Genomic DNA, 72,089 nt, shown 5'->3' with positions numbered 1-72,089 from the left:
GTGAATTATTATAAATTTTTTTGGTAGTAAAACTTGTGCCTCCAGTATGAAAAAGATGTACTCCAGCTGTCGAACTATTTTACAGACTTTTACATGCTGGACCAGAACTTGAATGAGGGCTTGGAGTACAGGAAATTATTTTTTTGGAAAGTGATTCCTGGAAGGCAGTGTGAGGGGGGAAGGACTCCATAGGAATGCACCATCGCAACTCCGACTAGAAGCAGCAGAGTCATCTCTACCCATCACTGAGGCATGGAAAGGATGCCTTCCAGAGTTGTTCACCGATAGCCGGGTGAGTTTTCCAGCCTTAATCTGCCAAGAGTTGCTTCTGGAGGGCACAACATACAACATCCTTCCCTTTCTTGGTGATGTTTACATGTGGTGTGAGAAAATGTATGGTTTGGGGAGAATGCTTCTAATTTAGAAAGCAGCGATTTGATAAACCAGCATGAATCTGAGCTTGTAAGTCTGAGGCTGGAAAATAACTCACCCAAGTATCAGTGAACTCTGAAGGACATTCTTTCCATTTCTCAGAGTTTCTGGTGGAATTGGCTCTGTTGCTTACAGTAGGGATGACAATAATGCATTCCGATAATCTTTTTATCTTCCTTTTTCTTTGAACCCCCTGATATTTGCTTCCAGGAATCACTTAACAACAACAACAAAATTGACCTGAACTCCAAGCATTTCAAGCTCTGTTTCAGCATGTAAAAATCAGTGAAATAGCTCAGCAGTTGGGGCATATGCTGACTTTTGTATACAGGAGCACCAGTTTTACCACCAAAAACCAATAATTCAATTAAATTAAATTGGAAAAATAAAACTGAAGAAGAAAGTTTATAAACAATAGCCCCCAGTGAGACTATTAAAGATGTGTGTCACAGGGTATGGATGCCTCCCAGAGCCGAGAAACCTAGGGCAGATGGTCAGAACACTTCCCATAGTGGGGCGAGGCTGGTCTCCAGCGTGGTGCCGGCATTGATTCAAGTGATGGTGCTGCTTTTGTCGTCAGTAGCCCTGCTGAAAAATATTTGGCCAGGATTCTTATATTCTAGGGAGACTTTTCTCTGAGATGCAGGTTGATCCATGCAAAGTTGGCCGTGATTGCTATAGCGGGAATAACAGAAAAGTAAGAGGTGAGCAGATTTACAGTGTCATAGAGGAAGGAAATGACAGGATTGGTTAGGACTTTCTTCAGAAAAAATTTTTTTAAGTTGTCAATTTTAATCTATACTTCTCCCTACACATAGAACAACCTTTGACAGCATTTTAAGTGAGTCAACATGTGAGTTGGATTACAAAATGTGATCGCAAATTCTGTCCATCCTGGTATGTGTATTCTTCTATGCGGAGTTGGTATCTATTTCTCACACTGCTGAATCTGGACTGGTAAATAGCTTATTTCTTAGTTTTAAAAATGTTTTAATAGTTTATTATTATTATTGTTTTGGTCTTTTGGGCCACACCTCGTGGCTTATTCATGGATCTGCACTCAAAAATTACACCTGGAAGTGCTCAGGTTTCCATACGGGATGCGGGGAATCAAACCTGGTTTGGCCACATACAAGGCAAATGCCCTCTCCTCTGTACTATCGCCTGGCCCAATATATATACTTTTATTCTCTGTATCTTCTCCTCTGCTTCTCCTTCCTCCTCCTTTTCTTATTCCTATTTGTTGGTGTAATGATTAGGATAGCCGCTTAGTTGCAGTGCTCACTGAGTTGTGGTTCTCACAAGTACGGGATATGATAAGTCTGAATAGGATTAAATGCCTGGCTTCTGCAAGGCAAGGACTTTGCCATGGAACCATACCAGGATCCCAATATTTTCCTTTTAATTCATACATTCTGAGATTTACCACTTGGGCTTTTGATTTTGTTTGTCCAATAAAGTGAGGTAGGCTTGAAATACTGCAAATTTCAAGAGCCTTCAAGGATCTTGCAGCACCTGCTTTTGCTCTCCCCAAGATGACCATGGAAGGAGGCTAGTATAGTCTGGGGAATGAGAGGTGATGTGAAAAAAAAATCAAAGCAGCCTCGCTGATGGCCTGCATCTTGGATATGTGAGTGAGACTCCTGTGGACCCACGAGCCTGACTACTCCTCACTCCATGAAGGGGCAAGAGTGAATCTAGACAAAGCCATAGTCTCTGCCCAGTCAATCTACGTAATCACAATGAATATGAAATCACTTTTGTTTCAAGACATTAAGTTTTGGGCCATCTATTATATGGCAACAGATAAGTAGGATAACATGATTAAAATTATAATGGTTTTTGGAAGCATTTTTTAATACCTCAGCTTAACAGATCACTAAATTAAGTGATGTGCTAGTTTGAAAATGCTACCAATATTTCATGATAAGTTCCTCTTCCATATTTAATCAATGGAGAAACCACAAGTGAGGAGATGGTATTCGGTGCAGGAAGGTTAGTTTGTGAAAGTTGCACTTCAGTGAAATAAAAGGGCAAATAGTCTAACTCAAAAAAATAATTTATATAATTTAGAGAAAAGATTATCATTGGTGAAATGGCTGTCAGGATATGCTTGTGTAAGATGGTGCGCTTTTGTACTCTGATCTGCTTTTAAAGGATTTTGTGTGTTATTAACATAGAAGTTATTAACATCCCCTGAAAGGGCTTGAGGAGTTTGGCTAGTAGGGGCTAGGTTGTGCTGGTGGTGTTCTGAAGTGATTCGGAAAAGGGAAATGACAGGAATAAGAGAAGTGAGGCCCAAGAGAATAGACTTCTTGTCATTACACCATTGCTTGAGTTTGTAATGTCAAAAGATCCAGCAATCACACATTTTCTTCTAATAATAAAGGGAATCTCATATTCTGCCTAAACAATTTGTAGCAGAATAAATCTAAGTTTGGTTACAGAATAGAGCAAAATGCCCATGGATTTTTTTTAAACATGATTCCCCATTTAAAGAAACCTCTCCGAAAACTATTAGCTGTAGCTACACTGGTGATATTCTTATTTTGAGATGATGTAAATTGGTAGCACAGGGTAGATTGGGTATGTTTTGTTTAGTTTGCTGTGTATTAATAGTGCCTTATCAGAATTGAGCTTACTTTTAAAAATCAAAACATTTTTACTCAAAACTCCACACTTCTATTAAAATCAGATGATTAAGTCAAAGTCTGGAGTTATGGATATACCCAGATTAAATATATCAGACAGTCTCCAGCCAGCAGGCTGCACACATTACCTGACCAGTGTTGTTACTGTAGATGTGTGGCAACCTTTTGAGACTCATTTAGAAGGAGCAGGCATCCTGAGAATCAGGACCTACCTGACTATTTGAAAAACCAGAAATGTACAAAATATGGTCATGAACATAGGTGCTCATGTATCTTTTGGAAGTAATGTGTCTGTGTTTGAGGGATAGATGCAAAGAAGTGGTATTGTGGAGTCATTTGGTAGTTTAATTCTATATTTGAATGTATCTTCATATTGCTTTTTATTAAGGCTAAACCAGATGATAATCCACCAACAGTGGATGAGGGTTACTTTCTCATCATGAACCCACCAACACTGGCTGTTTCCAGATGAGAAGCCTTTATTAATAATATTGCAAACCACATAATATCAATCAATAATCTTTTGGAGAAAAACAAAAAATATATATAAATGATTTACCACAGGTGAAAAATGGTAAGAGAAATAACCTGAGTGTGAAATATCTGTCTGATGTCATCTAAGTCTACTAAACATATCTAGTTTAGGCAAAGGAAATACCGTTCGAGTGCTCTTTACAATGGATGGAGAGATGCTCCCAATCTGACAAGAACAAAGAGGAATTCATGGTCACTGGAGGTGGAAGAGAAACTGAGTCTTACTCATTGGATCCTATGCAGGGTAACTAATTATTGATTCTGGTCAGGAGGAAATATAGAAAGCTCCCTCACAGAATCACTAAAGACCTATAGACCGGAGTGATCTGGAATGATCTTTTGAAAGCTCATTCACAGGCATCTTGTGTGAATGAAGGCCATGACCAGATGCTCTACTCCACCTTCCTTCTAATGCCTTGGCCTGGTAAATAATAGTCAATATTTTACAGAATACAGCGAGAATTGACAAGAATATCATTATATTTTTCACAATCTCAGTCAAATGAGGCCCTGAGTTAGTACTTCCAGTAGAAAATTCACACCTAGAACCGTGTTCTATTACTCATACCTAATCAATTGTCAATGACCGTATTTATTTTAAGGAGGTACACATCTTTACTAATAAGTTAAATGTTTCTAAGTATTGTATTTTTTGGCCTCTAACACTCTTAAGTTTAGGAAACACATCCTGTGATCCTGCGCTTGGTAACTGTGATGAATGTCAGAAGTGTGATTCAGAGAACTAGTTGCCCTTTCACCTGTGTTCTGTCCTCCACACCAGCTCATTATGTTTGTGGGAAGGGCGTCCCATGGTTCTCCTTCTCCGCAGCCAAAACCGGTTCTTGTGCTGTACACTGGTAATGGCTCTTTGAATTCCCCCCATTGAGTCACCTTCTGGAAGGGTTCCTTCAAGACTCAGCAAATGAGCAAGACCTTCGTGGTTTGCGCTCTGAACTAGTGGGTCTTTGACTTTATATGCACAGGACAAATAAATGGTTTCCCATTTCCACTTCCAAGCCTTGAGAACCACTGCAGGTCATTCTTAAAACTTAAGAGTTCCTCTGGATGTGTACCAAGCCAATTACACCGGGCACCTCAAATGGGGTGGGTATGCCCTCTCTGCCCACTCCAGATGAAACCCCGGTGGCCATTTCCAGAAGCAAAACCAAGGTACACTAGTTCAAGGACTAAGACTCCAGGCCACATGGTGGCAGCGGAGATGGGCCATCCCTTTCTGTCTCCCCGCCCTCTTGGGGTCCTGGCTGTCATGCCCACAATCTGCCTCCAGGTGCCATATCAGCACGACAATGACCTTGATCCAGAGACTCCCATATGAATCTCAAAATGAATTAGCTCCCTACAGAGATGTCTCTGGACCCCCCAAATTTACAATTTTAGAATTTCAGAAGCATGCAGTGGCAAAAGTGGCTGCACAACCTATCATGATATTCTTATTAAACAATAGAAGATAAATTATCTAACATCTGCCCCTGGCAGGCAGGCTTGAATGGTGGTGGTAAAATTCAAAATATTGGTGGTGGGAAGATGTAATCGTGGTGTGGTTGGTGTTGAAATATTGAAGGTAATCAATGAAATTGATCAACCTTATGAAAATAAAATCTAAAAAAAAACAGGAGTTCTCATGAAAACATTTAGTATCACAACTCAGTTTATTCATTTATTAAGCAAAATCATCATGAATGGCAAATGTGTGCTCAGGATCTCAAATAAGATCCAATAACTTCGCTCTGGGAGCACGTGAATGAGAGTTGAGGTTAATGTATGTTTGATATAAAGGAGTATGAGAATGCTACGATAGGTAAGCACATGGGCAACAAAGAACACAGATGAAGAAAGTATAGAAATTAAACTAGAAAATAGGTCAGTAGTTCTTGATGAAGTACAGCATTGGAGTAGTCAAGAGACAAAATAGGGACCAAATAGGAATGATCCATGAAAACCAAATTGGGTGTACCCAGAACTGAATCTGATTACATGTTGCACTACTTTTTGGGGCATGGGGAAGGAGGCACACTTGGCAATTCTCAGGACTTACTTCTCATTCTGTGCTCAGGGATAACTCTTGGTGGGCTCCAGTGACCATGTGGGGTACAAGGATTGAACCCATATTGCAAGGAGAGTGTCCTACCTGCTATACTATCTCTTTATCCGAACAAAAAAGGTATTTGACTTGGGTTTCCTTTTAGAATGAACACTTTGGTGACAGTATGGAGATTAATTAGAAGATAGGCAAAGTCAGGGGAAGGGATATCTATAGTAAAATAACAGAGAAAATACTATGCTAGTAGGACCAAAATATAAGTACTGAAGGTATGACCATAAACAACTTCATAAGAATTAAGAAGAAAGAAATTTTATGTTTTGAGAACCGATTGCATGTATAGGGTGAATTAAAGGAAGAAGTCAAGAATAATTTCACTTTTCTGGGCTGGAGTGAAAGCACAGCAGGAAGGGCGTTTGTCTTGCACGCGGCCGACCCTAGTTCAATTCCCAGCATCCCATATGGTCCCCCAAGCACTGCCAGGAGTAATTCCTGAGTGCAAGAGCCAGGAATAACCCCCGAGCATCGCCGGATGTGACCCAAAAAGAAAAAGAATGATTTCACTTTTCTTTCTTGGGTAACGGAGAGAGGATTTCTGTGGATGGATAGTAAGGCTCTAGGTGGCTGGGAACAGTAATTAACTTGGCAGTTACCACGTGCTACCCACAAACTTGTGGCTTAAGTCAACAGTGATTTTCAAATTCTCACCTCGCTGGTGTTCACTGGGCTCAGCTAGGCCAGTCTCCTGAGCCATGCAATAGAACTGAGATCACTAACGCAAGTACCCTCAGCTCAACTTCACTGTGACGGGAATTTCTGTGTCTTCCAAGAGGGAATATTCCAACAGGGTAAGCTCCAGGCCCTGGGTGCTGCTACAATCTCTTGCGTCACGCTTGCTACTGCCCTGTGGACTCAGGTCCATGACGCGAGCAAGGCAGGCGGGAGAGGACCACGCAGCCTGATCCCAGGAGGCAGCCAGTCCTCCACACCACTCACACGGTGCTTGTCATGCTTGATAGTTGGAAACCACATACCAAGAACTCACGTTGCAGTTCGGATTGCTCCTCGGTAGGTGTTTGGAGCAATGTGTCCAGACTTTGGAAGCCAACTTCTGCATCACTAGGAAGCACACTGTGATAAGCTAGTAACTTTATTTTGGGGTTTTTAGATCCATTTCTCAGGGCTTCCTTACTTCTGGCTCTGTGTTAGGGGTCACTTCCTGGGGGTTGGGAGGTGGAGGTGGGGAACCTTTTCGGTGCCAACTGAACTGGGGTTAGTGGAGTGTGAGGCAAGCCCCTTGAGCCCTGTCCTGTCTCTCTTGACCCCCCTCATTTGCTTTCTGGGCCACATCTGGTGATGAATGCATGGGTGCCACTCCCAGCTCTCTACTCGGGAAGGACGTGGTCACTCGGTTAGTGTGGGGGACAATGAGGTGCCTGGGATTGACGGTCAGTTTCTCCAGTCCCTTGAGCCACATCCATAGCTCAAGCTTGTGGTTTTTATGAGAGCATAGGTAAGGGAGAACGTCCATTTACCAGAGTGAATTCATTCTTGAGCATGTTTATCTTGGTTTCACCTTGACAATGTAGTGATAGTATTATACAGTAATGACATGTTTAAGTAGGTACTGAGTACATGCATGAATGCATACATCTGTGTGTAAAATTTTAAATGCTTGACTTAAGTTGACAACTTTCCTTTTGGGTTAACTTAAGTGTTGAAGCACTAATTATCCCAGGCAGCATTTGCTGGCAGACACCCCTGCACTCTGCTCCTGGAGAGAGAGTTTCCCTGCCCTGTGCCCTGCAGGCTCCATTTGTCCTTCCACTGCCCATCCCTCTCTCCCCTTCCCTTGCAGTTTTGTACATCTGCAGGTGTGTGAGGATATAGCAAAACTCAATCCTTTATATGTAATAGATGCCTCATTGCTTTTCGTATTGTTATCAGTCAACACCATTCTTCAATAGGTACAAATATATCTTCTGATTTTTAACCGTACTACCCCACTTGGAGCAATAGCACAGTGGGTAGGGCATTTGCCTTGCATGCGGCTGACCTGGCTTGATTCCTCCATTCCTCTAGGAGAGCCTGGCAAGCTACCAAGAGTATCTCACCCGCACAGCAGGGCCTGGCAAGCTACCCGTGACGTATTCGATATGCCAAAAACAGTAACAGCAAGTCTCACAATGGAGACGTTACTGGTGCCCGCTTGAGCAAATTGATGAGCAACGGGATGACAGTGACAGTTCTTGGGTAACTAGTTGAGTGACTGGATCATTCACAATATTAATGAACAAGATAAAGGAGCAAGACTTAGGAGATAACAACAAATGAGTCTTTGTATGTTGACTTTGAGGACAAAGTCTAGATAAAGTGAATCTTTATACATCTGAATAGAGATCCCAGTTAGCATTTGGATATATATGATTCAAAGCACACGATAATGACTGGGTTGGGAATAAATATTTTGGGATCTTGGGCACATTGAGGATAGTTAAAGACTGAATGAGATCATTTAGGAAGTGATTATAACACTAAGAGGGAGAGAACAATTACAGATTTATGAAACACAATGACTTTTAATCTTAGTTGCGATTATGAGACAGTTGAAGAGGAACATGTAAAACATTTTTCAGAAAATAAGTAGTTAGAAAGGCATAAATTAAAAGAGGGTGAATCTGGAAACAAACAAAAGAGTTGCGAGGGAAAAATATTCAACTAGACCTAAGCTAGACTTATTCTAGCTAGACTTAATATTTCAAGAAAGTGCTGACCTACTTACATTTTTATTCCAACCCAATTAGTTAAAATAGATGAAAGGGCCATTGTTTTAAAAAAAGGTGTTAAAAAACTTGAAGGTGACCTATGAAAATAATTAGCAAAACAATGAGTATTTTTATCTGATTAAAAAGTTAAATAAAAATAAGCATGCTAATTTGTTCAGAAAATGTTTTTGTAAATATTAAGATATGAATTCAAATGTTTCTGAAACAGGAGCCAAAGAGATAGTAAAGTGGGTATGTTATAGGTTGCTTACCTGGAGCACGGTTCTCTCAAGTTTGGTTCTGGTGTTACATATGCCCCTGAATCCACCAAGAGTACTTCCTGTGTGCAGAGCCAGTAATAAGCTTTGAGCACTGTTGGGTGTGGCCCACAAATTAAACTAAACACAAACAAAACGCAAAGTAAATGCTTTTGAAATAAATTTTTTGCTTTGGATGATTCTTATTGCTTTATCTGAAATTAAATTTAATAGAATGCTATTTAAAGTTCCCTTTGGAACAACAAATATTAACTTTCACTCTATCCAACATATAGAAAAAAATAGAGTAATTCTGAGATTTACCAATGCATTTAGTAAACCCAACCTTCGTTACATTGGGTTGTTCTGCTACCACAAGAAAGTAAAACAGTCTGGATGACTTTACAATATCAATAAATTTTTCAGCAATTCTGGAGACCGGAGGTCTGAAATTAAGATTTGAACTGTTTTGGTTTCTTTGACGCCATTTTGTCCTTTGACGGTCTTCTGCCTCTTGTGTTTTCTCATGATCCTGTCTGTGTCCTAATCTCCCTTTTTCAAAAGGACACCAATAATATTGGATTAAGGTTCACTTAAGTTGATTCATTTTACTTATATCTTGAGAGATACAATGTTCGAATGAAGTCACATTCTAAAGTATTTATAGGACATGAAAAAGATAACTTGCCGAGTGGTGATGGGGGTAATAATGTAGATAATAATACACAAAACTCAGTCTCCTTAAATATTATAATTTTGCTTTATTAAAAATAGTTTTCCTACAGCATCATGCTTTCTATACAACTTTATTTTAATAATGTGCATTTTGTTTTTTTGCTTTTTGGGTCACACCTGGCGATGCACAGGGGTTACTCCTGGCTCACTCAAAAATTACTCCTGGCAGTACTCAGGGGACCAGAGGGGATGCTGGGAATTGAACCTGGGTCGGCCGCGTACAAGGCGAACGCCCTACCTGCTGTGCTATTGCTCCAGCCCCCATAATGTGCATTTTTGTACCTGGCATGTATGTGCATTTGGGGCGGCAGTTGGACTTGGCTGTGCTCAGGCTGTGCTCTAACTTTGTGGCTTGGGAAGTTGCTGCTGGTGGTTCTCAGGGGACGTGAGCACCGGGGATTGCACCGGGGAGTTGGCGCATACAAGATAAGCTCATTAATCCCTGTCCTCTCAGCAAGCAAACTTCTGAATGATAAAATAAGCAACTATGCATGGCAAATGAAACACATGTCAATGGTTGATTGGCGGATGTGTACAGTTGTTTATTTATTATTGTCATTTGGTTTGGGGACCACTAGGAGGGGGGTTACCAACTCCAAGGGTACAAATATGATATTTGATGCATTTAATCACTTTTGAATCTCATTCACAGAGTACAGTGGCTTTGTAATTGTTTCATTACTCACCAAAAGGTTCCCCACTCCCTGCCTTTTCATCTTTATATTAAAGGGCATTTCTTGTGACAACTCTATCACTTAGTATCTAAATGAAGCAAATCTGTTTCATATAGAAAATACAAGACATCAAGGAGTCACCAGATTCCTTAATGGAACCATAACATTTTTCAATCCTTATTTTTTAAATTTATTGAATCATTGTGAATTACAAAGTTATTTATTCCTGATTGAATTTTAATGATCAAGCCCCAATCCCTCCCTTCACCTTCCTTCCATTAAGGACCAGGACATTCTAAAATCCTTATACTTAGCAGGGCACTATTTACACATTTTGTCTTTAATATTAGTAAAAAAAGAAATGACCTAATTGAATATTAGAATAATCTGCCTCAATTTACAGCATATGTTTGTGTTACTAGATTAACATTCTGAGAAGAGGCAGCTGAGATAGAGAAGGGAACACCTAGTAGAGAATGTTGGGAGGACCCACTCGGGTTGAAAGCTGTGTGCCGAAAGTAGACTAGAGACTGAACATGAAGGCCACTCAATACCTCTGTTGCAAACTACAACACCCAACAGGAGAGGGAACAAAAGGAAATGCCCTGCTGCAGAGGCAGGGTGGGGTGGTGGGGGTTGGGGTTGGGGTGGTGGGAGGGATACTGGAACATTGGTAGAGGAGAATGAGCACTGGTGGAGGGATGTGAACGAAATGCAAACATGAAAGTTTATAAGTTTGTAACTGTACCTCACAGTGATTTACTAATAAAAATTTTAAAAAAAATTATACCACAGTCATTTTTCCAGGCTGCTAAAGTTCCCATACATAAGATTTTGGGGTTTATAATATCCCTTTAAATAGACAAATTATTTAAATATTTTCCATTAGTGAAAATAGTTGATTATTTTCTATACAAATTAATTTGTAATAAAGTTATTTTGCACAAAAGGAAAAAAACGAATGTTGGACCAGATTGGGAGTGACCATCTCTACAGCCATTATTCCTCGAATGAAATGGTAGTGAATGCTTAGAATTTGGCAGGACACCAGTTGACACCAAGAGGTAGAGATGGTCACTTCCAGTTCCTGTGACTTGAGCTACAGGTTCTCAGGGTCGTTCCAGACAGAACACAGAAGAATGCTGTAGGGGCATGTCGCACGCATTGTTGAGCAAGGTGGTGAGAAATAAATTGGCTCTGGGAGTGTTTTGCCATGAAATTTGGGATGAAAAGGAGATATAGAAATTCAAATGTTTGAAAAATGTGTGGAGGAACCAGTGAGTAAAGGAGAAAGGTTTTTTCAGATATGTCAACAAAGGAAATTAAGAAGGTGATAGGACAAGAATGACAGGAGTTCCTTAAAACAGGATGCCCTGGAGAAACTCTCAAGGACGTGTAAGTTGGCTGGTAAAGACTGAAACCCGATAGTCCATGTGGTTCCTTCCGCCAGGAAACTGGAAACTTCCCCTTTTCCTAGGCACATGCCTGGATGTGATGTGGGATTTGCCAATCCATGGTAGACTAGATCCTAGAGGCTAGATTCCTGCTTATCTTAGAAGCTCACTGTAGACATTCCGGAAGTAACGTCATCTTACTGTTTTCTATTTCACTTTTTCATGTTAATACAATGAGTTTCTTAAATATATCTAATCAGGACATTGTGTCAACAACTCTCTCTGTAAGGAACATTGATGATTTATAAGCATTCACCAACTGCCTGCCAGTACGTGTAGTGTTAGCCTAATGATTACTACCTTGCTTTCCCCAAATTGTTCTCACAATATGTTCCAGTAGCTCCTTGGGCACATAAAAAGCTCATTTGCCTCTGGTCCCACAGGTAGAAAGTGGAGGAGCTGGGACCAAAATACCAGAGTCTGTGTACTTCCCTTTCTCACTCTACTATCTTCTCCAAAGAAACATTTTATGTATTCAAGTCTCTATCATTGAGAGACTATTCTATGTATTACATAAATTATTTTTTTCTGGGTGGTATTTTACTTTTTTAAGGAACATTGATAATCCTCATATTGACCTTGAGGATTAAAAATAAAGATTTGATTTTGTATCAAAAAAAAGACTGAGAAAAATGTGTTATATGCAAGCAACATTCTGTATAAATAGCTAATAAATCAGGAGAAAGGAAAAAAATATCTCCAGTAATTTAGCAGCAAATGGGCCATTTGACCGACAGCCCCCAGATGAATTCCCAAACAACATGAATAATTTATTTCAGGAGGAAGAAATGATACAGATTGCGTGATGCTTGATGAGAAATTAGAGTTGTAATCAGGGAAATTACTTCTCCTGAGCAGGGTCACCAGTGGGGGAAGGACTTGCTCTCTGGGTACCACTTTCTATCTTGAAAATCTAGGCTGAGGGGCTGGAGCAATAGCACAGCTGGTAGGGTGTTTGCCTTGCACACTGCTGACCCGGGTTTGATCCCCAGCATCCCATATGGTCCCCCAAACACTGCCAGAAGTAATTCCTGAGTGCAAAGTCAGTAACCCCTGTGCATCGTGGGTGTGACCCAAAAAGCAAGAAAAAAAAAAAAAGGAAAGAAAGGAAAATCTAGGCTGAAGCAGTTTTAAGTGCTTTCTGCTCAGCTGAGATCCAACTAGTATCTCTGAAGTTAGCATCATTCACAAAAGCCTCAGAAAGCCTTTGAGGATCCAGCACCCAGTGGCCTCTGTGCTATTTTCTGAGAGATTCTGCTCCAGTCTTGCAGCTCTTTTTCTAGAGCTTTTCCCAGATTTGCACTGAGGTGCGGCTCTTCCAGGACGCCAACTAGCCGTCAAGCCCCAAGGCAGCTCTGTAGCTCCTTGGAATTCATGCCCTGAGGGAGGAGCACTCCAGAGAGGTTTGGAAAGTTGACAGCTTCACTGAATTTTGACATTTCAGCTATTATCAAAACCCTCTCCAACAGCTGAACCTGCAGGTATATGACAGTTAGGCCTTCTGTGAAGTGTGTCTCTCCGGCAGGAAGAACACCACCAGCACCCTTTCATGCTCTTATTCCCTGCCTTTCTGCCAGTTGTTTCTTTTTAATTATTGTTAGTCGACTAACCCCAAGGTGCTGCAGGGATATCTAAAATGATTAGGCAAATAAAGAGCCTTGGTTAATAGTTGAGCCTTAAGGAGCTCAATGCAAAGACAGGACACTCCGGTTTCAACAAATTAGCTGGAGGAATTGACTACCAAATTAACAAAAGCAATAGAAGAATCCACATACTTGATAGTGTCTATAAAAGATCAAATTTAGTGCCTTCCCCTCACAAATTTTGAACGAGCTAACTAAAAGAACTGATTTCTTTTCAAGCTACAGGTGACATAATTAAATATTAATGTCTGAAAATATATGTCAAAATAAAGAGGTAAGAGGTACATTGCCTAACAGAGTGGATCTCTTAATTTACTCCACTAAATACTAAAAAAATCAATGTATGGCAGATTAGAAAAAAAGAGTTAAGGGAATTCTTTGAAAGAAAATATACCAAAAAGAAGAGTTGGACTTTATATGTAAAAGAAAAAATAATAAATGATCCAGAAGCAAGGTTTACTTCCCATGCAACTTATAAAGACAAAACCAAAATTACATTACTTATGGTAAAAGAATATGATTTTTGATTCCCGGAAAAATAGTCAAAAATAAAATCTTTTTATCTCCCCTAGAAGTGACAGCTCCCTCACTCATGCTTACCATTAAATCAGCTTAGAGACTTAAAAAATTCACCCCATCTTCAACAAAACCATCCCAAAAGAATGCAGTAAAGGACTGACTTTAAGCTTAAATACTGGATAAACACAACTGGAATGTGTCATTAAGGTCATTAAGCCAACTAAATCCTCCTGGTGCCATGAATGGAATGTGAGGTTGCAGAAATATGTGACATCTTCTGATTCATGACCTAGAACTGCATTTGATAAAACAGCCTGGACATGCCTCTTGGTGCCATCCTCCTCCTGTGTACACAACACCCAACAGGTGGTCCACTCAGGAAACTGAGCTTCCTTAAAACTGATGTTAGCAGAAAGAAACGAAACATGTTTAGTTGCACTTTTGTCATGAGTTAAGTCTTACAAAGATTTTTTAATTCATCGGTTCTCTAGTTAATCTGTTGGCTATGGTAGATGGTGACTGTGTAGTGACACTAATAACAATAAATGTAGCAAGAGAAGCATAAAAAAATAAAATAACATGTAAGATGCAGGAGGTATGACTCTAAACCATACATGTGTATACACATTTACCACTCATACTTAACCTAGACACATTCTTCATGCTGCATTTGTACTTATGCACTCACATATACGCATCTAATGTTTAATTATTTGCTTTTTGGGCACCATCCACATAGCACTGGAGTTACTCCGGGCTTTGTGCTTAGAGATCAATCCTAGCAGTGCTCCAGGGGACCTTATGGAGTGCTGGGGATTGAGCAAGGGTGAGGCCTGTTCAGAGGATGGGACCTACCCCCTGCACAGATCTCCAGGCTACATATCCTCTTTAATCTTCAAAATATCTTGGTTGTTGCTAGAGGCTATTTCTATCTCTGCTTTGAAGAGAAGGAAATCAAGGCACCAAATTATTCAGATTTCAGCTGAGTCACAGAAGAGTAAAGGTGGTGTTTGAATCTGGACCATCTGGCGCTAAGGTTTTTATTCCTCTGTTTGCATGAGGCACCAGAATGTTTATATTTTGAGACCTATTCATTTAAAGTTTATCTGCAGGATAAGAATTTCAAAATTCTGCATGCATTCCTTTAAAAATGTGGTTAAGATAATGAAAAGAAATAACCACAACAGAAGAGATTTTTTTTTTGATGCACCGATAAAAAAGTCTGGCGGCAGAGCTGAAAATGGAAAAATATTGATTGTGAGTTTAAAAGACAATCAACTGCAGGACCAGGACCAGCCAAATTTACAGCCCTTAAGTTTCTCTCTTTACTTGCAAATTCCCCTTTTCACATTTGAAAAACTGGTTTTCAGAAGTGATGACAGAAATATTATGGAGTCAGCCCTAACCGCAGCTGTTTGCTCAGATTAGCGCGAGGAAAATTTTCTGTCAGTTTTGCTGCACATCTGTTGTAGTTTCGCCCTGCCCCCACCCTTTAAGTCTATGGGCATTGGGATAGATCTTGGTCTACAGGATTTTTCTTCTATATTTAAATTATGTTTCTGTTCTTTCTTTTCATTTTTGCCCTATATTTTGAACGTTTCTCTATGAATACATTGCTTTTTAGCTTCGGGTGGACATGAGAGCAGTTGAAAAATAGGATTATGGGGCCAGAAAGACCGTGTCATAGGTCTCCTAATATAGAAATTGAGTCAGTCTATTTCTACCTTTTTCCATGCAAAGACTAAAATAAAAAAAAAAGAAATTTTTTGGGTTTCTTAACTGTGTCGAGGTCTTTCAATAAAAAGAACAATTCCTGGTTGCCAATAGTATGACAATTATCATTGATGATAAAAATTAAAAAGTCAATATTGACCAAGATATGTTTTTATTGGGTCAAAAATACTTCTGTTGTGGGGACAAAGAAATAGTACAGTGTGTTGGGCACTTGCCTTGCACACGGCCAATCCAGGTGTGATCCCTGCATCCCATATTGGTTCCCGAGCATCCCCAACAGTAATTCCTGAGTGCAGAGCCAGCAGTAAGCCCTGAGCATTGCTGAATATGGCTCAAAAATTTAAAAAAATTATATTGATCAACAATTTTCCTTCAGAACCATATTCCAAATGAGCACAGCGTTTTCCAAAATGTGATCCATTGTTATAGTGGATAGAACTTTTGGCAGGAGTAATCCAAACTGATATGCAGAAAGAACATCAGTCTTGAGGGCTAGAGAGATTGTTCCACGCACAGGGCACTTGCACCTAGCCAAGCAGGGTTCAATTACCACCACCCCATATGTGATATAGCATGTGCTTATTGACATGAAACTCTGGGAAAGCATTGGTTGAGGGTATTTTTTACTTCACCTAGAGGAATTTTTGCCTAAAGTTTGAGAACTATTGCTTTACTATATTTTGGGGCTTTTACACTTTTTTAAAAAATTGAATCACCGTGAGACACAGTTACAAAGCTGTTTATGGTTGGGTTTCAGTCATACAATGTTCTAACACCCATCCCTCTGTCATGTACATTTTCCACCACCAGTGTCCCCAGTTTCCCCTCCCTGCTCCCCACCCTGCCTGCATCTGCCTCAATGGCAGACACGTCTCTCTCTCTCTCTCTCTCTCTCTCTCTCTCTCTCTCTCTCTCTCTCTCTCTCTCTCTCTCTCTCTCCTTTTTGGGCATTGTAGTTTGCAAGGCAGGTATTGAGAGGCTATCACATTTGTTAATTTCCCTACTCAGTTCTTGTTCAGAGAGATCATTTTCAAATACCATTATCATGGTGGTACCTTCTTTATCCCACCTGGCATATCCCCCAGAATTTGAGGCAGGCTTCCAACCATGGACCAATCCTCCTGGCCCTTGTTTCTATGGTATTTGGGTATTAGTCTCATCCTATGCTTCTTTTCACACTTAAGATGTCCCTTGATTCTCATAGAAACATAGTTAAAGAGCAGGTCACATTTCCTTTTTATATCTGGGGAAGAAGTTAGGTTTCTCGAGATTTGTGTTTCTAAGATTACAAACACGGTAAGAGGCAGAACCTAGGCTTGTGTTCAGGTTCCTAAGTGCAGTCCACTGACTTCTCGCTCATTCTCCTAGATGCAGATCAGATGGGACTTACGGTTAGTCTGCCCCTCTGCAGTGCTTATAGGCAATGTAGGAATACCAGAGTATACGTAGTTAGGTGACCTAGTTAGATCTAAAAAGCGTCATCAAGGACAGTTTGGAGAGAAGAGAATCAAAGTTGAAATATGAATTCGAGACTGATCTTTCTTGTTTTCCTTCTGTATTTGGGGCCACACCTGGCAGTGCTCAGAGCTTACTTCTGGATTTGTGCTGAGAGATAACTCCTGGCAGGACTTAGGTGGACCATCTGGGGTGGTGGTAATTGAACTCCGGTTGGCTAGGTGCAAGGCAAGTGTCCTGTGTGTGGAACAATCTCTCTAGCCCTCAAGACTGATGTTCTTTCTGCCATATCAGTTTGGATTACTCCTGCCAAAATTTCTCAAATTGTGTAAAAAAAAAAAACTACTGCTATGAAAATATATTTTGAATAATAAATGATTGTGAAATCCAGAAAATAGTTTTTTATGGTGTTTGTTAAATTTGAACATTAATCACATTAGTATAGCTGGGTCCTCTAATCGTTTATAATTGCTATGAAAATGGAACTATGTTTCATTCATCTTTGGTTTCTCAGCATCTAGAATGGTTGGTCACACAGTTTAATTAAACATGCTTTCTATTTCTTTAAAGAACTTAAGTGGGTGACAGTAAAAACATTTCACATTGATGAATGAAAATTCTTCCCATATGTATCTTATATTGGATATACTTAATATATATCATATATAACTTAATATATAATTATATATTTATACTTATAAATATAACTTAACATATAACTATACAAAAAGTTTTAGGTATATACATAAATTCATGTTCCCAATTGCTTATCAATTTTGATATTATTTCAGGTGGGTATCAATTTCAGTTTAATAGATATGCTGTATGCTATGGTAACACACAACACTAACATATCAGTGATGTGACCCAATAAAAGTTTATTTCACTCTCACGTAAAGTTGAATGTGTCTTAGATGACTTCCCCATGTGGCGTTCATCCAAAAGATGACTCAGCGACCTGAGTGCTTTCATCTTGTAACTATGCCAACTAGGACAAGTGTCCTCCAGGGTTGGACAGTCAGAAGAAGAGAACTAAAGGAACAGCATTAGCTCTTAATTGCCTTGGACTATAAGGCCATGTGTCATATCTATACAGATTTCATCGGGCAACACTATTCATATACCCACTGTACATTAAACATTTTAAACATTTATATCATGAAAAACAATCCAAGGTAATAATAGTTGCAAAAAAAAATAAAACAATAGGAACAACACACTTATTTTCAGGCCGTGGCCCTGATCACTAATTACTTCAATGATCTTGATAATGTAGTGGATCATGTTTGGATCAGTTTTGTCATGCATTGAGTGGAAATAATGATACCCAAATCATAAGGTTATTGTGAAGATTAACTAAATTATCATTGTAATGACCATAATGTACTGGTGGGCACAGAGTAGTGTTAAATATATCACAGCCATAGTCAAGGGCCTCCTGCAGATTAGAATAAAATGATATATCAAAACCTGTTTAGAGGGGGTGGGGGAGTGAGAATCAATATAAGGAACTGAATCACATATTTATAGAAGCTGCCAGCCCAAATATGCGGTTGCAGTCTAGAGTTCAAAAGCATCCATAAAAACACAAAAAATCTAAAGTTCTCATTGAAAATCATAAAGCAGAAGGAAGTTGCTTCTGGGGAAATATATTGTTTTTTTTCTTGTCAAGCCTTTTAGTGATTTGATAGGATAGTCCATATTCGGAAGAATAATCTGGTTTACTAAAATTGGTGGTTTAAATGTAAAATTCATCAAAAATAAACTCACTGAAACACCAAGAATAATATTTTACCTGTCGGTGGACCTTGTGATTTGGTTCAGTTGACATATAAAATTAACCTTGCAACTATTAAACTTAGCAACTATCATTGTTGTTGTTTTTCTTGTTATTCTATATAGTCTATATTCTTGGTGAAATTCTGTTCCCCAACCAACCATTTCTTTTTCTTTTAAAAATCAGCATTACAGCCCAAAACTCCAAGTGGTCCCGGCCGCCGGAAGTCATGCCCTCGACCCACCCTTGGCGCCATCTTGCCACAATCAACAGAGAAGCGGCAGGCATTCTGGTGAGTAACGCGGCCCGGAAAATGCTCCGGACCCGAATTGGGGCCAGCAACACCGGGGAGCCGGAAGGAGGAGGTGCAGCCAAGCACACCTTCTCCAGATGGAGCCCTGGCGACACTGAGCAGCAACTAACACCGCTCCGGGATTCGGGACTGGGACACATCTGAGCCGCGTGACCGCTAATGCAGCCGCGAGACCTTTTCTAAAACCTGAAAACATACAATCTTTTAATGGAAAACTAATTATCAAATGCTTCCTTAATAGGGTTATCTTGTTTGGGGGTATAACTCCCACAACAATAGTGAGTTTTGTGTTGAAATATGGAACGTAATCAAGGTGAAGAGAAAATGAAGTGAAATTCATCAGTTATACAGTTGGGGTGGGGGGCGGGAGGTATACCGGGGATTTGGTGGTGGAATATGGGCACTGTGAAGGGATGGTGTTTGAATACGGTTTGAATACGGTATAACTGAGACATAAACCTGAGAACTCTGTAACTTTACACATGGTGATAAAATAAAAATAAAAATAAAATAAAATAAAATAAAAATCGGCATTAAAAATTCCTTCTAGTTTAGGAAAAGACACTTAAGCAGAAAACACCTTAGGGTGAAGACAAGGTTCCATGTCCAGAATGAGCAAATAAAAGGGGTAACCCTTTGATTGGACCATCATCATCATAGCCAAACATTCACGAAAGTAGATCAGTAAGCTCTTTTTTTTCTTAAAATTGACCTTTCTACTCCTAACTGTAATGTCTACAGTTATTATCTTAATGTTTGTTTTATTTATATATGTTTTATTTCAATTCTTATTAGATTTTTACAATCACATTAAAGTTAATCACTTGTGTAAGCTCACAATTAGCAAAGTACTTATAGACACAGTCTTCAACACTGAGCCAAGTCAAGGAGGAAGAACACCCAACACACTGCCCGGGTTGTGTACAGAAAGTAGTCAGTTGATTGAATTAATTTCTCCCTGTTCTTCTGGTTGTCACAACGGAGATATAGATGAAGACATATACCAGAGCCAAGTTCGTCTCTGTAATACATTTGAAGGATTCCAATAGTGTGAAAAGATAGGCTTTTTGACATGCAGAAGTCTAGCAGATACAACTATATCACATTGTATAGGTAATAGACTCCACATACACAATGCTTTCCAGGAAATACCTTATGAATTTTTTTAAAAGTCAACTGGAAAATGTCCTTTGAGATCATTCATGCCTGCTGTGCACTTTGCAGTCAAACCATTGGGTTGAATGAGTCTATTGATAACTATTTGAACAAGTGGTTGAACCAAGAGAACACCTGACCAGTGAGTCATTGCGCTGAACCAGATCAACAGAGTAGACATTAAGGGTGGATTAATTCTTGCACAGTATTATTTCTTCAAGTGTCTCTAAAGGTACTTAGAATAACCTTATCTGTAGATGATTCAACTGATGTGAGTCTGTCTTTAGGGCATCTCAAATGTTGTGTAGAAGTATAAATAATAAACTAGTCCAAAAGAGTCTGTTTTATTTTTATATATTGAAAGATGGAATTAAAATGGCTTGTGGTTATTTTATTCCAAAATGAATTAAAATGCAAATGCTTTCCTAGCATGCAAAAATAAAATAGCTTTGACATAATAGTTATATAAATTGAAACACATTTAATGACACATTTTAGGAGTTTAAAGCAAAACAGGTGCTTGAAGAGTCTTGTCAGAGCTAAGGCATCATGTTCTTTCACTTTTAATAGTAAGTAAGCTCTGCTGGATGGAACCATCATCACAGAGACACAGGCAGAGCCAGGCTGCCCGTATACCACTGTTTGCTCTTTGGCTGATTGGCCCACACTGCACATACTCTGCCTCTAAGAAAGCTATCGGATACTTACCACTGCAGGAATATAAAGATATGAATTTGTAGAAAATCATACACTATTTTGCAGTTACTGTGATTTTTCACCAAAAGGAGTCTTTTTGAACCTAATTGGGAGCAGTTATTAGCATATGCAAACTAATTAATGTATCACAATATAGTCATATTCAGCAGGTGAGAAAATACGCCACTTTAAACTATTCACACTCTTTGCTATGTAGCTAACCCTATGATCTATTTTTGATAAAGTTCTTTGTGAAATCAGAGATGCAGATTATGAAATCTATCACATAGAAGTAGGTTTTGTGTAAAACTAGGTTGCAAAGTAAAGGCAAACTCTCTCTTCTGCACTTTTGACACCAAATGTGTGGGTTTTCCACCCCAGGTAATTCTCCAATTCTTTACAGACACCAACTGGTTGTCTTTTAGCATACAGTTTTTACTTCATTCTGACATAAAGAACCCAGACTTAGTGCCACCACACTAGTTAAGGGCTTTGACTTACAAATGGCTGCTCCCACTTAGCACACTGGTTGCAATTCTTACCTTGTCACTTGCACTTCTGACCAACTGGCTAGAAAATTAGGGTTAGTCCATCCCACTGCTTAGCTTTTGTGGTTTGATGTCATGGTATACAAAACGCTGGGAAGCAGTTACATTCACTTTTCTCTTATTGATGGATATACTAAAGGAACACAGATAAGCAATCAGATGCAGAGGTACAGAGGGTCAGGTTCTAAAGGATCCTGAGCACAGGAGCTTCTTAGCCCTGGAAGTTTGAGGGTGCATCAGTCTCCTGTCATCTGAGGATGTTCTTCAATTTCAAAGCTCTGGACATTCTGTGGGTTTTCTTTTTTTTTTTTTTTTTGCTTTTTGGGTCACACCCAGCGATGCTCAGGGGTTACTCCTGGCTTTGCACTCAGGAATTAGTCCTGGCGGTGCTTGGGGGACCATATGGGATGCCGGGGTTCGAACCCGGGTCGGCCGCGTGCAAGGCAAACGCCCTACCCGCTGTGCTATCGCTCCGGCCCCTCTGTGGGTTTTCTTTTTAGTCTTTTATGGAGGCTTCATATATAGGAATAATTGAGCGAATCGTTAGCTATTGGTTGGTTATTGAGTCAATCTCTACCCCCCCCTGCACAAAGGTTGTGGGTTAGAGTTGAATGTTCCAAAACTTCTAACCATACTTTTTCCTTGGTTATTAGCCTCTTGAATCTGTTTAAGCATCCAGCAACGATGCTTAAACATCTACGATGCTTAAACATGCTCTCCCAAGCATGCAAGAGTAGATTATTGTCATTCTATGTGTGCACACAAAATGACTTCACATACTGCTCTACTATGGAGGAGGGGTGAGCGGTGGGGTGCGGGAAATATTGAATAATCAGCTTTCTGGGGAAATTATGCAAATTTGGATATATTTATATGTCTTTCTGATATAAAGGATTGAGCTACATCCTTTTTATAAGTGATAAAATGCATATTTTTGTTGTGAAGTTTATGAATTCAGAATGCTCTCATTGATCTCACTGATTGTTGCCAAATAGTTGTATTTAGTCAATTCTGATTGCAAATGATGAGCAGGTATAGTACTGGCATGACTATGATGTTATGACATGAATTGAGTGACACATCAGAGTTGTATTTCAGAATGTCATTCACTTTTCAATGAGGTTAATGACTTTCATGCTTTCAAACTAGAAGAGCTCTCTGTGTAACAATGGCAGATATGACACACTTTTTCTTTTAAGAACACTGCTACCATTCACTCCGGGTCAAGTCTTATTTATTCTTTTTTTTTTTTTTTTTTTTTTTTTGGCTTTTGGGCCACAATGATCTTGGCTCTGCACTTAGTGATACCTGAGTAGCTGAAACCAGCATATGTGATGCCAGGGATGGAACCTGGGTTGGCTGTGTGCAAGGCAAGTTCACTAAACATAGTACTATCACTCTGGCTCCTGATGCCAAGACTTGGGGCCTTAACCGTCACCAAAACAATACAATCAACCCTGGTTAGTAGTGATTTGCCAATTTGCATGATATAAATTGTTTCACTTGGACAGGGTTCAGGCATTCAGTGTGTTACCACTGAATGGAGTGGTGATCCTAAATGTTTAGTCTCTCATCACTGTAGAGCAATCCATTTATGATAATTGAATTATATAGAGAATATCAATAAATAACACAGGATATAATAAAATCACATGGTTTTAATGATTTTACATAATTTTCCTCATTTTTATTTAATTTTTCTAATTGAATGAACAAATTTAAACAATAATTATATTTAACAACTGGCTGCCAACACTGCTTAAATCCTAATTAGCTTTTATGAAGTTATCTAACTTATCAGTGGTATTATAGGCTAGGCCTCCTGTACCAAGACACAACTTTCACTAATCCTGATTTGACCTATTTGTGTATTTAAAGCTTTTAATTATGCATCAGTAAGCTTTGGACATTGTAAGTAGGATTATAAACTGCATGGCCCTGGATCATAAGAATGCAAAGATGTCTAAGGAAATATTTACTTTATACCAGAAAGCAAATTAATTATATTAGCAGGCACCCAATGGCAGTCATTTGTAAGTGATGTCTAGAATACCAGCCAGGTGGGTAGGTGAATTAAGTGTGGTACCTAAGGGTACATAAACGCCATTATTATTACTTGTAGGATAACACTGGTTTGTCTGTTCTGCCTTCCCACAGGGAGCTTAGTTTTATTGGGTTACTCCCATCACAGTGCTCCCATCCCTCTGTGTTAATCAATCTGTAGCCTCTTTTCTTGTGCTCTGCTTCCCCAACAGTTCAATCACCTTTATCTATTAATCAGACTCTGTTAACTTGTAAATATTGTTTTTCTCTTCTTTTTAAGTCCTTTGCATAGTTGATTCAGAGCAATGTCCTTTTTGTATAGACACAGGAAGCTGGTAATGCTATGCTTTAGTAACTTGGGAGTTAATTGCCTTAGAATGATATTCACTCCTGGGCATCTGTTTTCTCGATTTAAGCCTCAGTTGCCCTTACTTCCTAGCACCCTAAAAGCAGGGTCCCAATGAGGGACTGGATGGACCCAACTTAAACTGTGAGCTACCCTGGCATCAAAATGGGCCAGGCCAAAGTGCTATAATAATTAACTATAAGTAAAGAGCATAGTCATGGGCAAATTCTGTCATGGTCCAAAAAAGTAACAACTAGGTTAGGAAAGACTAATCTGGTCTGAGCACTGTAGTCTGAGATCTATAGTGAGATGTCCCCAGGAGAGCTACTCTACAAGCTTAATGTATCTCCTACTGTGTCTATACAAAATAACTAATATTAACAAGTAGAATTAAGATATTAATTAAGTTATTGGAAAGGAGAAAAACCCTAGGTGGTATTTTGCCCTTGAGCCTGATCTGCTGTCAGGAAGGGCTTTGATATGTTGATTGTGCCTGACCTGGGGTTGTGGTTGCGACAGCCAAGGTGGGAGTTGGTGAGAGACTGGGGAGAAACCAAGGTGGTGAGTTCGAGAGTGGAGAGACGACCGAGGGGGACAGGAGGAGGCGGGAATGAGGGGGAGTGTGAGACTGAAATGGGGAGCTTAGAGAGACTGAGATAGGTGCCTGGGGAGAATGGAATAATCGGCAACTGACCACCAACCAGCCTGGCCCTCCTTTCCTCCTTCACCTGCCCATGGCATCCATCGTCCTGGGTGGGGAAGTGGCCCGAGACCACTGAACACAGGTGGCAAGAGAGAGCCAAGGGATTCCTGTCGCATGGTGGTTACACAATTACTGATGACCTTAGTAGGGAAGCTTACAGTCAGGATTCACTTGCCTCATTGTGGTTCATTTATTCATTCATTTATGAATAAATTGTGTTGATTTTTTCATTCATCTATTCATTATATTTTACATAGCATAGACTGTGGTGTAGACCGTTCCAAGCACTGTTCATAGCAGCTAAATCCCCCAACCTGTGTGCTCATAGAGGTTATATTCTACTAAATAAAAGCAATCAGCAAAAAATTATATACAGTATGGAATATAGTGATATATATAGAGAGATAGATATATAGTGATATATATAGAATATAGTAATCCCATCAACGGCCAACATCCAGAGAGAGACTTAAAAGCAAGCTCTCAGAAGAGAGTGCTGCAGAGAGTCTCTTGCTCGCATGCCTGGCTGTCTTCCCCAGGGTCCCTCAGAGGGGATGGGCTCCAGCTTCCCTCCCCACCCCGAGCAGAGCTCCCGGCAGCCGAAGACCACCGGCACCTAGCTACAGCCATGCTGGAGGCCCCTCTCCACACGTTCGGACAGGCCTCATGCATGAAGGTACCGGCAGAGGAACCCAGGTGTGTGTAATCCCATCAACGGCCAACATCCAGAGAGAGAATTAAAAGCAAGCTCTCAGAAGCACGCGGCCGATATCTTGTAGACTACTTCTCCCTCTGGGAGAAACTGGCAAGCTTCTGAGAGTTTCCTGCCCACATGGTACAGCCTTGCAAGTTTCCCATGGTATATTCATATGCTAAATTCAGTAACAAGCTGGATCTCATTCCCCTGACACGGAAGAGCCCCCAGTGCAACATCGTTAGGAGGGCCGAGTCAAGATAGACTTCTAAGATCTCAGGGAAAAGAGGAAATGAGATGTTACTGAGCCCTCCTGAGAAATCAGTGATTAACGGGATTAATGGATAGAATATAGTGATACTGATAAATATGGGGAAGAAATAAAGAGTAGGAAAACCTCAGAGGGTAAGTCAAGTTGGTGGTGGGGCTCACTATCCCTTGTAGTTGGGTCTGAAAAGACCTAATGTATATTTGACACTGAACAGAATCAGAAGGAAAAGAGGGGACCTACCTTACTAATATGTGGCCCCAGAATCTCCTACACCTAGCAAATGCAGGGTTTACAGGTGGGCCTGTGTTATGTATGACAAGGCAGGAGGCTGTACTGGAGTGGTAGCAGAGAGGGTCTATGTGGAATTTGAAATGTGAGTCACTTGAAAGCTAAACACACCTGGACCTTGGGCCCTTCCTAAGCTGCCTTCAAGATCCTCGGTTGGTTTTAAGTCCGTCCTTTTTGATTTTTTTTGGCCTGCCACCTCCTTCCTCTGAACATCAGATAGGACTGAATGATCACACTGGAACTTTTATCTTTGTAAAAGTTATTTTTGGCCACATGAGCCACTGGTTAAATTCACGGGCCCAACAATGAACTGCTCTTCAGTTGGACGATGTGGTGTGAAGTACTAAATCTGCCAGTCTAGTCTGATAGTATTTGGGGCCTCTAGCATCAGCTGAGCCTTAGCTGCTCGGAGGCCTCCAAGGCTGCACCTGACAACGTTCTAGGGCCCATGTTAAACCAGAGTTCAAACTGGGTTCGGCCATGGGCAAGGCATGTGCCTTAACCCCTGGATTATCTCTCTGGCCCTGCTGCTGGTTCTGAGTACTTGGATTATTTTGTCCCAAGAGCTTCAGGCTCTCCTTGTTCTTTCTGAAGACAGTTGTGAGTCTTTCTTAGGTTCCTTCATGAAGGTCAGTCTTTTTTTTTTTTCCCTTGTTGCTTTCACGATATTCCCCTGGTCTTGAACTTTCAGACTTTTTACTCTTGTTTTTATTACTGAACCTCCGTACTTATCCTACTTGGAGTTATTGAACTTCCTGGTTATGTAATATTGTTCTCAATAAACTGTGACTTTTCAACTATTTTTCTTCAAGGAGTGTTTTTTTTCTCATTTTGGAGGATGGGGTGGGTTATTCTCTCATTACACTTGTCTTTATGTTTTGATAATGTTTGCTTTCAGCTCTTCATTTTACTCATCCTTTCCCTCTCTGTTACTTTGATTTGTTGACTAGGCTTCTCAAAGCTCACTCACAGTTTTTCACATGGAGTTTAAGTCTGAAGCCAATGGTTGGGGGAGGGGAACAAGAGTAGAAGAATGAGAAAATCCTAGTTTTATCATGGGGGTCTGGCATCACTCCTGCCTGCAATGCTGTTTGCCCTGTGACAACTGTTTGCCTGCACCTAGTGAAACTCAGTCCTAACTGAAATTGTCATTTCAGTTCTAAACTTTGCCTGTTGCCACTTGATCCCTTTTACCATTCCTGCTTATTTTGTAATTTCTGTTCTTTGATGGATACAGCCTTCTATACATTTTTCAGCCCCACTTTCCTTTGGTTCCATGAAAATATTTGCAATGGTATTTTGGAGATATTTTCTCTTAGCTTCATCATCTAGTTGGAGACACACAGGCAGTAGGTGATGCCTGCTTTCTCTCCTGTGTAGAGGTCCTGTTTTCTTATTTCCTGGCATGTTGCATCATTTTGGGAGTGGTGGAAAATTTCAGGACTATTTGTTAGCAGCCATGGGTACTATGAATTACTAAGTAATTGTAAATTACTAATTTCTATTTGGGAAATAAAAAATAAAAGAAAACTCATAATATATCTCCCTGACAAGAATATAAGATATCAACTGGTTATGAATTTAATAATATTCATTGAATATCAATATCAATAAAAGTTATGAAGTATCTTCTATGCTGATGAAAACTTACACAGAAAAGCAAAAAACAGAGACACAGACCAAAAAAATAAAGTGTAGGATAACACTGGGTTTGTCCTTTCAGCCTTGCTGCAGGGAACTTAGTTTGCCTTAAAGCAATGTCCTTTCTGTATGGACACAGGAAGACAGTTAATATTATGCTTTGTAACTTGGGAGCTGACTGACTCCAATAATATTTACTCCTGGGCATCTGATTTCTCGACTCAGTTGCCCTTAGTTCCTAGCACCCCAAAAGTGGAGTCCTGACGAGGGATGGAATGGACCCAGGGCACGCTGTGAGCTACCCTGGCATTGAAATAGGCCAGGCCAAAGTGCCACAATACTCAACTATAAGTTGAGAGCATGATCATGGACAAATGCTGTCATGATCCAAAAGTAATGATGAGATTAGGACCCTGTTGGCATTAGGAAGATTAACCTGGCCTGAGGATTGTTGTCTGGAATGTATAGTGAGATGTCCTCAGGAAGAACCAAACTTTAAGTCTGATATATCTCTTACTGTGCTCATACAGATGACATTGCTAGAAATATTAGGAGTAGACTTACTATAACTATTTAAGTGGATTACAAGCTGAGGAAAGAAGAAAGCGACACACCCTTTGTTGGGATCCCGCCCTTGAGTGGATCTCCTAGTAATCTGGAGTAATCTCCTTAGATGAGATTTTGTTAATCTCCTGGAGCAGTGGTCTTATCCATCTTTGTTGATTTGTTAATGTTCAGCCCACCTTTGTGTTACCATCCTATGTGATTGCTATGTAAACTAAGACTGTAACAGAAGACACAGAAGCAGGGAGAAGAAGCAAGAAAGAAGACACAGAAGTGGGAGAGAAGACACATAACAGAGAAGACACAGAAACAGAGCACAGAGCAAAAGAGAATCATCGGAACCAGAAGCAGGGGAAAGAAAGAGCACAAAGCGAGTGAGAGTCAGGCAGAAGTGAGAGTGAGTGGGGCAGAAAGAGAAGCAGAAGGGCTCTGGGGAGAGAGATTGGAAGAAGAGAGATTGGAAGAGAACAAAGGAGAGACGACAGAGACAGAGGTTGGAAGATACCAGAGGAGAGACTACAGAGACAGAGTCAGAGATAGAGAGACAGACAAAAGAGCACAGCAGCACACACAGAAACAGAGCACAAAGGAGGAGCCATCCCGATCTGGTCTATACACAGTGGCACGAGAGCACTGAATGCGAGCGGGGAGAGAGAGAGAAAGAGAGAGAGAGAGAGAGCACCACCCCAAGAGCCCTCAAACAACACAACAAACATATCATTGCACCCTCCTGCACGTGTGTCTTGCAATTTTTTACAATAAAGTAGACAGTGAGAAAAGATTTGAAAGTAGGGCTAGAGCAATTGTACAGTGGTACTTGCCTTGCATGATGCCAACCTAAATTCAATCCCTGGCACCCTATGAGGTTGTTCTCTAAGCCCCATCAGGAGTGATCCTGAGGGCAGAAGAGGAGTAAGCTCTGAGCACAGTCAGCTGTGGCACTTGCCCTCTCCTCCACCCCTGCAAATAAGAAGTAAATAAAGGGCTGAAAGGAGGCATCAGCCCTCACTCTGCAGGACATTCTGGGTGGGGCTACATGACTCATTGGGAAGAAGATTTTTGTCCTTTCCTCTGAATTAGATTTGGAATTCTCTTAAACTCATCAAACATACTATTATATTGAATTTATTTCAGGGCACACCCAGCTGTACTCAGGGCTTACTCCTGACTCTGCATTCAAGGCAGGGCTTGGAGGATTACATGAGGTGCTGGGACTTGAACCCAGATCTGCCACATGCAAGGCAAGGGCCTTAAGCCCTGTATCATCAATCTGGCTCATTATCTCGAATTCTCCAGAACAGCTACTGCATATTGAGTTAGTAAGGAGGGACCATCTTGGCAATTTTACTCAGCAAGAGACAGGGCTGGGTATGATATGGACAATGGACAGATGAGACCCATCCCCAGGACTTCAGAGAGATCGTGAACATGAGCCAAGGGCAAGCCAGGGCGGGGGCTCCGGGTAGCAGTCCTGTACCAGTGGGGATGACACTGGTCTCCAGAATTGCGACCAATTTCCTGCGGGGTCTGGAGCAGGGACCCCATTCTCACCGCTCTTAGCTCTAAGGTCCCGCGTATGCTCCCTTCCTTTCATCTCAGCCTCTGAGCCCTGGGATCTTGGCCAGAATGAGCTCCTGGAGTGCAAAGTGACCCTGCCCTTCCCTACTGAACCCTTCAATGGCTCCCCAGTGGCTGTGAACTAAAGATGCAGATAGCAGATCAATAGCTCCCTGACCTGGCCTCTGCCTGGCTGCTGTTAGCCAGTCACCAGCCTTGTCGGTCAATAAGAGCTGTAGGCCCACACATCCTGCGTGATGAGCTTTGCTTTCACTGACGTTTGGGGAGAGGGGCAGGGAAGACCCTTCCTGTAGCCCCTCATCTCCTTTGTAATTGTTCTACTTTCTTTTTTTTTTTTGAATTTAATACAAATTTAGACACTGTGGTTTATATAACTGTGGCCAGTAGGGTTCTGTGTGCAGAACATCTCAGCACCACATTCTCCACCAGAGCTCAGTCCCCCCAACCACTGTCCCAGTGCCCTGGCCCGTACCCCTATTTTATTCTTCCCCATCCCTCTCCTGTGGTAAGCTTCCTACTGAAGACCAGTTCTCAGTTTCTGTTCCCTTTGTGCATTTGTTATGCCCTACTGTGTTTCTTTCTTTTGTTCTTTATCAAATATCCCACATATGAGTGAGATTATTCTGTCTCTCTCCCTTTCCCTCTGACTAACTTCACTTAGCAGGATACTTTCCAGAGATTTATCCACATGGAACTTTTTTCATAGCTGAGTAGTATTCCATTGTGTATGTGAACCACTGTTTCTTTATAAGTCATCTCCCAGGCTTTTTAAAATAAATGTTCTTATGGAGCCGGAGCAATAGTACAGCAGGAAGGGTTTTTTCCTTCCTTGTGGATGACCTGGGTTTGATCCCTTGTATCCCATATGTTACCCTGAACACTTTCAGGACTAAATCCTGAATGCAGACAAGAGTAATCTCTGAGCATCGCTGTGTGTCATGCAAAAAGCCAAAAAAAAAAATCAAAAACTGCCAAAGCTAAAATAAAACCCACCAAACCCATTCTCATGAGCCCCCAGAAGAGCAGCCGAGTGGTCTCAAATGTTGGTCATCGAGTGTGAGGACCCAGGTTCCAGCACAGTCCTAGCAGCTCTGCTCTCTGTGTTCCCTGGTGTGGGCAGACGTTTTTTAACAGCATGCAGCAATGGGCTGTGTGAACCCCCAGCAAAGGTGTATGACCGTCCAAGTGCATTGCAGCTGGACAGAGACCAGGGCCAGGAATTTTGACCCCTGGTGAGCACGTTGACAGTACAATAGCCAGTTTGAGCAACACAGGGACAGGACAGTGACCAGCAGCATGCACTGCCAGAGCAGCACAATGCAAAAGAGTGTGACTTTTGGTGACCTCTGCAGCCTGGTGTGCAAATCTCTGTGAATACAAGTAAATGTGTGAGTGCCACAGCCAGATGCATGTAGGGACCTAGTTATGATGATAATTAAAACTAAGGGGAAGGGAAGGGTCTTTTTCAAAACTCTTCTCACTTATTCCCAGACGCTCTTCTCTGCATCATCTACAACCTTCCTCTGGGCCCTTTGGACGTCTCCGTCCCTCACAGACCATCGCGCTCCCCTGTGCGGCCTTGGTGCTTGGCGCCAGCTCGATGGCAGTGTCACTCGGGGTGGAGCAGGATGTTTGAGGTGTCGGTGCTGCTTTACTTTTTACTTTTTTACTTTGCTGCTTTATTCTACTGGGGACATGAGTGACACGACACTCAGCCTCCTCCTAACTAACACTAGGCAGCCTCTGGCCAGATTCCAAAGGGAATCTGGCAGTCATTGGTGCCCGTGTTGAACCATGGGACCTAAGCATATGCCAACCCAGAGGTTGCCAGGCTGAATGCACTGGAAATCCTCAGGAATTCTTGTCACTCTGCACTGGGCTGTGTGAATCCGACTTGAACAGGAAAATGGGACGTGAACTCTGGCCAGCACTGAGCTTTGTTGGTGGAAGAAAACGGTGGGGCCACTGCAGGCCGAGGAGCTGAAATGTCACCATGGGTGTCCCTTCATGGAAGCTGGGCTGCCTGGGGCCCTCCTGCCCTCCCAGTCACTGTTCCCAGCCTCCAAGTGGAGGTGCCTTTGGCCCCCTGCTCCTGGGAAGGAAGGAACAAGCCCGTGCTGATCTCAGCCCAGGTCTGGGCAAGGCTGTTCCTCCGAGTCGCTGTGTAGAGCAGAGCAGTGACAGTGGTACCTATTCTGTCACGCGTCGTAGAGTATCCCAATCAATTCCCTGTACCCAGCACATCCGACTGGCACCACTTTTTTCCCCCTTCCTTTTCTTTTTTTTTATTGAATAATTGTGAGCAACACTTACAAAGCTTTCATGTTTGAGTTTCAGTCATACAATGATCCAACTCCCATCCCTCCTCCAGTGGATGTTGTTCACCACCAGTGTCCTCAGCATCCCACCCCTCTCCCACCTCTGTGGCGGACAGTTTCCCTCTTACTCTTCTCTCTCTCCTGATGGACATTATGACTAGTACCACTGTCATCCCACTAGAAGTTCTGACTTCATTTTCTCTTTAATTTAATTTTTGTGGGTATTTTTGCAGGTGGGTGGGTGTTATTAAAGATCCTTCAGCAGTGCTCAAGGATCACTCGAGCTGGAGCTGTACCTATGGGGCACAGGAGATTGAGTCAGTGTCAGCCACGTGCAAGGGGAGAGCTTCACATCCCCCACCCCAGTACTATTTCTCCGGCCCCAGACTTTATTTTGCAAACTGAGAGCCACGTCGCTGGGTGGTAGTTGATCAGCTCTGCCCCAAGCCAGGGTGCAAGGCTTGCTCCCCTCCTGGGGAGGTGGGGCTAAGCTGTACCACAGGGGCGAGAGCATCACCACCCCTCAGGAATGCACGTCACACCCTGGTTTCCTGCTCTCTGGAGGAGGCATGCTTCTGGCTTCGTACCCATGGGCCCTTGAACATCATGTCACTGGAAAGCGCACCTCAAACAGCACCTTTGTCTCTTGTGTTGACCTAATGGAATCCACATGATGTCACGACTGGCAATTCAAATGTTACCCTGGATCTTGGCTGTTTCCCACCCAGCACTTAGTATGGGGGTGATTGAGTCTCTCTGCTTAGCCTCAGAGTCTCACAAAACATTGCACATGAACTAGCACCTGCTACTATGAGTGCTGTCAGAGAGAAAGAGAGAGAGAGATAGACAGACAGACAGATGAACAGACAGATGGATAGACAGACAGACAGAGACTGTGCAGGAAGTGATACACACACATACACTGCCTTCAAGTGGCTGAAGAAAACTACAGGGGCCTTAGACCCCAAGACAGACAGCCTGTGGTCCCCCTCAACTTCCTGAGGAAGAGAGAACTTTGGAATACCTGTTCCTGCTAACTAGTTACTAGAACACTCTCTGGACTTGAATCCTGATCCTGTGTCACTTTTCTCTGTCTTAGGTCTGAACTACGTATTACCCCGACACCCGCCACCTACCCGGTCCCACACATGATCAGATGTAACAGATAGGGGACTTCTGAGCCAGCATGAAGTCCTTGGGTGCTTGTTCATCTTTGGTGCCATTGAAGTACTGCCCTCCCTGCCCCACCTCTCCTGCTTTTATGCGCTGCTCGCCCATGTCTCAGTGCCCCTGAAAGCAGCCCTTAGTGCACTGCTGCCCCCTGTTTGCCCACACCTGCGCCAGCCGTGCAGGTTCTGCTTAAGCAGGCTTCCGGCTCTCTGCACCAGCGTGCCCTTGACTCTTCTTCACCGAAGACCAAGAAGCTGGCTTTTCTGATGAAGACTGCTCACATCTCTTTCTGGACCTAAAAGAGTTAAGACTTGTTCCAGTCTAGGCTTCTACTTATTTTTTTCCTCCCCTTTTTTTTTAATGTACAGGAAGGACTTGAATTAAGTTTTTAGTACGATGGAGGTGCTCAGCGCTACTCTCTGCTTCGTGCTCAGGGCACACCGCTTCCTCTGAGATTCAAGGTGGTGGGGGTTAAATTCAGGATGTATTATGTAGCCTGAAGATCACTTTTTTCATGGGGGTGGGTGCTGGGACACCTGAGGGTTTCCAGGTACTCTCCTGGCTCTCTGCTACAGGGTAACTCCTGCTGGTGTGTGGGTGGGGGACGGGGGCAGAAAAATGTGCAGCGTTGCTGATCGAACCAGGGTGATGGCTGAATCAGCTGCAGACAAGGGAATTTTCTTACACTGTCTCCTCCTGTTCTCACTCTCCTGTCCTGGCTCACTCTCAGAACAGGCGGGTAACGGCACCCAGGAGCTCTCCCTGTTGAGTGTTCCCTTACTTCCCTGGCAGATCAGAGCCGAGAAGGTATCACTTACATCTGTGGCTTCCCTAACTGTTCTCCAATAATGCAAGGTCACACAAGCATGATGCTTACTCAATCGTCAGATTCTATGACTTCTATAAATTTGTGGGTTTTTTTGGGGGGAGGGTGGAGGCAGGGCAGGGCTTCCCAAGATGCAGACAAAGCATGAAATCAGAACTGTTTAAGTAAAAAAAAAAAGGAGTTCTGAAATCATAAGTTAAACATTAAAGCTTCAAATATTCTATAAGAATATTTGGCGGTTATCAGAAATCATTGACGGTAGATAAATCTGGTCAAAGGAATCAGTTGTATGGAGAAGAATGGAAATTATAATTTTGATAGATCTTGTAATATAGTATGGACTCATGTTGAATTATAATGCTGTATAAAGAAAATGAATGTTATTAAAATGTGGTAAACTATGGCATCTTTAAATTATCTTTAAAATTAAAAAATGTTCACACTTTAAAATATAACTGATATGACATTTAAAAAAAAGCACAGGACTGAATAGTGCTCTTGAGTCTGACTGCTATCTATCTCCTAGAGAAGTCATTTAACCTGTTGATCTGTTTTTCTCTGAATGTCAAATTAGGAGAATGAATGATATCTTTATAAAAGTATTTGCTCATTCTATCCGCGACAGGGTTTCTGGAGGAGGAAAGACCTTCCAAAATGGTGGGAAATGCTAGAGATACTAAGGGTGAAAGGAATATGCATTTTCTGTCTTCCTTTCTTTGTCCCTCTTCCTTTGTCCCACACCCTTTTGTATGAGCACTTAAATAATGTAATAGGTATTGGATCATTAACTGAACAGATTAAATGGAATAGAAGTCACGATAAAACTTACAAGGCTGGAAAAGGAGCCTGCAAGTAGACTAAGAAAAACTTAACTAGCATTTCCAGAGGGTAACAAAAATACAGGTGGCCTTACCTGGAACTGCCTGAGAAGCTGTGAAACTACGTGTAACCTATGGGCCCAGCAAACAGAGAGCGGGGCGTCCAGGTGCTGCGCCTCTGCCCGCGACCCAGCCTGGGCTGCCCGTGCCACTGCTCTGAGCAGCCTTGGAAAGTTACATTCTGTTTGAGGGAATGTTCACATTTGTTTCTGGAATTCTGCCCGGTAGCTCAGAACACACAGAAAGGTCCTAGCGTAATTGAATCAGTGTTTCTGTGAAAGAACACGGAAGCCGCAGACTCTGTTTCTGGCAAGGCAGAAAATGCATTCTAAGGGAAGACATGTTTCCTGGGATGCTGGCTTGGCCTGGAGGGACTGCCAGAGAATTCACCGACAGCAGCGAGCGGCCTGGATGGATGCTGACTTGACCTCTGCGGCCCTTGCTGGTACTTGTTCCCCAGGGTGTGTTGGGTTGCATCACTGATTTCGGTTTCATCACTGTGGCTTCTTTCAGAGTTGGTGAAAGTCTTCCTTATTCTCGATTAGCCTGAGCATGTGAAAGGGTATCCTCAGGTGTTTTCTCTGCCTCAGTCATTTTTCAGTTCACAGTTGTGTCTTTTGTCTGGGAGTGTGTGTGTGTGGGGGGGAACAATTCCAGCTGTGTTGAGGGCTTACTCCTGGTCCTTTGCTCAGGGATCACTCCTGCTGGTCCTCAGGGGACCAGATGCAGTGCCTGGAATTAAATTTGTGTCGGCCATGAACAAGGCAAGCATCTTTAACCCTTGTACCTAGTTCCCTGGCCCCTCACAGTTATTGTTGTTATTCTTCTCCCTTGTTCATAAGCTTTGCTCTATTTATCTTGTGGATTCGGAGGGAATGAAGGCGAGGGGGACTTATATCAGATTCTAGATAACTTCCTATGAGCTCTCTGCTTAAATCTTTTGCTTACATTGGTCCTATTGACTTTTAGTGGGGAGGTATTCAAGAAGTGGAGTGGTATGCTGACTGACTAAGTCTTATATTTGTCATCCACATTATTAGTAACAGCTTGTCTTGCCCTTTCAGTTGCAGCAAGAGTTAAACTCACCAGAACTTTTCTTCCCCCTAGTTTTTCAAGGTGAACTGGGTAGGTAAGGTTAGCTGGGCACTGACGAGATGGGGAAGCAATAAACACTTACCTGACCTCAATCGAGGCCTTTTTGGGGGATATTATTGTTGCTGTTAAGTCAAGAGTCATTTGGTTCAAGGGTTGGCAAACTGTGGTTCAAACAAAACCTATCTTGCAGTGTGATCTTAAGAAATTTTATTGGCCCACAACTACTTGTGTTCAATTTCATTTTGTCTGCGGTTGGCTTTGCATAAAACAGTTGTGTTGAATAGCTGAAAAAAATATCATTAAGTCTCAAAGTCTAAAATATTTGCTATTTGGTTCTGTCGAGTAAATAGGGCCAGGGGAAGAAGCTTACTTCTGTTGGAATCCTCTGTGGATGACCTGATACTTGGAGTCCTGTTCCATTGATAAAAGAAGAGGTGTGAATTTATTGAATTTACTTTTCTGCTTGAAATGTGTTATTATTTTACCAATTCTTTAGTCATATAACCTGCGAATATTGTCACTTTCCCCATTTGTTCTCATGGGTGAACATCTTCAAAGATGTTAAACTTTCAAGCTCTAATTAATGCTAACATTGCTCATCTTATTCCTCATTTATTTTATTATTTCCCATCTCCTAAGCTCTTCGTGCTGCATTTAAAATAATTCTCCAGATCAGATTCATTAATTTTATAGGTGTGTCTAATTTGCTACTAAACATTATTTGTTTTCACTATCACACTATTTTTTTCTATTAGAAGTCATGATTTTTTAACCAAATATTCCTGGATATCTTTTTAATATTTTATCTACATATTCTCTTTGACTGCTATAAAATATACAGCATATTTTACTTTATATTGCTAATTTGAGTATTTAAAGATACTATTATAGGTCAGAGTCTGCTATTTTATTTTCAGGAATTGGCAAGCTACATGCCTACTTGTTAGGGTTTTGTTTAGCTATGTTTTTGTTTTAATTTAACTATTCCTCATGACAAATTCCAGTTTTTCTGGATCCTTTTCCTTGAAAATTCTTTGAACATATTTATTTATTTATTTTTGTTCAGCACATACAGAATACCAATGGCCTGAGAGAGTTATCCTGAACCATATTATTCATAACAGCTTTACTAAAGATCTCCATATGTTGGCTATTGAACGGTTAGCTGAGTCATTAATGAAATGAATTCTTTGATGACAAACTGCCTCTTGCTTTTGACTTGATATTTGAAGAGGAGAAAGTGAATCTTTAAGAAAAAATGTTTGGGCCTGAGATATAATTTAACCCAGGAGTTAAGTGCTTGCCTTGCGTGCAGCTTATCCCCACCGGATCCCTGACCCGGCAAATGGTCCCCAGGCAACACTCAGACCAGCCACTGAGCATAAAGCCAGGAGTAAGTAAACCCTGAGCACCACTACATGTGACCTCCCAATTTTGTTTATTGGAGTAACATTGTTACTGTCACTGTCACTATCATCCCATTGCTCATCAATTTGTTTGAGCGGGCACCAGTAATGTCTCTCATTGTGAGAATTATTATTACTGTTTTTGGCATATACAATATGCCAAGGGTAGCTTGCCAGGTTCTGCCGTGCATTGGCTTATAATATTATCTATATTTCAGGTAAATAAATCTATGTTTGCCATTAGAAATCTACTTTGTGATGACATTGAAACTAACAGCAATTTCAAACACGAAACAGCACTGACCAAGCAAGTGGAAGCAAAGATAAACAAATGGGACTACATTAAGCTAAGTAGCTTCTGTGTATCAAAAGAAACAGTGACCAAATACAAAGATAGTCCATGTAATGGGAACAAATTATTCACCAAATATCCATCTGAAAACAGGTTAACATCAAAGATGTACAAGGCACTGGTAGAAATTTACAAGTAAAAAACATTCAACACTATCAAAAAATGGAGAGAAAAAAATGAATGGAAACTTCCTCAGAGAAGGAATTCAAATGGCTGAAAGCCACACAAAAAATGCTCTTTATTACTAATCATCAGGGAGGTGCAAATCAAAACAACAATGAGATATCATCTCATACCACAGAGGCTGGCAATCATCCAAAAGAACAAGAACAACCAGTGCTGGCACAGATGCGGGGAAGAATGGACTCTCATTCATTATTAGTGGGCATGCCGACTGGTCTAGCCTTTTTGGAAAACAATATGAACATTTCTCAAAAAACTAGAAATTGAGCTTCTATTTAATCTAGCAATACCACTTCCGAGAATTTACTCTGGGGGCTCAAAAACACAGCAGAAACATCATGTGCACTCCTATGTTCGTCGCTGCACTGTTCACAATAGCCAGAATCTGGAAACAACCTAAGTGCTCAAGAACAGATAACTGAATAAAGAAACTTTGGTACATCTACACAGTGGAATGCTACACATGTGCTAGGAAAAATGAAGTCATGGAGTTTGCCTATAAATGGATGGACATGGAGACTATTATGCTGAGTGGAAGGAGTCAGAAGGAGAGGGACAGATTTAGAATGACTGCATTCATTTGTGGTGAATAAAAAAAAGTATGAGACTAATATTCAAAGCTAGGGAAAATAGTGGCCAGAAGGGCTGGTCAATGGTTGGAATCTACCACAAGTATGTATGAGGCAGAGGTAGAGAAGGGACCAGTCTGATAATAACAGTTGGAAATGATCATTCTGGGCAAGAACTGAGTGTTGAAAGTAGGTAAAGGGCATGATAAACTTTCAGTCTCTGCATTGAAAACCACAATGTTCAAAGGAGAAAAGTTCTACTTCCCACTTTCTTGGGCTGGAGAGATAGCACAGCGGGTAGGGCGTTTGCCTTGCACGCGGCTGACCCGGGTTCAAATCCCAGCATCCCATATGGTCCCCTGAGCACGGCCAGGGGTAATTCCTGAGTGCAGAGCCAGGAGTAACCCCTGTGCATCGCTGGGTGTGACCCAAAAAAAAGCAAAAAAAAAAAAAAAGGAGAAAAGTTCCTACCATAGAGGCAGGCTGGCGTGCGGGTAGTGGTGGGGTAGTAGGAGGGAAACTGGGGACTGGTAGTGGGAAATGTAGACTGGTGGGGAGGTGGCTGTTGGAGCAGTGTATGACTGAAATACAATCAAGAACAGCTTTTCAATAGTTTGTCTTATGATGATTCAATAATATTTTAAAAATCTAGCTTGTAATCTCCACCATTGATTGATTTATCAGATTTACCCATCATTCTCTCCTCTTCTTTGATAATCTTTATTTTGTTTTTATAACCTAAGAGTTGTTGTTATTTTGTTATGTTTGTTTATTGTTTTATCTTCGATATAGGAGTGGACTCATACAGTGTTTTTCTTTCTCCATATGACTTATTTCACTTCCTGTAATACCAAGTGAATCCATCCTCTTTTACTACAAATGGTAGAATTTAATACCTATGTGTTGTTCCATGGTGCTATATCACTTCTTTACCCAATCAGATTCAAAGAGATGAGCACCCATATTTTAATAGTAGCATTATTCACAATCATCTAAACTTGGAAACAATTTATAAACAATTGTCTATTGGCAGATGAGAAGAAAATGAATCATATGATCTGACCGAGGTACACAGTGATATAGCATTTTATGTCAATTTTAAGCATTTTAAGTCCAGTTAGGTTGTTTTGTAAATCTGCCATCTCATAATTATCCTCACATATTTGAGAATTAAATACAATAATTATATATATACACATATATACACAAATGCATATGCATTACATTATTTTTCTTTTTGACCCAACTGTGTTCAGAGCCAACTCCTGGCTTTGCATTCAGGGATCACTATCCTGGAAGTGCTCGAGGAGCCCATATGAGGTGCTGAGGATTAAACCCAGGTTGGCCGCATGTAAGGCATGAGACTTACCTGCTGTACTATCTCTTTGGACCCATACATCACCTTAATTCTTAAGGTGACACTCACTTCCTTTGTGGCTTTGAGGTAAATTACTTCTGGTATATTCTCTTCTACTTCACCTTGTGCCTGACATATATGTTAGTAATACTGATTTTTACTCACTTCCAAAAGACTTGGATCTATGTTATGGTCCTTTGTTTTTTCTGTATCTGATCTCATCTTGAATAGTTTTAAAACCTAAGACTTTTGAGGTTTTAAATGTTCTTCTAGCCACAGCATTTCCATTGCTCACCTCCCAGTCATGATTACCTTCATTATCTTGGAGACTATAAATTTAGAGAGTCCTTGTCTTTTCCAATTTCTTGATTGTCATTAGTTTGCTCCTGGTACGTCGATTCTTGGACCTCATTGAGGTCTCTATTTTATCATCTATCGTCTGCCCTCACGCCTGTCTGTCTTCACATGGGCCTCTTGGAGTGGGTGAGTAGAGTTTCCCTCCTTGCCCCAAGCAGAGCCCTGGCAACTGAAGACCTCTGGAACCCAGCTACAGCCATGCTCAAGGCCCCTCTTCACACAGTCGGATGAGCCTCATGCATGAAGGAAGTGGCAGAGGAACCCAAGTGTGCGGGACCTGGGGCTGAGATCTCCAAGCCTTCTCAGATTGGGACTGGACCTCCTCCACCCAGATCCACCTTTTTCCAGTAGGTAGGCAATTACACCCATGAGCTGCCCCTGGCACCATGTAATCTCATCAACAGCCAAAATCCAGAGACTACAAAGCTCCTGGAGGCCACTCGACCTCTTATAGCCTAGTTCTCCCTCTCAGAGAACCTGGCAAGCTACTGAGAGTTTCCTGCCTACACAGCAGAGCCTGGCAAGCTCCCTGTGGCGTATTCGATATGCCAAAAGCAGTAACAATGATGGTCTCATTCCCCTGACCTGAAAGAGCCTCCAATGTGGCACCATTGGGAAGGATGAGTAAAGAGAGGCTGCTATAATCTCAAGACTAGGACAAATGGAGACGTTACTGGGCCCACTCAAGCAAATCGATGAACAATGGGATGACAGTGATACAATGATCTTTAATGCTTCAAAAATTTCCTATGTTTTCATCTTCTCTTTTCTAGATCATCCCTTATCATTCAAAACTTCAAATTAATTTATAATTAATTACCCAAAATGATTTGTTATATCTTCTTTCTAATTTTATGACACTGGTCATGGATGGAACAAAACCACAATTTTCTCCATGTTCGTACCTGGACTGGTGAACATTCTTGAAGAAGTATCATGAATTCCACCTTAATAATTGATGACTAGATTAATAGGCAAATTTTCATGCTGATACTCAAAATACTGCCTATATCATTAAAATGTTCTCCTTTGCATACTCAGCTGAGGTGCTCCACTCTTTTATCCAGACTCTCTGGAACACTCAGTACAGGGTGCCACACCCATTCATTCCTGTCACAAGCAACAGTGTCTACCTTCTGTTTTCCACAGAGTTCAGAATCTCAGGCCTTTCCCTCCTGCATCCTTTATTGCTTTCATTGTGGGTGTTGTTGTGGTTTTTTTTTTGCCACACTTGGTGATTCTTAAGAGTTACTCCTGGCTCTGCACTCAGAATTAACTCATGGCAGTGCTTGGGGACCATATGGGATGCTGAAGATTGAATCCAGATTGGCCACATGCAAGGCAAATGCCCTCCCCGCTGTACCATCTCTCTGGCCAGTGTTTCTGCTTTTAACTTTGCACACATTTCAGAGGAACATTTCATTCTGTATATGGACTATAGATTATAAATTCTCCGGGTCCCCATGAAATAAATTCTTTATCTAAGGCTTTTCGAGTGAGCTAGTGTTTCGTCTTTCCCAGTCTTTTTTTTGTTTTCATTCCCAATTTTATTAGAACCCTAAATCAATTTTTTAAAGAGATAATATGTGAATGTCTTATCCACCAGACTCAAACCTGCTCTCTATCACTGTCTTTTTTTCAAATGAAATCACTGTGACATACACAGTTACAAAATTGTTCCTGATTGGATTTCAGTCATACAATGTCCCAACACCCATCCCTTCACCAGTATATATTTCTCAATATCACCAGTTTACATCATGCCACTGCCCTCCACTCCCCACCCAGGACTGCCTCTATGGCAGGGAATTTTCTTTTCTTTCCACTCTAGATGGATCAGTCTCACAGTGAATGATGAATTTAAATGTAAGGGTAACTGGAAGTTCACAAAATAAGCTGAACTGTAAATCACTTATCTCAGAAACATTTTCTAATGACATAAGAATTGTACTTTGTTTTTGGTGACTTAGTGATTTAAGGCCCAGATCCAATACAAGTGGAGAACCTAGTAATAAACTGTCTTCACTTTAAACCAAAATAATAAAGGACTATGCTCTTGAGAAAACGTGAATCTGATAAAAATCACAAGAGAATGGTAGCCTTGGAATCTCAGAGGAAAGCAGAGGGGACAGAAATGGAAGAAATAATTTTGGAGTGGGGGGGCGGGTGCACACCTGGCAATGTTTTGGAGCTATTCCTGTTTCTGCAATTAGGAATTACTCCTGACCGTGTTCAGTGTTCTGGGGATCGGGGATCGTATGGGATGCTGGGTATTGAATCCAGGTTGACTGCGTGGAAGGTAAACACCCTACCTGCTTTACTATCATTCTACTGCCCAAAAGTAATTTTTAAAAAGTTATAACTACAGGCCAAGTTGTGCAGATCTGCAGACTATTTCATAAGGCCTCATGAGAGCAGGAAAATCTCAAGCCAAGAATTTGTTTGAAAGTGGTTACAGACTGGCAGTGTTCTTGGTTTCCAGACACAAGTCAATTTTTAGATTCATTGTGGGTGTAGATAATTTTATGCTCCAAGTTTCAAGGAATGTCCCCAAATAATTTTTTAGGGAGAGTAAAAAAGTATATAGTCAAAGTTATAACCAGAAACTCAAGACAATAGAACATCACAAAAAGAAAATATAGAAATAATAGGAGAAATTTGTCAACAAAGATTTTACTAATGAATTTCTGGACACAGTTACAAACATTTTTGCTGACTTTATTTAAGGAACTAAATGGTAGCATAGAAAAACTTAAAGGTTGTTCAAAAAGACCCAGATAGAAATCAGTAAAATGTCTAGAAATTTAAAAAAAGGCAATACAAATTAAAAGCAATATTTGACTCTCTTGGAATGTGTGTGAGTTTTGAGCCAACCGGGCACTGTCCAGGGCTTACTTCTGGCTTTTTGCCCCTAACGGTGCCCAGCAACCATGTGTGATGTTGGGGATCGAACCGGATTTGGCTGCATCCAAGGGAAGCAACTGAACCCCCAAACTATTTCTCTGGCCCTTGACATGTGACTATAACAACACACTATGCACAGAACTAAATGAGAAGAACATTAGAGAAAAAAATAATGAACTACAAAATGTAGAAAAGGAGAGGGTAAAGGGTATTTTTCCTTTGAAAAGCTAGAGAATAGGGTTTGAAACAATATTTGAAGAAATGAAGACTGGTATTTGTATGAAACTCCTTGACACACACCAATCCCAAGAATCAAAACCCATCAAGTAAGTAGTAGAAATAAATATAGACTTTATACCTAGACACTTTACAATGCAGCTGCAGAATAAATGGGAAAATATTGAGAGATATTTGAGAACAGTTTCAAAATATCTTAATTGAACATATTAATTTATTTGGTGTATAGGCTACAAAATGTATTTAAAGGAGCAACTGTTAAACTGATAGTTGACTTTACAATACTGGCAATGAAAGCCAGACATCAGTGAAATGATATCTCTATACTCAAAGAAACTTTCTGTCAATTTAACCTAAGAAAAAAACTTTTGAAAACAAAGATATAATACTGTAGAAAACATAAGTACAATACTTCATGATATTGAACCTAGAGATATCATCAATGATTCAATGCCACTGGCCAAGCAAACAGAAACTAAGATAAACAAATGGACTACATCAAACTAAAAATTTTCTGCGCCATGAAAGAAACAATGACCAGAATAATAAGACACTTAGAGATTGGGAGAAATATTTTTCCACCACTCATCTGATAAAGAATTAATATCCAAACACTTGTAAAATATAAATATAATGTAAAAAAATTTGTGAAACTGACAAGATAAAAGCAACCAACTCCATAAAAAAGGGGGAGAAAAGATGAACAGAAATGTCTTTAAAGAAAATATACAGATGGTCTATAGGTAAATGAAGAAATTTGCTTTATCACTTATCAAAGAAAGTTAAATTAAAACAATAATGAGATATCACCTCCCACCAGTGAGATTGGCACGCATAACAAAGAACAAAAACAACCAATGTTTGTATGGATGTGGGGAAATAGGAACCCTTATCTATTGCTGCTGAGAATGTCAGCTGGTATGACCTTTGTGGAAAACAACATGGACACTTCTTTCACTGCCACTGACTGTTTTTGGCATATCAGATACACCACGGGTAGCTTGCCAGGCTCTGCTGTGAGGGCAAGATACTCTTGGTAGCTTGCCCGGCTCCCCGAGAGGGGCGGAGGAGTCAAACCCAGGTTGGCTGCGTGCAAGGCAAATGCCCTGCCCGCTGTGCTATCTCTCCAGCCAGGACACTTCTTTAAAAAGTTATAATTGAACTTCTATATTACTTGGCAATTTCACTTCTTGAAATCAAGATGTTCCTAAAACTCTATTCCCAAAAGACATACACACTTCAGTATTCATTGCAGCACTATTTACAATAACCCCAAGTCTAGAAACAATTCATGTATCCCAGAACAGATGACTGGGTAAAGAAACTTTGGCATATTACACAGCAGAATACTACTTAGCCACTATAAAAGACAAATTCATGCAATTTGTGGCTACAGGGATGGGAACAGAAGGGATGAGAAGAGTCACACTGGAAGAAGTCATTCAGAAGCAGGAGAAGAGGGACAGACACAGAGTGAACTCTGCCAAATGTGGGATATAAAGAAATATAGTAGGGAAATAACAAATGTCCAAAAGCAGGACCTGAGAACTGGTACAGAACTGAGCTTACAGTGACAGGGAGTGGGTATAGGGTAAGATGGGAACTTGGGGACAATAGTGGAGGGAAGTGGAGCAAGTGATGCTTGAATGTCATAAGCATAAAACACTAACATTAACAGTATTGTAAGTTATGGTGCCCAAATTAAAAAACAATTTTATAAAAAGATGATGCTATGAAATAAATTTCAGAGACTTGAAAATGGTGGCATTTGCTGTAGCTTACTCTTGCTCACTTAAGAAGTTTCATTTTTATAAAATACTGGAGTAATATTGATTTATTATATAGGTTTCAAGTGGGCATCAATTTCAATCAACATCTGTATATAATACATTATCTTCAGCACTAAACAATCCAACTCTACCCTTCACCATACAATTAACCTCTTTTACCTGATTTACCTACCCCCTTCATCCTTCCCTTTTGGTTCTCAGTAATTTGACTAAGATAAATTCTACAGAATGGTAAGACTACATGAAAGGTCTAAAATAAATGTAGGAATGGCAAGTATAAGAAGTGATATAGATGTGGGTAAATATAAATGAACACTTACTACATAAAATGGTGATAATGCTTTAAAGCGCAATAGTAAATACTAGATAATTGCGACATGGGGTGAATAAATTTAGGGAAAGCATCTTAAAGTCTTTAATTTTCTTACAGGATAAAAATACTAATAGAATTACTTTAGCTATATATATTTATATGCTTTTATGTACATGTTTTATAATGAAGTTTTAAAAAAATCTTGAAAGATACAGTGACTTGAGCACTTCGAAGTCTATGGTCTTTGACTTTAGTCAACAGCATTTTCAGTGATCCCTGGAACGCCTACCTTCTTCCATTGTCAGATTCCTCACACTCTCTGCAGGAATGCTTTTATATATTCTCTAGTCTCCTACTAATTACATGTTCCCACTCTCTCCCCTCATCCTCAGCACAGAAAATTGCCTCCTTATTTACCACGCATATAACACCCATAAGCTGAGCATTTTCTTAACTTCTGGTCTCAAAGCCCGAAATTTTTACAACATCAATTCTTTTCACCTTTTCTATTAAGGCAATTGAGCTTTTCCTTCTCTTAGGCTAATCCCTCGCTATCTTCAAAGGCATTTTATTTTCCTTATTCCAACTCTACCAATCCTACACTCCTCTCGTGAAAATAATCCTTAGCCCTAACAGTTTCACATGTTCGAGTTCAAGGACTGTCGATTTTAACACACACACTCCCATGCGCATGCACACACAGCATCCTTGAATCCAAAGCTCTCTTCTAATAAAAATGCAATGGCTCCTTTTTCATAGTTGAACGTTTTGAAACCCTTGTCTCTTCTTTGGTCTTTGTTTCTTCCCTCTACTCTTGATCTGTTAGAAATAGGACTTTTCAAACCTTTTAATCTTAGGATTCCATTTATGCTTTTGAAATTTATATGAGACCTTAAACTGCTCTGGTTTAGCTAGGTAACCAGAAGTATGATTACTTGGAGAAACTAAACTTCTCTTTGTAAATGGATAAATACTCCATCCTTTTGAGTTTTTGTTTGTTTGTGGTCACACTTCGGCAGTGCTCAGAGGCTCCTGCCTATGTACTCAGGAGTGACCTCTGAAAGAGCTCAGGGGACCATATGTCATGCCAGGGATTTATTCCAGGGCAGGAGAGAAGCAAAAACGCCTGCAAGTCAAGCCCCTTAGCCCTTATTCTATCTCTCTGGCCTTCTTTGCTTTTTATCTGGAGCAAATGGAATTTGTATCTTACTAATTGTAGAATCCCAAGACTTAGATTAGTATTTTAGATATCATTAAGTAATTATTAACTCTACTTATTTGTTTTCTTGATCTCACTAATTCTATGTTGGTAAATGTGAAAGAGTTATGTATTTCAGCTCAATTAAAAAATTAGGGTTTTTTGTAGATATAAAAATATATTTTGTATATATATGTATATATATACACACACATGCATATATGGCTCAAGGCCACTCTCCACATGTTTGGATGAGCCTCACGCATGAAGGAACCGGCAGAGGAACCCAGGTGTGTGGGACCCGGGGCCGAGAACTCCAAGGCTGCTCAGAACGGGACTGGGCCTCTTCCACCCAGATTCACTATTTTTCAGTAGCTAGGCAGTCACACGCAGAAACTGCCCCCAGGCCATGTAATCCCATCAATGGCCAATACCCAGAGACTATAAAACCAAGCTCCTGGAAGCACGTGGCTGAGATGTTGCTGGACAACATCTGATAGCCTAGTTCTCCCTTTTGGGAGAACTGGCAAGCTACTGAGAGTTTACTGCTCGCATGGGGGAGAGCCTGGCAAGCTCCCTGTTGCGTATTCATATGCCAAATACAGTAGCAATGATGGGTCTCATTCCCCTGAACCTGAAGAGCCTCTAATGCGGTACCATTGGGAAGGATGAGTAAGGAGAGGCTGCTAAAATCTCAGGCTAGGATGAATGGAGACATTACTGGGCCCACTTGAGCAAATGGAGGATCAACAGAATGACAATGATACAGTGATACAGTGATAAAACAAAATGAAATAGTTTATGAAACATGAGTACAAAACTAATTCACCCAACTCTTTGGAATAAATGGAAAAGAAAAAAGATTTAATTTCACACTCCAGCTGATGTCTCTCCTACATCTGAGAAAATTGCCCCAGGTGTCCACAACAGAACTTCTGCTTGAGATTCTAATATGTGAAATATGATTTCTCAGAAGATGGTATTTCTCCAAAGAGTGAAGGAGAAAAAACTTTATCAACAGCAAATTAAAAAAGAGCTGAGATACAGTAGTATTATCATGACCAAATGTAATAATGTTATTTATTCTTTTTGAAAAAGCAGAAATATGCCAGGGAAAAGAGAGTTGGCCAAGTAAGCAAACTAAAAGTTGATTTAAGAAAGTTTGCTATATGACAGTCTGTTCTTATAGCTCCACTTTGTAGAGATTTTTTTTTGAGGGAGAGAGATTAACTTTAATATCTCAAATCTTTAAAAAGAATATGCAAGACAAAAAGGAGTTGCAGTAAACTGCATTATATGTGTGAATAGTGCTGTCGCCAGATTCTGGCACCATCTCACACATTATGTATGAGCTATAGCTGGCTGTGCTTCTGCTGGTCTTGAAGAAAGAGACGTGTGCATATGAATTTCTATGTATGCCTCTGTGTGTGTGTGTGTGTGTGTGTGTGTGTGTGTGTGTGTGTGGTCTTTGATAAGAAGACAGGAAGAAGACAGTTGAGAGTTGAGGGTAGGTTGGCAAGAAGATGAGAAGAACAATATATAAATGGTTCTTGCAGATTTAATATCCAGGCCATCTTGGGAGACAATTAGCCACATTAAATTTAGGTGGTATTAATAGGATAGCAGAAAGATGGAATAGCTGGAGGTATGTCTTGGTAAAGAAAAATTTGGTTTTAATATCACCCAAGAAGTTGCCCATTTTTTAAAGTAAAATTAAATGATTGCTCTTAATTCATGTTTCATAAGAATTCCTAGTACCAAAAAAACCTTACAAAAAATAGAACTTGCTTTCCATCTCAGTCCAACATTTCATCTGAAATGTGGTCTGAGGCAAATAAAGCTACCCTCCCTGCAAAGCCCTCGCGAGCCCTTTGTGTTTGCCAGCTTTCAGGGAGCACACGGGTTGCCCTAGTGATGAATGTCCTGCTTTGTGTGGCCTCAGCATTTTTTCTGAAGAGGCTGTTTTAATGAGAAGGTGAATAGAGGGGGCTTCTTTTGAAAGGAGGATAAGAAGAGGGCCACTTCTGAAAATGCAGCATAATGGGTCCATTCCTTATCACAGAGATCTGACAGTCCCTGAAGCCTGCTCCCTCCCTCCCTGGCTGGTCTCTGATGTTTGGGATGGACTCTGCTTTCAACCCTGGCATCTTCCTTTGGAAGTAAAGAGGAACCGACCAATCACATCTCACTGTGTCCCTCTTGCCTCATCTTTGTTCTAAAAAAAGGGACTATTCTTGCTGTCTTAGGGAAAGACACACCCATGCTCCTTTCTCCTACCTATTTTAAAATGCTGTGCACCCCCCTCCCTATTTACCCACGCACTAAAAATTATGCTTCAGCCTGTTTGAACACCCTTTCTCCTTCAGGATTCATTATGCGGGGCAAGAGTGGGAGGGAGCCATGTAATAGCTGTATTTTAGAACTCGCTCGGGGCTAGCTTTGATTGAACACACACACACAGTCAACTCCAGATTATCCATGCTAATGGAAGGAATAGTAATTCAGACCTCAAACATTGTGCCTGACTTTGAAAATGTGTTCTGTGAAAAAAAAATTTTCTCTTTGAAAGCAGTAGCAGGTGGTTACTTAAAATAATAGTGAAATTACTTTTGTGTTGTCAGTGTTTGGCATAGGCAGCTATGTGAGGGACACCATTTTCCTCCTCCTTCCTGAACCCCACAACCTCACCTAGCACATATACTCCTCCTGTATTCAAGTTCTGTGCTCCTTAGAACACTGCACCCTCACCTCCCCGCCTTCGATTGCCAAAACGGACTCAGGAAATCAGTGTAGGGGTGAAGTTTATTTGACAGCATTTGACAGGTAACTAATTGAATAGCCATACAGACATAGATATTTCCATTTGAATAAGGGTCTACCCCCCAAAAAAGGAAACTAAATTTACATAACAATGTTCAATATTCAGTGTTTGCTCAAATAGAGCCCTATCCATGACATTATGTATCTCTTGTTGTTACTATATTTTGATGGTACATGTTTTATTTCATTGATTGCTGTCCCCCCATGCCTCGTGTGTAAAATGGTAGGGTACATTTTTTGGATCAAAATGACAAAAATGGGGGCTGGAGCAATAGCACAGCGGGTAGGGTGTCTGCCTTGCATGCAGCCGACCCGAGTTTGATTCCCAGCATTCCATATGGTCCCCTGAGCACCAATAGGAGTAATTCCTGAGCGCAGAGCCAGGATTAACCCCTGAGCATTGCTGGGTGTGACCCCAAAAAAGCAAAAAAAATGACAAAAATGTATAATTCTCAACATACTTCATCATAGTGTTTAGAATTCCTACTGCTGTTATTCAAGATTATCATCATCATCATCATCACATCATCATCATCATCATCATCCCGTTGATCGTTGGATTTCTCAAGCGGTCTCAGTAACATCTCTATTCATCCTAGCCCTGAGATTTTTAGAAGCCTCTCTTTACATGTCCCTTCAAGATTATAATAATGAATCATGAATCATGAATCATGAAATCCCATTGATCGTTGAATTGCTCGAGCGGTCTCAGTAACCTCTCCATTCTGTCCTATCCCTGAAATTTTAGAAGCTTCTCTCTACTCAGCCTTCCCAATGATGCCACATTGGAGGCTCTTTCAGGGTCAGGGGAATGAGATCCAGCTTGTTACTGGCTTTGGCATATGGATACACCATGTGAAGATTGCGAGGCTGTCCCATGTGGGCAGGAAACTCTCAGTAGCTTGCTAGTTTCTCCCAGAGGGAGAAGTAGGTTATAAGATATCGCTTCTGGGAGCTTGCTTTTAAGTCTCTGGATGTTGGCCGTTGATGGGATTACACACACCTGGGTTCCTCTGCTGGTACCTTCATGCATGAGGCTTGTCCGAACGTGTGGAGAGGGGCCTTGAGCATGGCTGTGCCTAGGTTCCGGTTTTACAGAAAAGGGGGAACTTGCTTGAGTACTTACAATTTCTGCTGCCTATCTTTAAAAAGGTGATAACAATAAAGTCTATTTCACTACAAGGTTAAATCTTTAAATGTCTGCTAACACCTTAACTTTATCTCTGGCACATGTTCACACACACACAAAGACACACACACATACACACACACACACACACACACACACACACACACACACACTGATTGGTTCTGACAGATGTTCTCTCAGCATCTCTGTGAGCCAAGATCTGTGCCAGATAACTTTCACCTGCTCTGTCATCAGCCCATTCTTCCCAGTGAGGAAACAGGTTAGTAGAAGATGAAGAATTATTATTCGTGTCACACAGACATTGGGATGCTGGGAATTCGAACTTTTAAAGCTGCAACTGTCCTTTGGTCGACACTTTCTTTCTGGAACTGCAGTGCCCAAATGAGTTTATCCCATGGCTGTGTTCCCCGTTTTATATATATATATATATCCACCTGACATGACATGGAGAAGATCAAATGCAATGTTTGTCACAGCAGGGAAGATCTTGCCTCCTAGACATGTCTCATGTTCTTTGCTCTTTGGGCCTGGGTTTCCACTCTGGGCTCTGAGCTGAGCTCACTAAACTGACTCTTCCCTTATCTCCAATCTGGGGTTATTATCTAATTGTGTCTCAGTGGACACCAAGGCATTTTTTCTTGCCTGAAAAATCTGTCTGTGCTTTGGGGCCTTGCCGGTTACTCCATCTGCCCAGCAAAATCTCTGTGAGAATGGGATTTCTTTTGTGCATGACTATAGCTTCAGCAGATGGTGGAGCTTGGACATCGGAAGAGCGTGATGCATGCGAGAGTGACTTACCAATGGAGAAGTGCCCCTGGTGAGAGGAGAGGGCTGCAGTTCTGGTTGGTCAGTGTTGTGCTGAGCAAGCACCTAATTGCTACGCTTCCAGTCACAGACACAGGGAGTAACGGTCGCCTGTGTGCCCGGCCTGCTGGCCCATTGCTTCCGGTCTCTTTGATGCCAGGAAGGAGCTGTCCTGATTCTTTGGTCAGGGAGTGAGGCCATGAGGTACAGCCTGTGACTAAGTATGTCCCTGTTTAGTTTCTGTTTCATCCTCATTAACTCTACTTCAACACTGGCCGTAGAGGGAAAGATTCATTTAGTGACCAAGCTTAATGAATAGATTCTTCTGGTCTCCTGTTTCACCGTTGCCCTCAGACTCGGAGCTCACTGAAGTGCCAATTTTAAGACGACAAGGGCAAGCAGCTGGGCTTGGGGGAAGTGCAGAGATATTTCTGCTGAGCTTTGTGTGCGGGCCCTTTCACAGGCACCAAAACTGCAGCGATGACAGGAAAATCCACGTCTGAATCACGCTGCCCTTGGGAAGCATTTGCCACCTGCCTGGTCCTTTAGGCACACCCAGACCTGAGGCATATTGTCAGAAACGCTTGATTTTGTCACCCCTGTACATTCAAAAAAAACCCCTTTTTTCCCCTTTTTTTGCAGGGGTCACTGCTTGGTATCTGACAGAAATCTGTAATCTCTCCTCTCTGGAAGGCCTCGGCAAAGAGCTTCCATTTCAGAGGAAGCTTGTTCCTGGGCAGCCGTCTCCAGAGAAAACGCCGTGTGAGGGAGCAGACAGTAAACATCCTCATCTCCCACAGGACCTGAGGTGACCGGAATAAGTTTTAGAGTGAGATCAGAGCGCCACACCATCGCTGCTCTGCGCCCGGCCCCTGTCTGTGTGTAATTGTGCTGTATAATTAATACAGAGCTAAAATTAAGCTCCTGGGTGAAGAGAGACTGACAGGCTGAAAAGGCGGAGGAACGTTAGTCTCTAAGAACGAGCTAGTTGGTGCTAGTAGACAGAGCCTGGGAGCTGTTTCTTCTGCTGTTACCATTTTGACCTTGAGGAATGGGGCTTTTGCAGTTGTCATTCCTCAGCGCTCTCTCTCTCTCTCTCTCTCTCTCTCTCTCTCTCTCTCTCTCTGGTGACCCCAGCCTTTGTTTCCTTTCATTTGTCCTGGGGCCTTTTAAATTCTTTGTCTGGCCCCCCAGCCCGCCCCCCCCCAAACAGTTTCTCTCACAAAGCAGGCTGACAGCACATAAACACCCTCTCTTAGGGGACTCCTTTGCTCTCTGAAAACACTGACTTTACCATGAAGGGCTGTCACTGAGAGGACTCGGGTCTGATTATTAGTAGACGTTTGAGACTCTTTTTACTTTTTTTTGCTTTTGCTTTTTGGGTCACACCCAGTGATGCACAGGGGTCACTCCTGGCTCGGCACTTAGGAATTACTCCTGGCGGTGCTCGGGGGACCATATGGGATGCTGGGAATCAAACCTGGGTCTGCCGCATGCAAGGCTTACCCACTGTGCTATCACACCAGCCCCCTCTTTTTACTTTTTAAGTTCTTTTTTAATTAAGACACTGTGATTTCCAAAGTTATTGAGACTTGAGTTTTAGGCATACAGTGTTCCAGTCAGAATTTCAGCACCAGTGTTAATGGCCTTCCACCAGTGTTCCCAGCACTCTGCCCCCCCCTCCAGCCCTCCCCCCACCCCCCAGCCCCATCCAGCCTGTCTGTGTGACCAGACATTGCTAAGTTCAGTTGTTGTGGTAGAATTTTGATTTTTAGAGCTGCTATTCCATACTAACACATTTATTTTTCATGCTCCTGTTTACTTTAGCCTTATGATCTCTGCCAAGTGTGTATTAAGGAAGAACATAGAGGTGGTGTTGGTAACTTAGGTAAAAGGGTCGATTATATGGTGGTAGTTGGAATAATCTTTAGTGGTAAGTATAATATGCCATATATCTTTGTTGATTTATAATAATTTCAAACTTCTAATGTTATAAAATAATCTAATAATTCAATAATAATTTTGTCTTTGTGTGTGTGGGGGGGGTGGTTTTGGGCCATACCTGGTGGTGCTCAGGCCTCTCTTAAAAGAACTTACAAGTACTCAGGGATCAGTCCTGGTGGGACTTAAGGGATACCGGGAATCGAACTGGGTCAGCCGCTGTGTAGGGCAAATGCCCTACTTGTTCTGATTCCATTGATAGTAATTTTAAATAAATAGAAATTTTGCATTAGTAAATTTTAAATACTTAGTAATTTTAAATAAAGGAAAGATGTTTTCTCCTCTCTTCACTGTTTGAGAGTCATCAACCGGCATAACTAAGCCAATGTTTGATAAGACGTGGCTTCTAACCTCTAAACATGTTCTACTATCCTACTCTTAGCTGACCATTCTTCCACCTTACACCAAAGGTAACGATGAGACATACTAATTCTGCATGTCTGTTTTAACTCCTCAATCTTGCTATTCCCCATTTGGCCAATAATCTTCTTCTTTAATTAGTTATAATAACCTCTAGCTCCGGGTTTCAAAGGAAGTTTTCTATGAACTCTCTGAACGCCTTCTAATCAGATGTGCTTCATACTTTTCACAGCTTCCCAACTTTTTTCTTGACCTTTATTAAGATGGCAGAGGAGGTAAAGCAGGGTATAGAGATGAGGGGAGGGGGAGGGAGAAAGAGAAAGTTTGGTCCACTTCTAAGTTCTCTTGCAAATTGTATACTGTTTTATCAATTAGCAGCAAGTATTGGCTTTTTGTATTTTGTTTGTTTGGGGTGCCACATGTGGTGACACTCGGGTTACTCTTGTCTCTGTACTCAGGAATTACTACTGGCAGTACTCTGCGGACTGTATGGGATGCCAAGGATAGAACCAACATTGACATGTGCAAGTCACATGCCTTACCTGCTATATTATCTCTCCAGTCCATCATTCAAATTTTTATATTTTACATACTTGTATTTTTAAGTATGATCTATAACATATATTCTGTTATTTTAGTACATTATTTTCTGTTATTATTACATGAAATTCTCCAAAATATTTCTGAAATTATTTCAGAGTACTTTTTTAAATAAAAATATGGGAGAAATTTACCTGTAAATATTAAGAATTTAATTTAACAGTTGGATACCTCTATGATGTGATACCTGAACCAATTTTCTCAAGTGAACTTTCAAATTGCTTGCAGCTGAGTGACCCCAGTTCAATCCCTGGCACTGGATAGTCCAACAAGCACTGTTGATAGTGACTCTTAGCACAAAGTTGGGAGCAACCCCTGATCACTATTGAGTGTGACCCCACCCTACCGGAGAAAGTTGAATAAAAACAGCACAGAGTGGCTATGCAAGCCAGAGTGCTATGCAAGTACTCTGACACTTAAGGAAGAGTGAATGGTTTTGACACTCTTTCCCTAGCAAGTCCTTTGTTTTTACCCAGATTGCATGATGTTCAGGAACAACTTATGAAAAATATGGGGCTTCTCTTAAAACTAAGTTTATTGTGAAGCCCCATATTATTACTTAACTTGTATGTCATTGGAGGCTCTCAGTGCTTAGATGATATGACTGGAGAACTATCTCAGGACTTAGACATACCTGGTAGTCCCCCAAGCACTTCCCAGGCATCACCAAGCCAACTCTACTTGCTCAAGGACCACTGGCCACTGGCACTGAAATGTATGGTCCAGTTGTCGGAGTGGTATTGAGAGTGAACCCCACAACCCTGAGGACTACTTGCAAGGTCCTACACTGGAGTGCAAGCTTTGAATGCAAGAGTCCAGTGTTCAATCTCCAGAATCTCATGGTCCCTGAGTACCACTAGGCATGATACAGTTAGTGTTGCACTGAGAACTTATCTCTGGCACTTCCTGTAGTGATCCCCTCTCCCCACAATTCATTTTAAGTATGTCAACAAATGCACTGCTTTGACTGCAGCAACTGCCGTCACTGTACATATATTCTGTCCAGGATATAATTAGGGTTCTTTCTGTTTTAGGTTGAATTTGTTTAAAATATAGTGTTAAAATTAGATATGTAAAGAACTCAAATGTTGCCAGTTTGACGCATCACTAATTCCTAGACTTGGAATGATTTCTATCTCTGCAGAAACAAGGTGTTTGAAAATTGGTTGAGAATTGCAAATGTGATCTCAAAGTAGTGCATGGGCTATGGTTTCTTTCCTAAGACATAGCATTTTTCAGGATCTGTGATGTTTGCTCACTTTAAGTTTGGATGCTTGAAAAATAGGAGATCTTTCTAACTGTGTTAAAGAGATAGTATAATTTTGGTCTATTTCCCATGTATAAGGATAGGCACTTTTGGTCTTTCAAAGGGGCTGATAACGTTAATCAAGAACAAAAGGTGGAATGGTGGAATTAGGTACATTTAGATGGAATGCCAGTTGATTTGATAAGGTTGTACTCTGTTTTTCCAAACAACTACAGGAGGCTATACACAGTGCCTGAGACTTTTAAGATATCTTTAATACATCGTTAGGTCAAATCTCTTAAATGAAGTACATTCTGGGTTAGGTTGCCACACCACATTAATTTATCAGATTCATAAACACTCCTACATAGGCAAGAATGATGGAGAGCACAGTCTAGTCCTCTACTACTCACAGTTCTTGATTTTATCAGGTAGCCAACCAAAAATATTCATTCATCAATTTTAGCTTGGCAAGGTGGAAGATCTAAATGTACATACTAGAGTATTACTTGCATTTTTACTCTAAATATCAACATTTGCAACTTTCATTAATCACTACTTCACTTGGCCTCTGTGTCAATATAGTTAATCGCCAGAAGTCTGTTTTTTAGAGTAAGATGTCAGAGATATTTGCAGAGAATATATGTGGGAATAGCTCACTCTTTGATATCTTTAGGTAAATTGCCACAAAGATGACAGGGGGAAAGGATGCAAAAAAGGATGGAAAGTAACTTGGAAAGAAGGCCTTTGTGACATTGCGGTGGTTGAGAGACCGTGTTCTTCACCCTCATTGTTTGTTTGTAGACTATCTTCTCTGTGACTTCACACATTGGATAATTTAGTTCCGTGGACATTTTTCACAGGTTGAAAGTCTCTCGTTAGATTTATTATGATGTTTTCTTTGGATTTCCATAAAATTAAAGCCTGAGATAAACGCATGGTACAGGTGGAAATGGTCCTGGGAAGTGGTCCCTGGAAGGAGGTGTGGACGGGAAAGGCAGCATAAGCTGTGGACTGAAGATATCTCTGCTGGTGGCTGGAGCTCAGGTATGCAGGTACTTGGTGTGATTTGTCCAGAGTTCTTCTAAGACTGGCCTTTCAGAAACATTCATCTGGCCCTTCATTAGCTGATGCATTTGATACAGGTGTTAGATACTTAGACTCCTGGACTGTGTTTTGTCATAGTCTTTATAAGTTTCTGAAGATAAGCAGAATGATGAGCAGGTGAGCTTTGAGGCAGACTGCAATAACAGAGTTTAGCCTGAGTAGCCTATTCATGGTTCACTGCAACTTTCCAAAAGTCAGAGGGGACCTGACTTACCTTCAAGCTTATGCTGATTTGTTCATCACCTTTTGTCCATCCATCCATTCATTCATTTATTCCATCAAATGCTTATTCCAGTAAGTACTTAGTAATTGTTCTATCCCAGACCACAGGCTAAATGTGGCTTATGTTTCATGAAGAAGACAATTCACCAAACAGGAATCGGTGCACTTTATGCGAACAAGTAGGGACACTAAACTCAGTGTTGGAAGGGTCAGAGAAGATTCTTTGGGGGAAGCAAAAATATTAAAGGCAGTTTTGAGTGCCTGGAAGGTAACCAGTTAGATCTTTTTAATAAGTAGCTGTATGGTACTTAGTCAAAGGTAGCTAAACTGATTAGAATTCTGACGGGGTTACCCATCAAATTAGTTTTTAGTAGTTTATATCAAATTGCTTATTGAGTTAGATTTTTTTGCATATGCAGACATTCATGAATGTTTGGGAAATATTAGTAAGTTAACATCCCATTGATGACCATTTTTTCTAAGTTACCATCTTATGTTTTGAATTTATGTTCACCTTTGCAAAAAAGAAATGAGAATAAGATGACCTAAATATTTCTGATAGTTGAACTTTCAGGCAACTTTAATTAACTATTTGGTAGTATTGGATATCAAACCCAGGGCCTCACACCAGAAAGGCCTTACAACCCAACCTCTGAGCCATAACCTCAGCCCCATTTGGGGGGCACTTTGAAGTAAGCAGATGCCAAAGATAAACTTCTTCAAAGAGGCAGGGATGTAGTCAAGGACTAAAAACTATCTGCCATTAAGCCACAGTCAGGAAGCTTATTGCTGAGCAAGTGATTTCCTCGTTGGCCCAGATTGGGGTCTACACAAGATGCAGTTTGGGCTGCTGCTGTCATGTTCCAGAATGTCCAGGTGTGCTTCCTCACAGTGCTGTCTCAAGCGGAGCTTGTCTGGCATCGCTGGCTGCTGAGAGCAGTTCAAGCTTGCAGTGGAGGTGTCACTTTCTGCCTACTGCGGGACATTCTTCCCAAATGGTTCTTGGCTGGCACCTTGCCCTAGCTAAAATCGATGTTGTATAGTCCTTCGAATCTGGGCATGGGTCCAGCATAGCAGGAGCATAGTTCTCATGTGGCAAAGAAAGATGGGCAGGAGGGGTTGCACATTATCTCTGCAGTCTCTTACAACGTGCCAATGGCAGTGTTATACGAAAGGATGAATATTCGCGCTCATGTTCTTGCCTCTTGCCACGCTAACAAAAGAAGATTCTCTGGTGATAGTTGGAGATACTGATTCATGACTTAACTTATCTATTCAAAGATCTGCATTAAGTTTTCCCAATGTGTAGGTGCTGGCTCTGTGCTAGTAAACAAGACGCAGCAGTGCCTGTTCTCCTGAAGATCACATTCTCCTGGGTGAAGCCCAAAGCAACATGAACCGCAAACCCAAAGTGTAGCAGGTGGTCAGTACCATGCAGCGCAGTGAAGGAAGGTGATGTAAGGAGTTCTTTGGTGGTTCCTGAAAGTTGAATGACGCGGAAGTCGAATCTACAGAATTATGAAACTGGAAGTCAAAGCCTGGGTGAAGATGTTGGTGGTATGATAGTGGGGACTCCTCTTGCAAGGGGAGAAATCAGCCTCACTGAATGGGGTGAGGTAGGGCATCACTGCCTCATCTTGGTACCTAGGAATCGCTAGGAATGGTATGCATGTATCTTTAAGTGCTCTGTGATTCTGCGGTATGCAGATGGGTTAGGCAGTCCTATTTGCTGGAGATTCCCATACACAGAGTTGTGTGGACTGGGTTACAGGGTACAGAGGCCCATATTTCTCAGGCAAGTAGATGTGAGAACTGAGACTCTCTGATTTCCAGGAGTGTGAATTTCCTTCACCCACTCTGTCATCATCCTCTTTCAAGAGGCCATTCCCTAGTACGTGCTGCACTGATGGCTTATACCCTAGAGAGACCAGGAGTTGACAGAAGCATGTTTTTTTCTTCTCTCTTTCCCTCTCTCTGATATGAATTGTACAGTGTAAAATGTTCTTTTATTCCATGTTCCAGCAGAACACTAAATGTTCTAAGAATTTCCATGAAAATATTTTATGAACATCTTAAGTTGTTCCTTATTATATATTTCAATTTAGAAATCTCATTGGGGCTAGAAAGATGATATAGGAGTTGCATTATTGCCATGCACTTGGTTGATCTGGATTCAACCCTTTGCATTACTTATGCATGACTCAACACATCTGGTCCAACAAAGTATAAAAATATACTTCCAACACATAAAAATATGAGGGAATGGTTTTTCTTAAATAAAATTTAAAATTCACATTCAAAATTAGAGACAATATATCTTTTCCAGGAAATTACTTATTTATTTGGTTTGGGGCCACACCTGTCTATACTCAGGAATTACTGCTGGTGATGCTCAAGGAACCATATGGGAATCCAGGGGTAGAACTTGGGATGCTCTTGTGCAAGTCAGGCACCCGACCTGATGTATTGGCACCTGACATATTCTTGCTGTTGTTGCTTTTGAACCACACCTGTAATATTCAGGGTTTACTTCTGGTTATCCACTCAGCAACTACTCCTGGCAGTGTTTTGAGGACCCTATGGGATTCCAGGGATTGAATCCAGGTCAGCTGTGTGCAAGGCAAGCCCCTGCCCATGGTACTATCTCTCCAGCCCCTTTCAAAGGAATTTAGGAATGAAGTGAATAAAAATGTTCCCATATATTAAATAACTTTATATTATAGTTAACAAAAGAAATCTAACATAGAGACATATATGTATGTAAACAGTTCGATACTATTACAGAATGTATATTCTTTTTTACTTTATACAGAACACTTTATGAAGATTAATTAAATTTAATAAAAGTGGACAAAAGGACCAATACTAAAGTATTTGATACAATGTGGACCTCATTATCTGAACACAATACAATACAACTAGAAAAACTAGAAGTCAACAACAAGGTAACACTTGAATTCCATACGGAAGGCTTGAAATAATTTAAAACACAAGCGCTCCACGTTGGTGTGATAGTAAAGCAGTCAGAGAGCTAGCCTTGCACATGGCCCACCTAGGTTTAATTCCTGGCAACACATTTAGTCCCCTGAGTCTGCCAGGAGTGATCCTTGAGCACAGAGTAGGGAGTAAATACCAGAACAAATGAGGGAGGGGCCCCAAACAAACAAAATATAATCAAACTCCATAGCAAACAAATGCTTATATAATACATAGTAAACAAATGATTATGCAATAAAAGGATTACTAAGTGCCCTTTGATTAAATTCCAATTCCTTATAAGATTATTTATCTACGAACCAGAAAAGAAGGCAGGGATATACATTCAAGAGACTTTTTGGAGGAAATGAAAGCAAAGGTGAGAAAGCAGGACCCCTGGGTGTCAGGGGCGGGGGGGGGGGGGCGATGCAGACATTTGACCGCATGCATGGTGTCAACTGTGAAAGCAGAGAGGGAGAGGCGGGTGTCTCTGGGAGGACTTTAGGATCCAGTGCAGTTTAGGGGGATTCCTGAGCAAAGACTTGAAGGATGTTATGTTGACAAAGAATGACCCAGTTCCAGTCTTCAGAGTGAAGGAAGTGATGAATTCGGAGATTTTGTGCTTGGAGCTACTGGTTGTCTTTGCTCTTCAACAGGGTTATCTTGAAGGTAGCTCTGACTGCCATACCCGGGACTGAAGAGTCTCCAGATATTCACATCTTTTTTTCATGTTTCTAATTATCTCTTTAGTATGCCAGGGAGTGAGTTTGCATTTTATGTAGTCCTAGTTGTATTTATCATTCATTTATTTATTTTTGGTTTTGGGCCCATCCCTGGGAGTCCAGAATTACTCCTTGCTATGTGCTCAGTGATTGCTACTGGTGGTGCTCAGGGGAGACTCTATGTGGTGCTGAGCCAGTGGCATGCGAGGCAAGCACTTTAGCCCCTGTCCTAGCTCTCTGTCCTCCACTTGTATGTTTATGTGATGGAATAAGTATGATTTCTTTTAAACTTTTTTAAGTGTCCCTATCTCCTGTTTTAGTTTTCTATACCTTTAAAATATTTTTCATTGCTTTAATCGTGTGTATTTTATAATCTATTCTGTGTCTGTCACTCATCTCGGATAGTTCGCCAACACATGCCATAACCTGGGAGTTCTTATGCTGTGTTTTGTTCTTTTCAAGCGAATCCAGGGCAAACCAAGTTTTCGTGGCCTGATTCTCTAGAGTTATTTCTGGCTCGTGACATACTTACTCTAATTTTCTTCTTGGAAATTCTTTTGCCACCCCAGTGGAACTCCAAACACATATGTGGTGCAATCTTGTGCATTTGAATTTTTATGGAATGTTTCTTTTTCCTATTCATGACAGAACATGTTTCGTGTAATTTTCATAAGCAGAATGTAACTATTTTAGGGTTTAGAGATTTTCAGGTAGAGTTTCAGCTCCAGTTTCTAAATTATTATCTCCTGCCCTAATGTGTTAATTCAAACAATGTCCCTAGTCATTGAATTCTATTTCTGGGTCCAGCTACTTCTCATGTCAGCTTAGACCTTTAATATTCAGAATTTTAACTAATTTTATTTTCAATGTGTTGGGGTTATATAAAATTACCAATTGTTAAAAATTATTTTTATGTCATTTTTCTGTGCCTTTGTGGTATGGCAGTTTTAAAACTAGCCTTTTGGATGGGTATTCGAACATTGTATAACTGAGATTTAAACCTGAAAACTTTGTAACTTTCCACATGGTGACTCAATAAAAAATTTAAAAAAATAAAAATAAAAATAAAACTAGCCTTTTTCTCTGGGTTACAGAGGAGAGGACAATGCTTCTCTAGCCGGCCTCACTTCCTCATGGATGTGAACACTGTGTCCCAGGGTGAGCCATCCAGAATTGGGTGGAAGACTGAAGCTGTAAGTCTAGTAGTTTCTAAGGAATTAAGTTGTGAAGGGTAGGAAAGTGCAGAGGAGGTATCGGTTGGCTTTGGAGGTCTAATCCAGCTCTAACCAGCCCTATCAGGAGCTCTGGGGTGAATACGCCTTTTTAACGTGAAGCTGAAATGGCTGAGTCTCATTGTCCCCGTTTTCCACTTCTCTACTAGATGTGAACTTCGTTAGAAAGACTTCGAGAAAGGAGAGAGTGCGAATGGCTCTTGAAAAGGTGCACTGATATAGAATGAAGTTCTGTTTCATATCCCTCATTTTTAAGTACTATACTAAATAGACCACATAGTTAACCCTTCTGATGACCTGGTAACTGGTGACAAAGGACACCCAGGATGAGCATAGGGAGAAGAGGAACACATTTTTTCCTGCTGTCTATACTTTCAAGGAAATCAACTGAGCTTGATTTACATGTTGCTGACCAGAGGCCTCCTCTCCCTTTTTCTATCCAAAGAATGATAGAGCAAGGGGATATTTGTCAGATATGCCAGGAGCAGCTAAGCCACCTTCCCTTGGCCTCTGTTCTGAGAATGCCCATTATGTTGACAGCTTTTGCTTGGAAAACTTTCTAGCTGATCAGTTGCTTGAATGACCATCTCCTGTGGGGGCTATGATTAGTTTTCACTGGGCCTTTGTCCTTGAATCACAAATAATGTTGTTGCACATTCCTATCACCAGAACTGGCCCCTTGTTAATACATCTCCTGTCTGATGAGAACAGAAGTGAGAAGGGAAAGGGCTTGAGTGTCCCAACAGCATTCAACCTGCTCACATTAAGGCTGAGCGGGGTTACCTGCTGTGTGCCATGCACTGACTAGGTTTTTAAGAGAGAGAAACACACAAGTGTGTTTGCTGTCTTTTTATGTTACAGTGAGAGAAAGACTTGAGGTGTGGCTTGTATCATTTCTGTGCCTCACGAGTAGATTACTTTTTCTATCCTTCTCTTCCCTTTGTTACTGTTTCATGGTTAGGAGTCACACATATTTGGTTATGGTGCTCGATGGAAGTCGCATATCTGGTTGCGGTATATGCATATCTGGCATTGGAGTTCACCAGGGTTTACACACTTTTATTGATGGTACTTGCAAATTTGCTGGGTGGAGGTTTGGGGGGATGGGGGTTGTTGTTCTCCTTAATTGTGGTGCTTGCATACATTTTTGATTCTTGCCACAGAAGTGCACCATGGTGCTCACTCATATGCTCATAGGGTTTTACACTTCTGTCCTCAGTGCTCCAGAGCTGGTAGTTGTTGTTGCTTGCTGAAATGGCTCACTCTCACCTACATGGCTGTGGTGGGCTAGAGATGGCATAGTTTGCTGTGGTTCTGGGAGCGTCAAGTAGTAAAACTGCCATGACCATATTCAGCAAAGTGAGTGGTGCTGCAGACCAAATTCATGACCTTATGCTTTCAAGAAAGACACTATTTTTCACTTGCTGAGCCATTCCTAGGATTCCTAGTTGATGACTTTAAGTAAGCTACCTAATACCTATAGGCCTTCATTTTCATAATTTCAAAATGGAAATACCAAGTAAGACATCTCCTTTATAAGGTATTTATGATAGTTTATAGCAAGACATGTAAAAACTCATATATCATGCAGGAGAGATTAGCAGAGGATGTAGGTCACTTGCCTTGCATGCAACTGACCTGGGTTCAATTTATGGCACTCCACATGGTCCACCAAGTCTGTCAGCAATGATTCCTGAATGCAGAGCCAGGGGTAAGCCCTGACCACAGATTGGTGTGGCTCAAATCCCACCCTACCCACAAAAACCAACTAACCTTAAAAATCATGATTAAAAAAAAAAACACCACTGCTGTGCACAACTTAAATAGTTTAAGTAGCAGTTGGAGAAAAGACATAGGAGAGATGGGGCTGTGATCACAAAAGAAGTTAGAAAGGATCAGTTTCTGGTTTTGGGGTAAGGGTCAGATGCATTTGATTTGGCATGAAATAAGTGCTGAAAAAATGGTTGCCATTAGTATTAATACAATATTAGACCCTGAAGTTTTTATAAGCAACACCAACCTAATGGGAAATGAATATGGTATTTGTACATACTAAAATAAATAGATGTTTATCATTAAATAAAACAAAGTGAACACATTGGAAAAAAAAAGAAAAGGTGCACCAAGTTTGACAGCAGGAGCTGCCTGCCGATTCTGTTCTTTCCAGCTCTCCAGCAAAACCCTCTGACCCCTACGCTCCCCACCATGTAGCACCTCGGCTTAACCACATTCTCCCTGACTGTAGGCTATTGAGTGATCTCTGATACTTTCCCTTTTCCCAGAGAAAGTAATGTCTGTATGCAAAATTGAGCTTGACTTAGTGAAAGATAAAAGCACGTTTATGAGTAGTGAATGAGACAGTCGTTGGGTTATTTGAGTAGGCCTAGATTTGTATAGGACTTGAACAGTTGGAGAAAGTTCCCATTGCCTCGTTCCTGCTACAGTTTTTTATTGCTGTTTTTTTTTTAAATTTTATTGAGTCACCATGAGATAGTTACAAGCTTTCATGTTTGGGTTACAATCACACAATAATCAAACACCCATCCCTCCACCAGTGCACATTCCCCACCACCAACATCCCGGGTGTACATCCCCCTTTCCTACCCTCCCCTTGCCTCCATGGCAGACAATATTCCCCATACTCTCTCTCTACTTTTGGGCATTATGGCTTGCAACACAGACCCTGAGAGGTCATCATGTTTGGTCTGTTATCTACTTTTGGCGCACATCTCCCATCCTGAGTCCTCCAGCCATTATTTTCTTAGTGATCCTTTCTCTATCCCATTGGCCTTCTCCCCTCCACTCATGAAGCAGTCTTCCGGCTATGGGGCAATCCTCCTGGCCCTTGTATCTATTGTCCTTTGGTGTCAGCTTCATGTGATGTTATGCTATACTCCACAAATGTATTGCTATTGTTATCAGCACTCATAGATGTATGTCCGTAGATACAGTAGACATCTACTGTCACATAATTCTTTGGGTCAAAATTTAGTTCATTGACTCTGGATCACACCAAGTTGAGGTCAAGGTATTGGTTGTACTTGTAGCTATGTTTGATGGGAGGATTTGCTCTTTCAGTGTCTTATGGTACCAAGGCTGAAGTCTGTATCCTGATGCCTGTCAGTTGGTACCTTCTCTCAGCTCACTTAGGCCCCTGTTTTTGTTATAACTTTGTCCTTTGTCTTTGAACCAGCAATGGTGAATCAAATCCTTCTCATGTTTGGAACTCTCTGACTTTTTCTTCTGCTCTGTTTCTTCTTCCAGCCTGAGGAAGTTCTCTGTTTAAAAAAAAAACTCATGTGATTAGATTGCCAGGGTAATCCAGGATCATCTCCCCATTTTAAGATCTGTAACTTTAATTTCAGATGCACTGTAGCACTGTCATCTTGTTGTTCATCAATTTTGCTCAAGCAGACACCAGTAACATCTCCATTGTGAGACTTGTTGTTACTGTTTTTGGCATATCAAAATTGCCATGGGTAGCTTGCCAGGCTCTGCCGTGCGGGCGGAATACTCTTCGTAGCTTGCTGGACTCTCTGAGAGGGATGAAGGAATGGAACCTGGGTGGGCCACGTGCAAGGCAAACACCCTATTGCTGTGCTGTCGCTCCAGCCCAGATGCAATGTGTCTTTTGTTATATAACATGACAGGCACAGCATTTTGGCATGGACAACTTTAGGAGATATTATGCTGCCTATCACGCTGGAAGCAGAGGTTTCATGAGAACTCTGAAAGGAGGAAAGTTACATTTGGGTGAGATTTTTCAACAGGGAAAAGATAACTGAGGCTAAAGAGAAATGGGGGAGGAGCTAATCTAATAGAAATGAAATCATATAAGTCTGAATAAGAGCAGTAGCAGTTAGAAGGATGCGACTTCACAGACAGAAGGGATACGACAAAGGGTGGAGTGTTTGCATGGTGTGCGGCTGGCTCCAGCTTGGTTTTATACACTGTGTATGATTCCCTGAACAGCCACGGAAGTGACTCCTGAGCACAGAGCCAGGAATAGCCCCTGAGCACTGCAGGGTATGAGATTCTCCCCTTCTAGCAAAAAAGACTTTAATTAATGTAAAGACTTTAATTAAAATGAAGACTTTAATTAAAGTATTCAGGAATATTTGACAAGGCTTGCTGATAGATTTATGGGGATTAGGAGAGGAAATGAGTTGCCTGGGATTTTGTGTTTGAAAGGCAGTGAGTTGGCATGAAGCAGGTTACCTTCAACATTCTCACTTCAGAGTCGTGAGAATACCCAGACAATCAGAAACTTCACATCACTTACTCTACCTGACATTACACGAAGAAGGACTCTGCAATATACATCTCCTTTATATCCTTGAAACTAAAACAATCATTATAGAAACTCTGAAGGAAGAGTAATAAGATCCCAATCATCTACCTAAATAAAGAATAAAATAAATAAAGTCATTGCAAAAGAAATTTCTGAGTCCTAAATGACAAATTTTCTTTGGAGAATGTGATTTTTGTGTCTAGATGCTATGTGAAGACTCTTCTCTTTTTTTCAGGGGGGATGGATATTAAATAATGTTGATTCTCTCAGTACTAAGCAATCAATAAGAGTCTTCCTCAGTAATAGCTGGGAATGATCACGATGGACAAGGTCTGAGGGTTGGATGTAAGTAAGGGATATTCTTGATAACCTTTCAGTATCAATATTGCAAATCACAATACCCAAAAGGAGAGAGGGAGGGAGAGAGAGAGCGAGAGTGAGCGAGAGAGAGAGAGAGAGAGAGAGAGAGAGAGAGAGAGAGAGAGCACTGAGCTGGGGTGGGGGATGGGGTGGTCGTATGAGGGAACCTCGGGACACTGGTGCTGGGAAATGTACACTGGTGGAGGGATGAGTGTTGGAAGACTGTATGACTGAAATCCAATCATGAACAGCTTTGTAATGGTCTATCTCACAGTGATTCAATTAAAAAATTAAAGAAAAAAGGGGCTAGAGTGATAATACAGCAGGTAGGACATTTGCCTTGCACGCTGCCAACCCGGGTTCAATTCCCAGCATTACATATGGTCCCCTGAGCACCGCCAGGGGTAATTCCTTAGTGCAGAGCCAGGAGTAACCTCTGTGCATCTCTGGGTGTGACCCTAAAAGCAAAAAAAGTTTAAAAAAATAAGTTTTCCTGTGGAAATAGTTGGAGAGTAATAAGCTTGAATATCAGGAAAATAATCAATAATTCTTAAAGATATTTCTTTATTTTTTATTCTTAATGTATATATGATAGAGATAAGGTGAGTCATTATATGCTTAAGGTGAGTTTATACAGATATTACCTTGGTTATCACCTGCTTTTGTCAATTTATTCCTGGTGGAACTAGGGAAAGAGACACGAGTGTGATCCCAAGTGAAAAGTAACGTTTCTCTGTTTTCAGTGCGGGACTCTGGAGTGAGCTGGCTTGGGGACACTTACTCAGCTGGCCATTCTTCTTTCAACACCTGAAGGTCTGAAATCTTCAGTCCACTCAAGTTCTTCTCGTGGAAGGGACAAAGAAAGCAGAGACTACCTAGTAAAAGGGCATGAAACATTTCACGGAAATGGGTCAGTAGAAACACTCTACTTTTACAACATTTAGTAGAATGGCTATTTTCTTTCATTGTGTTTCCTTTTCTCATAGCAAATATTAATTTTTATCTCTTTACCCCATTAATTGCTAATGGCAACGTTATTTGCCATTAGAGTGTATAGTGCAGGTTTTTAAGTACTACCATAAACCAGCCTGTCTGTGCTGTAAGGGTAGAAATAGTTTGTCTTGTGATTGAGATTGCGAGAGTTTGGAAAAGTAGGAGTTAACAAAGATACAGGTGTGCCTGGTGAGAGTTTTCAGCAAAAGCAAAACTCACAGGGAAGAATGTGGCAAAGCTTGTGTGTAATTTACACCAAACCAGGCGTCTATGAAGAAATAAAGAAATCAATTTTTCATACAGTTGTGCAGAATGTTGTAGTTTACTCTGCATATGTATATTTCTAGAGACTCTATAAAAAATGTTACCTCGAGGACCACTGGCTTTAGTTTGCTTTTCAGAAGCAAAATTCATTAAAAACTAGTTAGATAGTATCTATAAACAATATCTAAAGCAATCACTAATCAAATGATGACAAGGGAAAAAGTAAGAACTTCTTAAAAGCATATTTCCCTTTCTGAAAGTATCAAAATATAAAGAAGGGGGCTTCAGGGAAGTGGGTAGAAGAAGTATTATATACTGAACATCAGTGGAACAAAAGGCCTGAGAAGAATATAAGGCTTAATTTGGATGAAGACAGTACTGTCATAGCACAGTAGCACAAATTGCTCAAGCAGGCACCAGTAATGGCTCTGCTGTGTGGGCAGGATACTTTCGGTAGCTTGCCAGGCTCTCCAAGAGAGACGGAGGAATCAAACCTGGGTTGGCTGCATGCAAGACAAACGCCCTACCCACTGTGCTATGTTTTAAAAAATCAAAGAAGAGTAAGTATGGCTTTATATGCAAAATTTCAACCAAAATAGAAGATCTGGGTAATGAAAATATTTAGCTAGCCAGTTTGCCTATTGACATTTATTTTATTCTTTTATGCAAAAGTATACTTTGAAAAAGCTTCTTGGGAAAATGCAACTGTAAGAAAAAGCAGTGATTCAAAGCCAAGATATATTCTTGGATTGAACTGGGGCTGGAGTGAAAGCACAGCAGGTAGGGCGTTTGCCATGCACGCGGCCGACCCTGGTTTGATTCCCAGTATCCCATATGGTCCCCTGAGCACCCCCAGGGGTAATTCCTGAGTGCATAGCCAGGAGTGACCCCTGTGCATCGCTGGGTGACTGAAAAAAGAAAGAAGAAAAACAAAAACAAAGGACTTTCATAGTGTCTTAATGCAGCCAGCTGGGTTAACTCTTTTTTCATGTATAGAGTTATTTAAACTTTCTAAAGGAAAGCTCTTCATTTTTTTAAATCTGAAATTTGGACTTTTCTGTAATTTTATCTGTAATTTTATTAATTTTCCAAAATAAGCTCTATTTTTTCCCAGAGATTGTGAGTATATCTTACATGAGGGGACCATGTAGGAAAGGATGACAGACTGTTGTATGTTAGCAAATAGTGCCAATAGTGAGGGGTCCTTTGACAAAGATAGAAATGATAGTTCCCTAGTAATATATAAACAATCGAGAGGGGGCTAAAAGTATTTGTGTTGAACAAAAAGAAACAGATATATATGTTTGTGTCATTGCTGGTATGTACATTAACATGAAACATTTTTAAAAACTACATTGTCCTGTTGGTTATTTGATGTAGCAACTTGCTTGTGAGACAGAGAATAAAGAGTAGAAGTGAGAAATAAGGTTGGTGGTTGTAGGAAAGATTTTTAGTCCTTTCCTTCTCTCTTTCTCTTCTTTCTTTTCTTAAAAAATGAAAATGTAAATTTATTGTGCAACTCTATTTAAAATTAACCACACAAACAAGATATTAGAACAATTAATTTTTGTTCAATTTTAACAATTCAATTTTTAAAGTTATTTATTCTGAGTGTGGATGGCAAGAATATGGGCTATTTTTTGTACATATTGGAGAGAGAGCTTCCCCCACCCCCAACAAATTTATCTTATTTCTTTGTGTATTGAGGTGGCATCAAAGTGACAGCTTTTCCTTGATATCACTAATCTCTTGTTTTCCTACCAGGTTGTCTTTGGAACCAAACAGGTGAAGATAGACATAAGAAAAAGAATGTGATTCATTTTCTACATTGCACAGTCATAATGTTCAATGAATGAGGAGATGGAAAAACTTGGGGTAGAAAAATGAAAGGTGAGAAAAAAATCACATAAGAGAAAAATGGATTGGAAGATGAAAGTAGAGAGAACATACAGAAAGAGGAATGGGGAATAGTTCAAAGCATATATTACAAAGTATGTCAATGATGATAAAAGTTAGTCTAGCCAGTCTTGACCAGATTTCTAGTCAGGATTCTATAAAATAAATAAGGAGATATCTTTAAATTAAAAAAAATATTCCTTAGAACTAAATAAGTGTCATAAAAATAAAATTCATTAGGCTAAGGCTTAGAGAAAATGTGTCTGTCACATGGGGTTGACCAGAACTATGCTGTGAATCTGATTCAAACAGTCTTCTCTACATATCCTGCTAAAGGAGGGTCTGGAAGACTTTCATTCAAAGACAGTTTGAGTAGGCAACCCACCCACACAGGCTTTGATCTGTGAACACAGACAGCAGCATTACAGGGAGAAATCCCCCTTCTTGGTTAAAAGATAACTTTTGTCTGGAAACTTCCCCTCCAGCTATACAAAGACCAAAGCAAAAACTAATAGGACTGAACTGGTCTGCGGACAGAGCCCTGCCACGATTAGTGATCTAGAGCCTCAAACACTGACAGGTCTTATAAGTAAGAGCTTGCAGGGGAAGGTTAGGCAGGTGAAGTCAAGGTGATCCATCTTAGAGTCTTTGCATTTGCATTTCTCTGTTCCTTAGCTCTCTGCCTGGCCTGTCCCACTAGAATCTCAGCGTCACAATGACAACAGACAGGTTCACATTTGTACATTACCTGGGAGTCTTCCCCCAATCCACTTTTTCCTTCTCGTAACTGGCCGTTCAATTTCAGTATTACAGGCTGGAGACAAAAAATGAGGGGGTTTAGGATGAGAAAAGACATACTCCAAAGAAAGGCGAAGAGGATCGAACAAGTTCTAGTGAGAAAATTATTTTCTGTGCTTCCTGGCTTCCTGCTGAACACATCAACCTCAAATACAATTTTGCACTGTGACCTTGGGCCCTCTTTCCTGTAAGAGCTGAGCAGACATTCTGCTGAACAGAGCAGAAATAGAGTTCCTCGTGGGGAGGACTAACCGAGCTGAATAAATCATGCCTGGAGAACCTGACCTGATTTTTTCCTTTTAGTATTATTTCGTGATCTCCTAACAGAAAGGTTTGAGAATATCAGGTTATATATGACTTCCTGAAAACAATTAGAGCTTTGTAATACAGGGTCATCTAATAATAAACATAAATTCTTGGCAAAAAACAAATATGAGGTTTATTGATAAGTTGGTTGTTACATAGGAATACTAGGCCATATTGACTTTAATAAAACATTAAGTGGTTTAATTAAATCATTAATTCCACCCTTAGTTCCATATCTCAAAAGACTGTCAATGTAAAAATAAAATGTTTTTTTAGCCTCTTCTCTTTCCTCTATAATTCATTAAGATGAGTCTATAGATTGACTTATTGCTATTCTGCCATAATATGCTTGCTGCCATTTCAAGAAGATAGCACTTAAAGCAGGATACTAGGATTTATTGATCTTAAGGTGACATCTTCCTTCACTTTTCATAAAAGGTTTCTTTGATTTTTTTAGAAAAATCTATAAAATGTTTATGCATGCAGAGATTAAAGTCACAACAATATAATGATACTGCTAAATTAATTGGATTATTTTTCACATCCATGAAAAAATTCATAAGGGAGTAGGAGCATTTTGAATATATGTAGTGTAGTTGTGTATTTTATTTTATTTTATTTTATTTTATTTTTTTTTTATTGTGGAAAGTTACAAAGTTACAAAGTTTTCAGGTTTAAATCTCAGTTATACAATGCTCGAATACCCACCCCTTCACCAGTGCTCATATTCCACCACCAAGAATCCCAGTATAGCTCCACCCCGCCCCCTCACACCCCAAACACCCCCACGCCCCTAGCCCCCCCACCCTAAGCCCCCCCCCGCCTGTGTAACTAATAAATTTCACTTTACTTTCACTTTGATTGCATACAATATTTCAACAAAACTCACTATTATTGTTTGGAGAGTCTCTCCCCTAAAGTCAGACCTGCTGAAAAGGAAGCATTAGGTAATTTGTTTTCCATTGCTGAGGATGAAGAAGTGTGAGGTCGAGTGACCACACTTAGCGGCCTCTCAGTTTTGGGTTTCTGTAATTTAGTATTTTAGTAACTAAGTCCAGAGAGATATCTGCCAGAAGTTGCATCATTGCCAACTTGTACTTCTCAGTTACATTATATTCCACATATGAGTGCAATCTTTCTATGTCTGTCTCTTTCTTTCTGACTCATTTCACTCAACATGATACTTTCCATGTTGATCCACTTGTATGCAAATTTCATGACTTCATGTTTCCTGACAGCTACATAGTATTCCATTGTGTAAATATACCAGAGTTTCTTTAGCCAATCATCTGTTTTCGGGCACTCTGGTTTTTTCCATATTGTGGCTATTGTGAACAGAGCGGCAATGAACATGGAAATGCAGATGTCATCTCTACTATACCTTTTTGCCTCTCCGGGATATATTCCCAGGAGTGGTATTGCTGGGTCAAATGGGAGCTCAATTTCTAACTTTTTG

General features: G+C 40.8%; 1 long non-coding RNA gene across 2 annotated transcripts; it reads left to right on the top strand.

Annotated features, from left to right (window-relative positions):
* The first annotated feature begins 35,094 nt into the window (after positions 1 to 35,094).
* On the top strand, positions 35,095 to 70,891 carry LOC129400090 (uncharacterized). 2 transcript variants are annotated; one of them, XR_008627426.1, is made up of 5 exons: positions 35,095 to 35,169; positions 51,902 to 52,067; positions 67,120 to 67,286; positions 69,398 to 69,523; positions 70,335 to 70,891. It is a non-coding gene; the product is annotated as an uncharacterized LOC129400090 (long non-coding RNA). The 2 variants fall into 2 exon arrangements; XR_008627427.1 differs by lacking the exons at positions 35,095 to 35,169; positions 51,902 to 52,067 and adding an exon at positions 66,256 to 66,361.
* Positions 70,892 to 72,089: the final 1,198 nt, after the last annotated feature.

The sequence above is a fragment of the Sorex araneus genome, chromosome 1, assembly GCF_027595985.1.
Source record: "Sorex araneus isolate mSorAra2 chromosome 1, mSorAra2.pri, whole genome shotgun sequence".
In the NCBI taxonomy this organism is placed as follows: Eukaryota; Metazoa; Chordata; class Mammalia; order Eulipotyphla; family Soricidae; genus Sorex; species Sorex araneus.
Note: the sequence above shows the minus strand (reverse complement) of the source record. Positions and strands in the feature narration are given on the sequence as shown.